Consider the following 69,472-nt stretch of genomic DNA (forward strand, 5'->3'; position numbering starts at 1 on the left):
TCCACCAGCGTTATTTCAGAATTAACATTTCCTCACGGATTCTTGTGCCGCCGACTTTAACCAGCAAGATCAAGGGATTTAGTGGAACATCCCAACCTGAAGTGCACATGCTTTTAAGAGATTTCCGCGTCTGGATACTGAAAGGGCATAGATCCACGTCAGCAACACGATGCATGCTTTTGTATGCTTCATCTTCACTGCATCCAGCCAATAGTATTTCTCTCTCACATAAAACCAGGACCAGCCACTAGCACCAGCCAGCCAAAAATACTTTTCTCTCACAAAAAATCAGCACCAGCCAGCCGAACACAGCGTATCGCACCAGCTTCAGGTTCAGCAACACGATGCACAAAACATGCACAGATGAATGTGCCGGAGCTTCTTCCATGGAAAGACAGGCAACTCAAAACTGCTGCTTTCTCACTTTGCCTCATCCTTGCACCCCTTCTTTGCGGTTTTTAAGATCAGAGATGGGGGCGACAAAGCAAAGCAAATTACTAGGAGTCCGGGGAGGAAAAGGGGGGACAGGACAAGGATCACAAGGCCCAACACCAGGAAATTTCCCATGAATCTAGGCGGCATCTTTTCGATTTGCTTGGTTTCTTTTCGTTGGGGGCTTCAATTGTATTGTTTCGAGCTGTCCATGTTAGGGAGCCCACAAAAGGAAAATGCCAAGGTTTTCGCTGGGCCCAGCATGTGTCTGTGTGAATATTCGGTTCCTAGTGTTTGCCATTCTGTGACTGTGAGTGCATCGTCAGATTTTTCCTTCTGGGTCCTGGTAACAGCATGATCATACATCCTCTGGCTAGTTAACTTTCAGGACCCCATTTTGTGCCCACAGCCCACAGGTAAATCCTGAATTCCTGGTAGAATGACAGTCTGCTGTCTGCACTCTGCACAGACAACACAAACTGTAAATTCAGAAGTCTGATATAGAACTGCTTTTTACAAATCATTATCTATTTCCAAAAATAGTTCTTTGAAGTACTCCTTTGGCCTTGTTTTGGATACAACTACTCCCTCCCAGCGCACATGGATGGTACTGAAAATTGAACTAATTTTCCAGTCAGTAAAACTACTTATCAGGGAAGTAATAGTTAAGATGCCAGTCATGCGTAATGTTGATGATCGTTCTCAAAATGTGTATCTCAACTGTTTTGGATTGATGATTATATACTATACGAACTCAGAGAACTGTGAATGGATCATTAACTTCATTGATCCCTGCAAAAAGAAGGGTTAACTGTTCAATCATTTCCCTTCTTTTTTTCCTCAGTGAACTTTACTTAAGTAGCTTTGTTACAAGAAAATTATACATGAAAACTGCGCAATCTTTTGAAACCTAGTAAAATCAAAGAAGGGAGGCAAGCTACATGTTCAAGATGGCAGGAAAGTAGAAATCAACAGTCCGGACAATTATTAGCGCATGTCAAGCTCCAGCTAACAGATGATAACTGGTAAAGGGAAAAAGGGAGAAACGAATGTTGTGCTTTGGTTAAGCACAAGAGGAGAGCCATGTTTTAGAAGTACTTTAATCCTTCCAAAATAATACATTACCAATATATAGCTTATATGGATAATATGCATAACTGACATAAGAAAATCAGAAAAAATAAGTTTTAGTTAAAGAGTACAAAAGATTTAAGCTGAATTGGCCAATATGATATGTTGCATTAGTAGCTGTTGAAGGATTTCTGGGGCTCTCAGTTGAATTAAACTTCAAGTTGAGAAAAAAAGGACATAATTTTCCTAGATGTCAACATTTCACAATTCTAGCTCTCTCAAATTGAATCAAACTTGAAGTTCAGAAAAAAACAAATCCTAGGTGTCAACACTTGACAATCTCCAGGATTCTCGAATTGAATCAAACATTCAAACTTGAAGTTCAGAAAAAAGGCAATAATTTTGCCATCAGTATTGAAACATATTGATTCGTCTAAAAAGCTGGATTTTAAATCATTCTATGTCAAATTGTCAACTATCGTATGTATTGAGGTTTTTGGTGCCTCTGTTTCCATCAATATAACCATCACGGCATATACATTATTGGGTATGTAAATTTGTTGTGACATAATATTCTAAAAGGAATCACATATTCAGCACACTACTTGTATAACAAATGGAGGAAACATGGCCAAAGATAGCTGGAGTGTTTACCTGCTGCAAATACTAATGTGCAACTCTGCATCTCTTGATAGCATTGTTTGATGCATGGATCTTCACCTTCCGAATAGAGACTCAGCAGTTTGTCTTCCAAACTGAAGTTTTATTTCCTGGGGGTTGGCTATTGGCATGCATTTGTCAATTGAAAACTGGATTCTTCGATTAAGCTCTGCCCAGGAGCCTTATTCACACTCATTGTCCTCATCACTCTCCTCACTTCCCCTGCGTCCTCCCAACGTCCTGTTTCTGCATAAAGATTGGCTAACAGCACATAGTTCCCCGAGTTCCATGGCTCAAGATTGATAAGCTCTTTCAGAGCCACCTCAGCAATGCCGAGACCAGCATGGGCACGACATGCACTTAACAGTGCTCCCCATATTGCAGCATTAGGCTTCATCGGAATCTCCTGAATCAGTGCATATGCCTCCTTAAGAAGGCCAGACCTTCCAAGTAAATCCACCATACACCCATAATGCTCAATTGCTGGCTCAATACCATGCTCCAACTGCATTTTCTGGAAGATCTCCCGTCCAACTTCCACTGCTCCAGCATGCGCACAGCACCCAAGCACCCCCAAGAATGTCACAGCATTAGGCTCCATTCCTTGCCGCTGCATCTCTCGGAACAGTTCGATTCCCTCAACTCCATGGCCATTCAGTGAGAATCCGGTAATCATAGTGTTCCAGCTCACCACGCTCCGCTGCCGCATCCCCTCGAACACCTCCCTTGCGCTGGCAACATCACCGCACTTGCAGTACATATCCACCACCGCGTTAGCAACATGAACTGTACTTTCTAACAGCCCAGTCTTCCTCGCGTACTCATGCGCCCACCTCCCGGCCCCAACATTTCCAGTCCTCCCACAGGCTGGGAGCACCGCCGCCAAGGTCCCATCATCCGGCGCCACCTCCCCCTCTCCGACCATCCCCTCGAAAAACCACACCGCCATGTCATCTCGTCCGCACCGTGCACACCCTGCGATCATAAGGTTCCAAGAGACCACGCTCCGCCTGGATCGCCTGTACCGCTGCATTTCCTCAAACAGTTGACGCGCGGCGCGGATGTCCCTGGCCTTGAGGAGAGCAGTGATGAGCGTGTTGTACGCGACCGCGCACCTGTTCTTCTGGGGGATTTCGTCGAACAAGACGCGGGCGTGCGGCAAAGGGTAGGGCTTGAGGAGCGCGAGGGAGATGGCGTGGTGGGAGAGGAAGCCGAGGCGGAGGAGGAGCGAGTGGAACGCGGAGAGGAGCGGCAAGGAGGAAGCGCAGCAGCCGAGGAGGGGCAGGAAGCTGAGGCGGTCGGGCGCGTGGAGGCGGCGGAGGGCGGAGAGGAGGCGGAAGGCGTCGTCGGCCGGCGGGGAGGACGCGGCGGAGAGGGCCTTGACGGCGGCGTTGAGGAGAGGGAGCGGGGGCGGCGGCTCGGGAGGGAGGAGGCGGAGGAGGGGCAGCGCGGGCGGCGGCGGGGAAGAGAGGAGGAGCAGCGCCGCGAGGGAGTGGTGGTGCGGCGACGGCGGGGAGGCCGGGAGCGCGCGGCGGACGGCGAAGGCGAGGAGCTCGAGCGGGCGGGCGCGCGCTCCCGGGCAGTGGTGGAGGAGGTGCAGCAGGCGCCGCTCCGCCGTGCGGGGGTGCCACCCGTCGGGCGTGGTGATGGCAGAGGCGAAGGCCGACGAGGGCGTGGGGTCGCCGGCGGCGGGCGGCATCGCCGGCGGCGAGACGGCTGGAAGTTGGCCGTTTCAGTTTCGCGGGCGCCGTGGGATCGCGCGGTTGTTTTGGTGGTCTGAAATGGGCCGGGGGCGTGAAAGGCCGACTGGATTTGGCCCATAGTACCCAGCCCATAGTGGGTGGGACCCAGATGTCGGTCACCCGTGCCGTTCCTGGTGTCTCTCAACTCTGCACATCCACAGCTCTTGCAAACCATTTTGGCTACAGCTCTTGAAAAAAAGATCTTTTTAAGCTTTCTCTGAGACGTCACATTGTGCATTGTCTACATAGGTGGTGGCATCAGGCTTGGACAATTCAATCAGCAAGGAAATTTTCAACTTCAGGCTTCTTTGTATCTGAAATTTGGTCCAGTCAACCAATCTAAAATCCATGGGCTTGAAGATGTTCAGACTTGGACAGCAGAGACGAGCTGTCAAGCTCAAGATTTCTACAGTAAATTCAGTGGGCAGCTGGGCCAACAAGAGTACAAGACAAAGAAAGGAGCAGCACATGGTTTTGGCAGACAAGAGAAACCAATGTTCAGGTATCAAGGAAGCACAACTCATTCATGGACATTTTTCAGACAATAGGAAGTCTGAAAGTTGCAAAAGCTCTTGTCATTTCTTCAAAACTTAAGGCCAGATTAGGAACATGAGCTGAAATGACCATTTCTGAATCTGCCTTGTAAAATCTCAGGAAATTGTCGATACATTTTTGCCGACCTTTACTCCATGGAAGGGCACAAGTCTTGAGAATAAGAAAACATTAACGCTTTCTCAGTGAGGAGCCAGATTTCTCTCAAACGTTCAGAGAGGAAAGTAGGAAACAATCAGCAAGGAAAAAGTTCAGTACATGTGCCATGAAATTTGATTTTAAGCTTCTCTGCTTCTGTATTTTGCTCCAGTCACCCAAGCCAAAATCCGTGGTCTCAAAGAGATGTTCAGACTTGGAGAGCAAGCGCAAGCTTTCGACAACAAATTCAGTGTGCAGTTGGACCAACAAAGGACCACCAGACAAGAGAAACCAGTGTTAGGAATGCATATGAAACAACTCATCCCTGGACATTTTTCAGGGAGTAGGAAGTCTGAAACTTGCAGAAACTCTTGTCATTTCTTCAGACTCAAGCTCAGAATGGAACATGAGCTGAGAGACCATTTTTAGCTGCATTACTTGTCTTCTTGACTGACCTATCTGCCATGTAAAATCCAGGAATTTTGCCAGAGATATTTCCTATAGACAAATTTGAAAATGAAATGAACAGCCTGCATTCTGTACATTATTAAAGTTCATCACACCACCGAAAGGACCAAGGTTCTCACAGACAGAACTCTTTTTTTTTTTTATCCATAGCAACCTAGGCTAAGTTCACAGTTCGTGGTCACCAACTAGCAGCAGCAGCTTCAGAGGCTCAGAGCGTGGCAAAGCCCTCAGTCAAGCAGTCACAGGTCAAGCTTTTTTTTTTCTCGAATACGCGCGCAGCGTATCATTGTATTAAGATGAAGAAGAAATTGGTACAGTGTTCGGTTACAACCCAAATAGAACGGACTCCAGATGGACACAAGCTGGCAAACTAGCTGAACACAACCCAAAAGATAAACTCCCACATGAACTGCTCACATCCCGCACAACCTAAACGACTGGCTTTGAGCGTAGTCCTCAGTCATCGCTCCATCCCACGAAGGGAGAGCTCTTACTCTTGTTCTTCAACATCGGAAACATGTCCTGCAGTGCGTCCACGTGGTGCGGCGGAGGGTCGCGAAAGAAATTCTCCACCACTTGCTCCGCCGAAGCCGCCAAGGGTAGAGGCGTGCCAACCTCACCAAGTCGGCGCATCGCCCCTCGCTTTGCCGGCTTGACGGGCGAGAGAGGGTCCAAGGCTTGGCGATGGCTTCGCCTGAGGCCATTTGCCTCAGACGAAGGCAGCTGAGGAGGCGTCGACAAGGACAGGGTCAACTCGACGGCGACGAGGCGGCTTGTCCACAAGAGGCGGCGGAATATTCTTTGTAACTTTGCTGATGAAGTCCTCCAAGGCCGCAGAACTGCTGTCCTCCAACGCCCCGACCGTGCCGGTCGCCTCCTCAGAAGCCGGCACCACCTCGACCGATGGTGGCACCTCCACAGGCGGCACCACCACAGCCGGCCCCTCGGGCGATGGTGGCACCGCCACAAGCGGCACCACCTCGGCCGATGGTGGCATCTCCACGAGCGGCACCACCACAGCCGGCACCACCTCGGCCAATGATGACATCTCCACAGGCGGCACCACCACAGCCGGCCCCTCGGGCGATGGTAGCACCGCCACAGGCGGCACCTCCACAGGCGTCACAACTCCAGAGTGCCCCAGCAAACCACCGGAGAGCGATGGCCTCTCCTGGGAGACACTCCGCTGAAGCCCGATCTCGGAGTTCGTGAGACCGGAAGGTGGCCACGAACAGCTCGGGGTAGGCAGGCCCGAGGGTGAAGTCGTCCTCCTCGATGCGAAGCACAGCCATGATAGCTGACTTGGCCGCAGCCAAAGCAACCACAGCCAAGGCGTCAGTGGCGGAGAGCATGAGGTCGAGGCCACCGTCAGCAGCAGCAGTCGTCGGCAACAGCCGATCGTCCGAGACCGGAGGGCTATCACGACCATGCCCAAACCCAGCAGGAGCGACCCGACCGTCCAGCCGAGGCTGGCCCGAGCGAAGTGGCGGGCGACGAGGCCGCAAGCAATCCTTGGCACGGTGCCGAAGGCCGTGGCAGAGCAGGCACCGCGAAGGCTGACGACATGAAGCAACCCGATGCTTGAAGGAAAGGCAGTTCAAGCATCGTCCATCGAGCACCTTGGGGAAGCATTGCCGCGGCGGCGCTTCCTGCTGAGGAGGTCGCTCCCGATGGTCCCGAGGATGTGTGCGCCGCCTCTCAACTCGTTGCCAGCCATCAGGGTCGACACGAGGAGGGTGATGTGCAGCCTGACCCCGGACACGGCATGGGGCATCCCGACCAGCCGCGTGGGGGTGGTCGCGCCACTGGAGACCAACGACCAGCTCGGTCATTCCGCGCCGGCGGTTACTGCGTCGGGAACGCTTGTCCGTCCAGGGTGGTGTTGAGGGTAGCCGGCGGCCCCGCCGACGAGGACGCTTGCGGTGCCCACCCTCTCCACGTGGAGGCAGCATCACGATGGAGCGGAGAGTGGGCATCGGAGCCAGCGCGTCGACCTGCGCCACCGCTGGTGTTGAAGCAGGGGAGGGCGCCCTCGGTTGCCGCAGCAGGATGTCACGGTACGACGGGGAGCCGTCGTCGTCGGAGAGGGGACGGGGAGCCACAGCAGGTTTCGCTGGGCGACGAGCAGCCTCCAGGAAGGTTGTGGGACGTTCATTCACAGGTCAAGCTTGCTGGAGAGGTACCAGGAGTGCATGGCCAGGCTGCCGAAGGACAAGATGTTGGCCAGCGACGACAGCCCGTGGATCATCCCGAACTTGCGGTTCATCGCTGCCAGAGCAGGGCTCCTCTTCGCTGTCTCTGCATTCTTGGAGTACCCGACCTCTGTGCCGATGCCGAGGTCCTTCTCCATCTTGTGCCTCTTCATCATCATCTGCGCGACAAAAGCAATTCAATTGGCACATGGTGGAAATGACAGTAGGAAAAAATAATGTGGAACCAACCAGAGAACAAGGAACATTCTTTTGTTTATTAAGTTTACTAGCCAAAGAATAAGGTACATTCTTTTGTTATTTATGTTTACAAGGTCACCTCTATACTACTTAAACAACAGGATTGTGTTGTCGATTTCATCAATCAAGATATTTCACTTCCCAAGTTTGCTCTCTAAAACAACAGTGAAGTGATGAGAACTACAAAGCAAATGCGAAACAATCAGAACTCAAGAGACAATCAGATGCTTGAATAGAATTGTAACAGCCTATTGTAACTAGCTTATAATGCTACCAGGTGCTTGAACTGAATTGTAATCGGTGTGTTGAACGTTAACATAAAGTCCTGGCCTTTGTAATGCAAATATGGACTGGGCTACGTCCCCAGAATTCTAAAAAAAAATGTCCAAAAGGTTGATATGCACAGCCAGACATATATCCATGTTTTGTCAAATTACCAAATTGCTCAACTTTCTATCAAATTTTATCCACAATTATGCTTCTAAGAAAGCTAGATTTTTACCTCCAGGGCTTCAGGTTCTAGGCTGCTAATTATTCATGGACTAAATTCTGCTTTATGCAATCTGTATTGATTCTTGAAAATAAAAAAGAACAAATCAATGTATTCCTGTGAGCACTACAAGGACTAGTATTCATAAATTGTAAATATGACTTATGTAACCATATAAATCTGCATCAAAATAACTACCATCAACATAGAAAATGAAACTGTACATAAAAAGTGTAAGACATGCATTCATTAGTCCTGATATTATCACATACCCAAACTATAATTCTGTGTAGCTAGCATTTGGCAAATGCAAAATGAGAGGTCAATAAAAAGCTGAAGGTCATAAACAAAGTATTTCACCTCAACAGTCATAGGTGTGTAAGACCAGAAGGTTTGACAAGTTACAGCCAAGGGCCGAAAGAAGGAATCCAAGCTGGTAGAGCTCGATGGTTGATGATGTCTTCCAGGGGTGCACGTATGCAAATGCTGCCACAGATATCGCTGAACACACTGATATCAACGTGAAGTATGCTGGGAACATTTTCCCCTGCAGACTCCCAAACTGGTGCCTCGGCAAGTACCTTAAGAATAAAAAAGATTCAATAAAAACATTGTCAAAGATTTATACTATGGGTGTGTTTAGTTGGTGAAAAGGTTTGGATTTTGGTACTGTAGCACATTTCGTTGTTACTTGACAAATAATGTCCAATCATGGACTAATTAGACTTAAAAGATTCATCTCATGGTAATCAGTTATACTGTGTAATTAGTTATTTTTTTTCAACTGCATTTAATGCTCCATGCATGTGTCCAAAGATTCGATGTGACGGGTACCGTAGAAAATTTAATGTTCTGAAGGGAATAAATAATGGACCTGCACAGTAGCGCATCCACACATGGTCACTAACTCACTATTGCAAGAACAATATAAGGCAGGCTTTACCTTTCCAGTGGACTTCTCTGTTGTCACTATAACAAGGTAATATGTACACTGTAAATGTAAAATTGAACTTGAACACTTGGGCAGAAGTCATATAATTTTTTTTAAGGGTCAAAGGAAGGGGAGAGGATCCCCAACCTGATAGCATTTCATTTCAGTGGCTCCAACTAGCCAGGGTTAAAAGTTTCGGGTACAACATTTTTCAGAAGGTTCCAAAATTGCGTTTGTAATGATAGAGCAAAAGACATTGATTTCTAGACATACTCTCTAAGACTGCACCAAGCATATCACTCCAAATATGTAGGCAACAGAGGAACAAACCCCACTTACTTTCAAAATTGCAGCAGTGCTTACCAGAACTTTCAGAATGTTTCTTGAGATAATGTTGACAGGAACCATCACAATATCCACGAGCCTACATCCGTATTTCATGACAAATCTAGCACTTAAGAGCTCTCTCGCTACAACATAAAAAATAGGAAAAAGTCCATTTTTAACCCCTCAACTTTTAGGTTTGTCGAACTTTAACCCCCAACTTTAACCCTCGTTTTCGGTGGTTTTGCGCTGACGTGGCGGCGGTTTTCGACTTGTGGCGCTGACATGGCGAACTTGGACTTGGATCTGGGGAGAGAGAGGGAGAGACTCAGAGAGAGAGAGAGAGGGAGCAGAGCCGTTGCCGCCGCCGCCACGTCCGACGCCCGCACGCTCAACGACGGATGGCGGACGGCGGCGCTGGGCAGAGGCCGGGCAGCACGTGGCACCGCCGCTGCCCGTATGCGCCGCCGCGTGCCGAGCCACTGCTCGTCGCGCGACGCTCCGCCCTCCCACGGCCACGAGGAGGAGGCCATGAAGGGGAGCTCGAAGAGGAGGCGCCGGCAAGCTCGGAGGCCACGAGGCCTCCCTCCCACAAGGCCACGCACACCGGCGAGGGAGCTCCCTGTGCTGCGCCTCCGTGCTCCTCTGCCGCCGGCCGCCGGCAGTGAGGCCTGCTTCTCCGCCGCATGCCCGCGCGGAACCGGTAGCACAGGGAAGCAACGAGGCAAGCAGGGAAGGGGGAGGAGGTCGCGGGCAGGGCCGCGCGCGCACCTTGCACTCGTTACGGTTGACCTCGTCGCTGCCAGCCATGGCCGTCGGCAGGCGCCGCTCGGCCTCGGCCACCTGAGCACCGGCTTCAGGCTGCTGCTGCGGCAAGATCCCTCCCTCGGGGGGGGGGGGAGCAACCCCGCCGCGCCCGGGCTCCCCAATCCGAAACCCTCTCCGCCGCCGCCACCAGCCTCCGGGCTCGCGCGGGCCGAGCGGGGAGGGGGATTGGCGCTGCGGCCAGGCGCGGGGGTTCCATGGCGGCTACCTCGCCTCCGCGTTCGGCTACGCAGCCGCCGGTGATGGACTCGTAGCAGCTGCTGGCGCTGCGCGCGCTCGGCTTGGGCGCGCACCCGCGCGTGGGCCCCTGCGGTGGCGGCTGCGGCGGCGGGTTGGCGTGCGGTGGCGCAGGGGAGATGGGAGAGAGCAGGGGATGGGGCGGCACGGGGAGGAGCTCCACGGCGAGCTGCGCGCGGCCAGCCTAGGGGCGCGCGTGGGAGGCGTGCAGGGCAGGGGCAGCTGCGAGCGGCGGCTGAGGCCGGCGGAGGAAGCTGCGGCACCGCGCCGTCATCGCCCGAGCGGGCAGTGCAGCGGCGAGCGGGCGTCGCGGGCGCGGCGGCAGGAGGAAGGAGGAGGGAATGAGTGGGTGACGCGCGGGCGCCAGCATGCTACGTGGCAGTCAACGCCAGCGTGACATGGTCAAAACCACTGGAACGTAGGTCAAAACAGCCTCACGCCCACCCAGATGCTAAAAGTGAACGGTTTTGACAGTTGGGGTACCGGTACTTAGACGGTTTTACAGTTCAAGATTAAAATTAGACTAACACAATAATTGAGGGGCTAAAAGAGGAGACTTTTTTCTAAAAAATAATCCAGCTACCCCAATTCATGATTTAGTATTTCATGAAAAATCTAGCACTTAAGAGCTCTCTCGCAACAGCATAAAAAATAATCCAGCTACCCCAATTCATGATTTAGTATTTCATGACAAATCTAGCACTTAAGAGCTCTCTCGCTACAGCATAAAAAATAATCCAGCTACCCCAATTCATGATTTTTGGGCTCCTTCCCAACAGATCTTCAAGGTGCAATATTTATTTCATGACAAAGTGATGCTGCGAAAAAAAAAGCTAATATTTTACATTTAACCCCTTAGTTTGAATCGTGACTATTAATCGCGATCCGAATAATTATAAAAAACCCTACTTCGGCGGCGGCGGCGGCGGCGGCAGCGGCAGCGGCAGCGGCAGCGAGATAGTTCGATCGGAGCTAGGAACGAAGCGACGCCGACGCCACCCGAATTCTCAGGGAACCAACGGGACGAATGAAGCGGCCTGCTTACTTGAACATGACGATGCCGCCGACGAAGGTGACCCAGAGCCCGGCGCCCCATGCCGTGGCGAACGCGAGGAGGTGGACCAGCCTCGCCGCCGCCGCCGCGTTGCCGCCTCCGCCGAGGCGCAGCGCGTCGGGCGCGAAGAGGAGCCCCGCGGCGAGGAACGCCGCCGCCGTCAGGAACCGCGCCGCCCACCCCATCGCGCAGCCCTTGGAGCCCGAGACGGCCGCGGCGGCAGGTCGTGGAGAGCGAGCGTGCAAGAGGATTGGAGAGAGAGAGAATGGGGGAGGAGCTCTGAGCTTGGAATGGAAGCGACGACTGGGCCGAGAGGCTCCGTTGACCTTCTAGATATGCTTGCTCAGTTGCTCTCGTAGTTGTTGAAACAGAGGCATGTTTCTTTCTCTGCATTATCAAAAAATTTCGTCTGGAGTTCTTTTTGGATGATCCGAGTGCCAATGGATAAAAGTAGTACACTTTCGCACCAGCTCCTTCAAATGAAAGTGCTAATAGAGTTGCCTAAACTTTAGACAAGTCTTAATAATTTTAGCATGTGCATATCGTTAATATTTTCTAAAATTTATCACTCAACTTTAGCTCTTCCAAACAGACCCTAATCTTGCTTGGACAAATTTAGAGACCAGATTTCTCTCATAATTTCGGAGAGGAAGCAATTAGCAACGATAGATATTCAGTACAGACTTCTCTCTGAAATTTGCTCAAGTCACCTACAAAACAGTAGGAGGTCTGAAATTACAGTACAGAAGCTCATGTCATCTTTGCAGACTCGAGCTCCCATCAGATGATAATTTTTATCTGAATCTCTTGGCAAATTTACCTGCCTTGTTCGATCAAGGGCCTGAATTTCGATACTGAGACAAATTTTCTTGACGGTACGAGAAATGAAGAGTGTGCATAAATCTTGACATCAGAAAAGATTGACTGTGTGGAATGAAGAAACCACATTCTTCTGTGTTCCTTCCAGTTTTATCGTTTGCAATCATAGTGCCCGATTCGAAACGCGGCGGCAGGCTCACCTGCATGCGCATAGGACCTGATCAGCGACCGCGGTGGCCTCCTGCGTGGCTGCCGTGGCACGGACAGAGGAGTCCAGGGTGGCCCGGGTGGCTGCGACGGTGAGGGCGGCGGGAGGAGAGGAGGTGACGCCGGTGAGGAAGTTCGAATTTCCCTTTTGAACTGCGAAACCGAATCCTACCCCCTTGACAAAAGCCACCCCGGTTTTCATCACATCAATATGTTTTTCTCTTTTTTCTCCCTCAAGCTTTAATAGCAAGAAAAAATAATTAAATGGGCTTTAAAATTTTGAAACTTTTTACCGAGGTGAAACTTTTTACAGAGGTAAATAGGTGATATAGAACCTATTTTGAACTTTTTAAGTTTAAACTCAAATTTGAAATATAAATATTTTAATATAGGGAAATTTAAATTTCATTGAATTTCTAGGACATCAAAACGTGCTTCAGAATTTATTAAATTTGAAACCTAAGGTTCATTCTCAATTTGAAACTTAAGGTTTTAATGAAAGAAAGAATTCAAATTTCATTGAATTTTTAAGGCATCAAGATGAGCTTCATCTTCAACAATATTTGAACTGTATGGCACATATTAGAGATGCATCATTAGAGAAATTTTATGAGTATAAGTTCTATAGCAAAACTTGAAGTTTATTACGTAGGGTCAAATTGAGCCAAATTTTATATTTTTTGTTTATGTTTACATAATTTAAAATCTACTAAAGAATTTGCATATGTATACATCAAATATGCAAATGCTTGAGTAGATTTTAGATTCTATGAAATCAAATAAAAAGGATCAAAGTTGGCTTATTTGACCCTTCCTACGAAACTTAAAATTCTACTGTAGAACCTATACTCACAAAAATTCCCTAATAATGCACCTCTAATATGTATCACACAGTTCAAATTTTGTTAAAGATGGAGCTCATCTTGGTGCTTTAAAATTCAACGAAGTTTGAATTCTTTTTTCTTCAAAATTTTAACTTTTTTATTTTCAACTTTAAAAAGTTGGAAAATTGGGTTCTCTATACTCTTCTCTATTACTATGCCAATTTTCATGAATTTTTATCCTCGCTGCCTCAATTGAGTGAAAAAGGAGAGAAGGAAGAAAAATCTATGAAAAAAATGTAAAAACCTCTTGTAAAACCACCGAGGGAGGCAAAACAAATAATTTTGATAGTTGGGGAGGCTGGATACCTAGTTTTGTAATTGAGGGATGAAAATCAGACATTTTCGATAGCTGAGGGAGGGAAAGTAGACTTTTTCCGAGTGGGGATTAGGAAGGGAGAGGTAGTGGGCTGGGTTTGACCGGCTGCTAGGGTGTTAGGCATAATGTTTGGTGGCCCAATCCCTTGTATTCCCCTCCTTCCCAGCCCAGTCTAATTCTACTCTAAGCACACCTGCATGCCTGGCCCAATAACGCAAAAAGGCCGTCTTCTACCTCTCATCCCCCCTGGCAGAAGCACAGCAACTGGCAGGACCACGATGGTGACCAAGGCCTGTGGTAGCAGCATCGATCATCCAGTGACTACCACACACAGGAAGCAACTTAATTTTAGAAACAAAAGGCAAATTTCACATACAAAAAGGCGATTGTCTAATTGAAACAAAAGAAATGGTAAAGAACACAGGTTCTGGTCTCACCACAGATAAATATTGGCTACAATATGCTCATGCGTACATCAGAAAGATACCATTCTAACGAGGGAAGCTTGCAGACAACAAAAATTCTTGCTCCATACTGTATCTTCTGCTCGACACCTTGCTTCGTTTCCCTTCTTTTGTCTGTGATGAACAATTCACTGCAGCAATGCCATTCTCCTCAATTCTTCTGGCAGCAATTCCTTTGAGTGCATGCTCCACTTGTTGCATCCTAGGTCGGTCCTCACCTGTTAACTTTATACATGATGCTGCAAGAATGGCCACTTCATGGACTTCCTCATCTCCTTCCTCTACGACTTGTGGATCTAGTATTTGGACAAGATTGTCCTGGTCAAGCAAGTTGACGAAGTGAGAAACAAGGCTCTCATCGTCCAAGGACAAATATGAAAATGGTTTCTTCCGGGTGAGCAATTCCACAAGCATGACACCAAAGCTATACACATCACTTTTCTCGGTAAGACGGCCTGTGTAAAAGTACATAGGATCCAAATATCCTATAGTCCCTTGGACCCTCGTAGTTAGGCCTGCTTTTTCAATAGGAATGTATCTTGAGGCTCCGAAGTCTGAAACTTTTGCTGTCAAAGTGTCATCAAGAAGTATATTACTAGACTTAATATCTCTGTGGATTATTGGCATTGAAACCGATGAGTGAAGATAGGCAAGAGCACTAGAAGTTTCGACTGCAATCCTCAGCCTCAATCCCCATGGCAATTGTCTTGGTCCTTCAACATGAAGATGCTGGTAAAGGGTTCCATTAGAAATAAACTCATAAACGAGCAAAGGGACCTCTGTCTCCAAGCAACACCCAAAAAGTTTTACTATATTCCTATGGTTGATCTGTGAGAGGATGGCTACCTCATTTAAGAACTCATTTATTTCTCTTTGGACTGTTATATTTGATTTCTTGATGGCTACGACATGTTGGTCTGATAAAATCCCTTTGTAAACAGTACCATGCCCTCCACCACCAAGCTCACGTGCTTTGTCGAAGTTGTTAGTTGCCTTTGCAAGCTCATCCACCGGTATGATCATCCTTTCCGCAATGACTGTATTTTGGGATACCAAATGTTCCAACAACTGTCCATGGTTTTGCTTGAAATACTTTTGCTTCAACTTCTTTGCCCTCAAATGTTTAAACCTTTGTGTCACAAACATTGCAAGGAGAACATAAAGTATGGAGCCCACCCCGCTGCCAATTGCTATACCAATGACTAAACCTGAAAGCATGTAGATAATATTGTTATTACTCTCTCAGTAACGAGAAGTTTATTTAAGTGGAAACAATTGGGTTAAGCAAATTAAAAGGCAATGAAGTTTAATTTCGGTCTACGTACGTGAACCCTTTATATTTGTAGCAGCAAAAAAAGGAAACTGGAGCAATGTGCTTTGGTGCTATCAATGTTGCAAACTCGAGTTAAAATCCGGTGTGTGTTTAACCTTTAAAACACACAAACATGCAGTGCTCTACACACAAACATTTTGCATCTACTGAGACTTGAAGGAGATATATAAGGTTGTATATACCTTTGGAGTTGGGCTTTTCGAGGACTGAATCATCAGCTGGTAATGGGACGCAGCAATTAGCATATGCAAAGGTGGATTAATCAATGGTTAAACAAGCTGCTGAGTATAGTAGTGTGTACCTCGGCAGCCGCCGGCGCCAGGGAGGTAAGGGTTGCCGCCGTAACCCTTTAAGCACCTGCAGAAGTAGCCATAGGACAAGGATACGCACTCTGTGTGGTCGCTCCTGCATAGCACGCGGGATGTGTTGCCGGGGCACGATTGTCTATGTTTTTTTGGTCCCGAGGAGTATGGCTTTGGCAAGCCGGCCTTCCCTGGCTGCGCCCCCCACCGGAGAAGAAAAGGAACCCGGAGACCTGCAGCCCGTTCTGATCGTAGCCCGTTCTGAGTGTCCGCCTTGGTCAGCTTGCTATGTTTGTCGAACCACTCCTTCTCGGCGACGAACACATGCCATGGCGACTTGTGGAAGTCGATGTGGTTGTTGGGCCCCTGCCACCTCAGCTTCACAGCATTGGGGACACCACGGAGGAAGTCGCTGTAGTTCCTGGGTGCGACGGCGATATCCGCCTGGCAGCAGCCGACGCCGAAGCAGAGCTTGTCTTCAACGATCCCTTTGTATTTGCACAGGTCCGGTGAGCAGATGGAGGTGCAGCCGGCGCTGATCTTGGGATTGCGTTCCCCGACGCCCTCCACCAGCATCACCGTGAGGTTGCACCCAAAGAGGAATAGCTCGTTTCTGAGGGTGAACAGCGTGTAGATGGAGCCTGCGAAGCTGGCGCCGAAGGAGGAGGAGGACAAGCCTTCGGAGGTGGAGTTTGCAGGGGTGCTGTCGTCAACGATGGGCCCAGTGCCTATGACGCGCACCGTGGGGATCATGGTGGTGACACAGATACTGATGACCTCGAGGGTGCCGTCGCCGAGGAGCAGCCGCGGTGGCCCGCGGCCGCTCCGGTGGCAGGTGAGGTTGAACCCCGGCCAGTAACAGCGTGCCGGCCCCAAGCCGAAGGGGTACGGCACACCCACTTTTCCGCAGCTAGTCTTGCATCCTTCCAGCCCGATCATAGGCGCCGGCGGCGATGACGTGGCTGGCTGCTGCCACGCCGCCAACACTAGCAGCACAATGGCCGAGTTTAGCGCCACCATTAGTCTCCTAGTGGTACTCCCTAATCAGCTACTAATTGTACTCTCCCACCAATGTGTCCGTTGATCGATCGATGTTCTCTATATATGGACCCACGGACCCTGACTAGGCCCACGCGTTCACACCTCACCTTACATCTACTATTTAACAATATATATATTTTTAAAAGGCGGACCGTTTCTGCGGTACATTAATTTTTGGTCCGTCATTATCCCATGTAGTCTCGCTCGCCTAGCTACCGCCATCTTGGATCCGGACTCAGCCACGCACAGCTCCTTTGCCCATGTCGACTTCAACCGGGACTTGCGAGTCCGATTCTCTGTGCACACCTCTACTGTCGCCGCTCCTCGCCTTTACCAGGCGCCCCAATCGCGATATGAGCATGCTAAGGGAGTAGCGCTGCCACTGTTTTCCGCTCTCGGATTCTCCGCACGTGCCGCCAACCGACCAAATACGTTATCACCGCGAGCATCCACGCACCTAGCTAGCCTCCATCTCGATTCAGAAGCACCGCCGCAACGTGAAGCCAAATTGTTGGGGGCACCATCTTCGGCCATCGACCGGAGGCCCGCGCGCAATTTGACTGCAACGACAAGGTCTCCTCCAGGCTTCGGGCGAAGACCGAGGCGCCTGCGGCAAGGACCGGTTCGCCACAGGCGAAGACGAAGAGAAGCGAAGAGTGGCGAAGGCTGGGGCGCCTGCGGCGAGGACCGGTTCACCACAAGGCGAAGACGAAGAGAAGCAGAGAGAGGCGAAGACCGAGGCGCCTACGGCGAAGACCAGTTCGTCACAAGGCAAAGACGAAGAGAAGCGGAGAGAGGCGAAGACCGAGGCGCCTACTGCGAAGACCAGGGCGCCGACTGCGAACTCGAAGACCGGAAGGGAAGGTGTCAGAGAGTGAGCGCTTCGAAAGCCGCGTGGAGAATCTTGTAATGGGCCCAATTGGCTGTAATGGGCCCAATGGGCAGAAGAGGCTCGGATGTAATTTACCAGATGATGTAAAAATACGGTTGTACCCCGGGAATATTCCGGGAATATAGTTGTTAGGGGGCATTACGGTGTAATAACGGAGGGTGGTAGGTGAACCGTCACCTATAAATACCCGACTCCTGTACATTGATGGGACACATTGAATATAGAGAGAGAATCCAATTTACTGTGCGAAGCCTCGTTTCTGACTTGGAGTTGTTCACTTCGTCTGGTGCGCTCCTTCACTGTTGTAGTGTTCGTCCGTCCCGGAAGCACTCGCCACCAACAGTTTGGTGCCCACCCGTTGGCTCGACACACCACGCCACACCACATGGCGGCGAAGAAGAAGGGAGACGCTACTACCACTTCGACAGACACGACAACAACGACAACTCCGCAAGACGAATCCGCCGCAGACAAGAGCCCGCAACCGGCGACGAAGACATCACCGTCGAAGACATCGCAGAAGGCCAACACGAAGTCGATCTGCTGGACCTTGGCATCTCTGCCGAAGACATCGCTGCAATGCGAAGGGTTGATGCTCGCCTCGAAGAGGCGCGAAGAGCCAAGATACAAGCTCTTCAGGAAGAATTTGCGGAGCCTCAGATCATCACGAGGGCGAAGGGGAAGGAAATAATGTTGACTGAAGCAGAAAGGCAAGAGCAGTATAACAAGCTGCAAGAAGAAGAACTTCGCTGCAAGGCGTTACAAGGGAAGATAAGAGCACAACGACTGATGCTCGAAAAAATGCAGGCACCGCAGCCGCCGCAGCCACTGTCGAAGGGCACGGTCGCAACGAACCCACCAAGAAACGCAAGGGTCCGAACAAGGACTATACCAGTCGAAGAGATCTCTGACTAGTCTGAGCCAGAGGAGGAAGGGTATTATCGAAGGGTCCACCCGCGAAGAACGCCATTGTCCGAAGAGTTGGAAGAGACACAATGGCCTCATCGCCTCAACCCAGCAGTACTGCCTCAGTTTGATGGTGAGTCTGACCCCGAAGAGTTTCTCCTGAAATACGAAGCCACCATAGAGGCAGCTGGAGGAGGCACAGCGTGCAAGGCGAAGGCACTAGTCCTTGCGCTGCGAGGATTGGCTCAGCGATGGTATGCATACATACCCCCAGGAAGCATTTTATCAAGGAACCAGCTTCGTTCCCAGTTATGCTCAAGTTTTCGAGCCGTCAGACCCGACGAAGTCACATCCTGCGACTTCCATAACTTGAAGCAAGGAAGCATGACTTTATAGGAGTACCTTCAGAGCTCGATAAAGCTTCACGCAAGAGGGCTAGACGTCACTGACCAGAGCATTATCGACTCAGTAGGCAATGGGATCAGCCTCGGCCCATGCGGGGAGTACTTAACCCGGCGAAGGCTGAAGGCAGTTACCAAATTGTTCGAGATTATGCAAGAATATTGCATATCAGACCGTGCGAAGAGGCAGAAGCTTGAAGAAATGAATGAGAAGAGGAAATCAAGAAACAGCGAGAGGTCGCACCAGAAGCCATGGCATTCCGACCAGTCGAAGCAAAGAACTGTCAATAGCGTCTCCGAGGAAGAGTCACGTGAAACCAGGCACCACAAGAACAAGGGCGGCAGAGACCAACGCGAAGACAGATCTAGCCGCGAAGACAGATCTAGCCACGAAGATAGATCTGGCCGCGAAGACAAGACCAGCCATGATAACAGGTCCAACCGTGAAGACAGATACAATCGCGAAGACCACTACCAGAAAGGCCGAAGAGAAAAGGGGGGCCGAAGGGAAAAAACACCATTTTGCTATTTCCATGGGAAGGACCAAGGTCATTGGACCAATGAATGCACAATCACAATTGAAACGAAGGCAGAGCTCGAACGCAAAAATGCACAATCAGCAAAACCAGTAAATTACACTTCGCAACCACCGCATCCAGTTCCTCTTCCACAAACCACCTGGACCCCAACACCAAATTGGCCAGTATCATACCCAGTTTACAACTACAACCCATCATACACACCTCCAATGTCATTGCCTTCGCAACAATCCATGCCACCACCTTCGCACCAGTCGATGCCGATGCTACCCGCTCCGCAGTACGCCAACACATGGTCAAGGAGCTCCACGCCTCTACCCCCACCACCGAAGATTGAGCCAGGACAGATACCGGAAAGAGCAGGCGACGGACCATACGGCAGCATGGTTAACATCATCAACGCCATCTCCGGAGGATCCAATGAACCGGTTCATGAGATGAAGAGGCAACGTAAAGAATACTTCAGAACTGTCTCTCATGTGAGCGAAGGCAAATGTTTTCGAACTCCGTGGTCGCATGTCCCCATAACTTTCACACAGGCTGATCTTCGGCTGCAACACTACCCTCACAATGATCCCCTTGTCATCAGAGCCAACATCGGCAAGAATTCAGTACACTTCGCAGGGAATGATGTCGGAAGGATCTTGGTCGACAATGGTAACTCCGCAGACATTCTGGTATGGCAATACTTCGTCAAGATGGGGTTCATAGAGCAAGCTTTGAAGAAACCACAGTACCCTCTCATTGGCTTCGGAGGCAAGAGAATCGAGGCCCTCGGCAAGATAGAGCTCAACGTCATGTTCGGCGAAGGGGTCACGCAAAGAACAGAAGAAATAACCTTCGATGTGGTGGACATCAATTATCCTTACAATGCCATCTTCGGCCGCAACACGCTGGTGAAGTTTGCAGCTGTAATCCATCAGCCATATCTATGCATGAAGATACCTTCGGCAGGGGGAGTCGTGATCGTCTACGACAATCAAGAAGAAGCGTGCAGGTGCGAAGATAACGCGTACAACACCAACAAGACTGTGCATGCCATTGAGGCGTCCGAAGAGGACACAAAAACATTTGTTGCCGAAGACATGCGAAGAGCTAATAAAAACGAAGGGGTCTCACCAACAGAACATACAAAGAAGGTACCATTATGCGAAGATGTGCCTGATCGTATGGTGATCATCGGCAAAGAGCTCGAGGAGCACGAAGAGGCAAGACTCATACAGTTCCTGAGGAACAATCAAGACGTCTTCGCATGGTCTTCGTTCGACCTGCGAGGAGTTAGTCGAGAAGTCATTGAGCATACGCTTACATTCAACCTGAAGGCAAAACCGATAAAGCAGGGGCAGAGGTCAATGTCCGAAGAGAGGAAGAAAGCAGTGCAGGGTGAGGTGCAGAAGTTGCTAGACGCAGGTGTCATTCGCGAGGTGCAATACCCAGAGTGGCTGGCAAATGTGGTCATGGTACCGAAGAAGAATGGGAAATGGAGAATGTGCATCGACTTCACCAACCTCAATAAGGCTTGTCCGAAGGATGAATACCCTTTGCCTCGCATCGACACATTGGTCGATGCGGCGGCCGGCTCAGAAATGCTGAGCATGTTGGATTGTTTCTCTGGCTATCACCAGATTTTCATGAATAAGGGGGACGAAGAAAAAACAAGTTTTACCACTCCCTTCGAGACATACTGTTACATTAGGATGCCAGAAGGCCTCCGCAACGCAGGCTGTACATTTAACAGAATGATCAATAAGGTGCTCGGGGACCAGCTAGACAGAAACATCTCCGCATATGTGGATGACGTGGTCGTTCGGAGCAAGAAAAAAGAAGATCACACATAAGATCTTCGTCAAACATTTGCAAACCTTCGCCGGCACGGGCTAAAGCTAAACCCTGAAAAATGTGTCTTCGGTGTTCGAAGAGGCAAGGTATTCATCTCCAGGTCGGCAGAAAAGTCTCTCCCATTCTTCAAAGCACTTAAGGGAGCTGGCAACATGCAATGGGGCGAAGAGAGGCGTTTGAAGCCTTGAAAACATTTATAGAAAACCTGGCAGTCATGACCAGCCCTTCTGAGAAGGCAGAGCTCTTGCTATACATCGCCTCTTCGGGTGCCGCGGTCAGTGCAGCTCTCGTCGAAGAGAGATTAATCGAAGGCGAACTTAAGCAAGTCCCCATCTATTTCATCTCCGAAGCCCTGAGTGGCTCGAAACTACTTTACTCCGAAATGGAAAAAATGGCTTACACAGTAGTCATGGCTTCGCGAAAACTTTGCTACTACTTCCAGAGTCACAAGATAAAAGTGCCAACTTCGTTCCCTCTTCGGGATATGTTTGAAAACAAGGAGGCCTCCGGTAGAATAGGCAAATGGGCTACAAAACTAGCAGAACATACAATTGACTTCGTCCCCAGAACAGCAATCAAGTCCCAGGTCTTGGCAGAGTTCATTGCAGACTGGACTCCAGCTTTGCCTTCGCAAGAGACACCGAAGTTAGAATCAATATGGCAGCTTGAATGTGACGGGGCATACCAGAGAGATGGGGCAGGGGCTTCGGCAATCCTCACTGCCCCATCGGGCACACAATTGAAATATGCAGCGAGGCTAGACTTCAAAGGGTGCACAAACAATGTTGTAGAATACGAAGGCCTGCTCCTAGGTCTTCGCAAGGCAAGAGCACTGGGAGCGCGAAGGCTATCTATCTGATCCGACTCGGAGCTAATCACCGGACACATCAATAAAACCAATAGAGCACTAAAGCCGGAGCTGTCAAAGTATCTGGCAGCCGTCCGAGGCATGGAGATGTTTTTCCTCGGATTCAGCATACGGAGCTTCCCAAGATCGCAAAACAAGCAAGCCGATATACTGGCGAAGGCCGTAGCTCAACATGATCCTCTGCCACCAGATGTGTTCTTTGAAACATTGAAGCAGAGCTCTGTCAACTGCGCCGAAGAGCCTGTAAAATTCATCAACGCCATAACCAGCAAAGATTGGAGGGCAACCATAATGGCCTATCTGCGAGGGCATTTCGTCCCTGAAGATGACAAGGAAGAAAAGAGAATGGCTCTCCGTGCTCACAACTACAAAATCATCAATGGAAACCTATATCGAGGAGGTGTCTGCGCGCCCCTCCTGAAGTGCATCTCTTGTGAAGAAGGCCGACAGTTGCTCGAAGACATTCACGCAGGCATGTGCTCTTCGCACATTGCAACAAGGGCATTGGTAGGCAAAGCTTTTCGCGAAGGTTTCTATTGGCCTTCGGCGGTTGCAGACGCGGACGAAGTGGTCCGAAAATGCTCAAATTGCCAAAGGCATGCACCGTACAACAAATTTCCACCAGACAAAGTGCAGTTATTGCCTCCGGTGTGGCCCCTCGCTCGATGGGGCATTGACATAGTAGGGGCATTTGCCCACAGCGCCAGGAAACTACAAGTATGCTGCAGTCGCAGTAGAATATTTCTCGAAGTGGGTCGAAGCCAAGGCTCTCAGAGATATCACAGCCGGAGCCTTGCAGAAGTTCTTCTGGCAAAACATTGTGTGTCGCTTCGGCGTACCAAAAGAAGTCACCGTAGACAACGGAAAGCAATTTGATTGCACCACATTCAGAGACTTCACCACGCAGCTTGGGACGAAGCTATGTTTCGCTTCGGTCTATCACCCACAATCGAACGGCGCAGTGGAAAGGGCCAACGGCATTATCTTCGCAGGCATAAAGAAGAATATCACCGAGTTGCCAAAGGGGAAGTGGATAGATGAGTTAACAAGGGTAATTTGGTCACACAATACGACAGAGTCAAGGACAACGAAGTTTACTCTGTTCAAGCTCTTGTACGGCGAAGAAGCTGTCACGCCAGAAGAAATCAAGCTCAAATCTTGGAGGACGTCCGAAGGAACGAACAATATAGAGGAAGACATAAAGCCTTCAATCGACACAATCGAGGCAGCAAAGATGCAAGCAGCAATCAACCTTGGCAAATACCAAGAAGAGACTCGAAGATGGAAGAACAAGAAGGTGAAGCCCAGGGAGATTCAAGAAGGGGATCTTGTTCTTTGCAGAATCCCGAAGGCCAAACAGAAAGGAAAGATGCATAGCAAGTGGGATGGACCATTCATTGTCGCCTCCATGGTGAGACCAGAAGCCTGCAGACTTCGCACACTGGAAGGTGTCAAAGACCCATACTCATGGAATAAAGATATGCTACAAAAGTACTATGTGTATGAACAATGTAAGAGCCCACGGAGAAAATAACCGAAGGGGCTCAACAGTTTAGTATTTATTTCCGCAATTTCTTTTTAATTTTATTTTTTGTTTGCGAGAAATTCGCACAATGTATCGAAGGGACCGTACTCTTTTCCTCACGGGGGAAGCCTTCGAACGCTCACTCTGAACGTCGGAGGTGTGAGGTTTTTAATGAGGCGGAACCCTGTGTAACCCCTTGTGAAATATAAGCAAGGTCCCCGAAAAGAAAAAACTCAGGAACAGGAATATGGTGAAAGCACCGAAGCGTCTATCCCTCTTCGCCAAGCGAAGAGGGGAGTCATCGGCGTATAAAACAAGCGATGAAGCTTGAAAGAAGTAAGCACGGGACGCGATCCCAGATAGGGTCTTCGCATCCCTTAGCTTTACTTCCAACTAAATAGCAAAGTCCTTATGAGCGAAAAGCCTAAGGCAAAAAAGTCCTTGCGAGCCAAGAGCCCAAGGCAGAAATTCAAAGACACAAAAGTCCTTATGAGCGAAAAGCCTAAGGCAGAAAAGTCCTTGCGAGCCAAGAGCCCAAGGCAGAAATTCGAAGACACAAAAGTCCTTATGAGTGAAAAGCCTAAGGCAGAAAAGTCCTTGCGAGCCAAGAGCCCAAGGCAGAAATTTGAAGACACAAAAGTCCTTATGAGCGAAGAGCCTAAGGCAGAAAAGTCTTTGCGAGCCAAGAGCCCAAGGCAGAAACTCGAAGACATAAAAGTCCTTATGAGCGAAGAGCCTAAGGCAAAAAAGTCCTTGCGAGCGAAGAGCTCAAGGCAAAAATTTGAAGTCATTGCGAGCGAAGAGCCCAAGGCAGAAAGTTGAAGACAAAAAATCTTCATGAGCGAAGATCACAGGGCAGGAAAGTCGATGAGCAAAGAACCAAAGTCGAAATCTCGCATAAAAATTCATCTACCCCCCGCAAGTCGAGCAAAGGGGGGGTGGCGCTTCGCAAAACGTACACACGCTCGACTGCGGCATCGATGACTTTCATCCTCCCGCCCGTGCAAAAGGGGGGGTGGCGCTTCGCAAAATACAAGTTTACACAGTCGAAGGATAAAACCTGGGAGCACAAATATACTCATTTGTATATATATATAAAAAAGAACAGTTCGTGTTACAGGAAAAATTACACTTCGCAATAATAAGCGAAGAAAACGCACGTGTACACTTCGCACAAAAGCGAAGAAAGATACAAATTTCTTCCCTAAGCGCTAAGACTCCACGAAAACTAAATCATGAAGGTACATCTGAAATTTCTTCGTCGAAGATAAGGCGGTCCAGGTCAGATATGACTTCGCGGACCGCAACATCTATTATTTCTTCGACTGTCCGGCGAAGAAAGGCTTCAAATTCAACCCCTACAAGCGAGGGCACCCCATCGTTAAGAAGAGCCTTCGTCAAAAATCCCTTGGCGACAATACATGAATTCATGCGGAGCAAACATGTCTTCAACAGGCTCCGGCTTCGGCTCTAGAAGGCCTATGGGCGCTTTATAAGGCCTATCGGTGTCCAAAAGATGTTTTATTTCACGGCGAAGACGGCGCTCAGATAGAACTTTTGCGTGTTCTTCGGAATTGCGCTGGAATTCCGCGAAGAAACGTTTTGTATCGGCATTCCGATAGTCATATACGCATTCTCGGTCAGACCAAAACTCATCAAATGAAAGCCAAGGGCGACGGGCACGAAACTTCTCCCAAGTTAAACCAGAAACATAAAAATTCCCGCGGTTCAAGCGCCTAGGAATTATACCTTCGATGATCCGCGCAGGGGCCAACACAGGGTCCTGCGCAGACATCGAAGGCGTTAGATACAGTGATACTTCTGTTTTCAATACTGCACTAATACAAAAATCACTAGGCCTTTAGTCATCACACCTCGCCAATCTTCGGCGCATCATCTGCTTGCCCCCCGCCATCTTCGCCCTCGCCATGGCCGGGGGCTCCGTCTTCGCCGCCACCGGGAGTGCTGCGGCACAAGTTGCCAGCTTCAACCACGCCAAGGAACCCTCGGGCGAAGATTTCTGCCTTCTCTTGAATCTAAGAGAAATCAAGCATGTCGATAAGCGAAGACGGTAACAAAAAGTGAACCTTTGAGAAACGCGAAGTGGTACCTGATCTTTCATGCGCTCCAGCTCAACATCAACAAGTAGCCGCCCTTTTTCATGGAAGTACTTCGCGAAGTTTTTGGCGATATTCTTCGGAAGGGCAGGAAGGGCTTTGGGGCGCAAGGAGTCCAGCGAAGGCCATTCAAAACACGAGTCCTGAAGAAGTCACAGCTGAGCCTTCACGATGCCCGTCGAAGAGGCACTGCTCTCCGCTGGAAGCAAATGGCAGACGGCAGCACTAAGAGCACGTGCAGCAACCGTAGCGGACAGCTCGCATTTGAAGTCCGCGCCAGATCTGGCCATCGCCAAGGAGGCACGGATCCAGCGGAAGAGCTCCGCCACTTCGACGTTCTCCTCTTGCGATATCTCCGGAGGGTCAATAGCGAACTTCGCGAGCAATCCGTGAATGTCAATTTGCACTAAATCTGCGAAGGAGCTGATAGCGGTGCGCCATCGCTGAATAACATCTTTCCCACGGGCACGTTGAGCTTCGGCAACCCTCCGGGCCTCTTCGGCTTTAGCTTTAGTTTTTTCAGCATTTTCCATGACCTTCTCCGTAGCAAGTGCGTCCCAACGAGCAGCCTCAGCTGCCTCGGCATGGTTCTTCGCCTCAGCACGTGCAGCAAAGAGTGCCTCCTCGAGAGCAGTTTTTTCCTTTTCCAAGGCTATCACACGCTCCTCCATTCTCGCCAACTGCGAAGCTGAGTTGACGGGAGGCGCAGCGCGAAGCGACGAAGGCCTTTAGGGAGAGGTCTTCGATGTCTTGAAGAATTTGGCTCACTCCGGTGGACATCAGGCGCTTCTCCATTAGGGGAAAGCCGAAGGAGGAGCCGGCTTCGGCGAGGAATCCCCTCTCCCGGTCGCTGCTCGAAAACCGAAGACTGCCGACGATGTTGCCCCCGATCAGCTTTGCCTCCGGCATCCCGAGAGCGGCAGCCACCTCAACAGGGTCCGAGGTGCTAACGTGGTAGCCGCTGCTCTCTGTCAAGGTGAACGTCGTGGGCCTTAGGCTGGAAGACCCGGCGGCAGGAAACTCGGCCGCCCTCGCCGACAGCGACGGTCAGGGCCGTCTCGGGAGCAGTGGCATGTCCCTGGGGACCAGGACCGGACCCCTCCATGTTCTCGCCGCTTGACGACGACGACGAATCCAAAGACGTCGATGATGAACTCGGAGACGAAGGGGCTGCGGTAGAGTTTTTAGCATGGGGCTCTGTGGTCTTCAGGACAGGTTGGATCTCCTGGACGAGTTCGCCATCACTGTCTGGCTCCTTGGCACTGTGCTCTAAAGAAAGTGAGGGCTTCGGCGGTGGAGCCGCGGCCGCGATAGGACGAGCGGCAATGGGAGGCGAAGAAGCGGTGACGGGATTTCTGTCTCCCCCGTTGTCTTCGGACTCCCCAGCGCTGCGAAGGGGCGAGGAAGTCAGGAAATCTAAAAGCTTCGAGCATTTCCCTCCGCCAGGGCCAGAGCCCCCCTTTTTCTGTTTTTTCTTCTCAAGTGTGGCTGTGATGCCACCGGTGCCTCCAGCTTTCCCCCCTACTTTCTGAACAGCGAGAAGAGCTTCGGCAGCACACTGAGGGGCTTCGATGCCGAAGAAGGAAAACACCTGATTGCCTCGCGCGCCGGCAAGTTTGGACAGAAGCAAGTCATATTCATTGCCGGACACTGGTCCAAGCATCTCGTCAGCGCGGGTCTCCACCTCTGCTACATCTATTTCTGAAAACGAAGACAAAGGTTCTTATTATCCTCGCAAAAAAAAAACTTACTTTCTTTTCGAAGTCCAAAGGCTTCGCTAAAGTTGGGCATCGGAAGCCCATAAACTTCCCTCTTCGAAGGAGCCCAGGAGGAAATGGTCCAGCCCTCTCTGAGGAGGAAGCACCCGCATGCGACGAACTCTTCTGTTATGTCACGCATGCTGAGCACTTTCGACACCTCACGAAGGACGGTCATGAAGGCTTCGTTCGCATGGATGCGAGCCACGTCAACCTTCGGGGTGTCGCCCAAATTTCCAAGCTTCTGAACAACCAAAGGGTGGCACTTCGTCTCCGGGTCGAGGGGCACCTTGTGGTAAAACCAGAATGAAGACCAGTCTCCCGGCCACTTATTCTTCGACGCCCCAACGGGGCTGGGAGCAGTATGTTGAAAGGCGAAGGTGTAGCACCCATACTGGGGCTCCATCTCCGATGAGACACCGTCAGAGCCACGAACGGAGATGCTCTTTGGCTGGTAGTGCACCCGCATCTCCCGAGCGAAGTTCTCCGGGGTCGGGGAGAGGCGGCAGGTCTTCGACAACCACATGAAAAGGTTGACGCGGGCGAAAGAGTTCGGGGTCATGTGGTGTAGGAAGACGCCGTACCGGGAGAAGATGTCGATGACAGCGGGGTCGAGGGGGAAGCGAAGCCCAGCAGGGAAGAAATCCTTGAAGACAACCACTTCATCTTCTCTTGGCTTTGCATAGGTGTCCATCTCCGGTGGAACACGTCCAAGGCCAGGAGTCAGTATCCCTTGGTTCTCCATTTCTCCAAGCATCGCCAGAGTCATCTTCGTCGGACAGAAGAAGGTGGTAGGCGGGAACTTGCTCTTCTTCGGAGCCATCGCAGGACCAAGCAAGTTCGCCGTGGCGCAAACGATGGGAGAGGAGCTAAAACTGAGACGAAGAGGCACAAAAGCAGAGTGAAGCAAGAGAGAGTTCGGCGCCGGAAAGCAAAGAAAGTGTACCGTCCCCCGCCCTTTCACCCCCACTTATATAGGAGGGGGGACGTGAAAAACTTGTTTTACCCCTCCAGAATTCTCGCGGAGGGATCGCGCGGGGAAGGGCAATGTCGGATTTTCGCACCGGAACCTCGTGCGACGCGTCAAAGAAAAAAAGTCAAGTTAATTCTGATTAACTCTTTAATGCATTTAATACGCCTCGATGTCTGGTCCGTTGCTTAGCAGGTAAACTGAAAAGACTCAGGCCTCGACGGACCGCGAAGCTATCGGTCGAGGCCCGAAGGGTGGCGCTTCGGGAAAAGAAGTCGAAGTCATCGCCCCTCCAAGGATGGGCAACGACTCCGAGGGGCTACTATTGGGGGCACCACCTTCGGCCATCGAACGGAAGCCCACGCGCAATTTGACTGCAACGACAAGGTCTCCTCCAGGCTTCGGGCGAAGACCGAGGCGCCTGCAGCGAGGACCGGTTTGCCACAGGCGAAGACGAAGAGAAGCGAAGAGTGGCGAAGACTGGGGCGCCTGCGGCGAGGACCGGTTCGCCACAAGGAGAAGACGAAGAGAAGCGGGGAGAGGCGAAGACCGAGGCGCCTACGGCGAAGACGAAGAGAAGCGGAGAGAGGCGAAGACCGAGGCGCCTACTGCGAAGACCAGGGCGCCGACTGCGAACTCGAAGACCGGAAGGGAAGGCGTCAGAGAGTGAGCGCTTCGAAAGCCGCGCGGAGAATCTTGTAATGGGCCCAATTGGCTGTAATGGGCCCAATGGGCAGAAGAGGCTCGGATGTAATTTACCAGATGATGTAAAAATACGGTTGTAGCCCAGGAATATTTCGGGAATATAGTTGTTAGGGGGCATTACGGTGTAATAACGGAGGGTGGTAGGTGAACCGTCACCTATAAATACCCGACCCTGTACATTGATAGGACACATTGAATACAGAGAGACAATCCAATTTACTGTGCGAAGCCTCGTTTCTGACTTGGAGTTGTTCACTTCGTCTGGTGCGCTCCTTCACTGTTGTAGTGTTCGTCCGTCCCAGAAGCACTCGCCACCAACACAGATTCCCCAACCACCGTCTTCTTCTTCAAGCTCAAGCAGACACGCTCCCCGCAGTTTGCTAATGGTGCGCGCCCTCATCACGCTCTCCCGGCCCCTTCCTCTCCTTGCCTTCTAAGCTGTCCGTCGAAGCTCCCTGCCTGCCGGAATGCTGGTGATGCCAGCGAATCGAGCATGGCGAGCGCGAATCAAGGGCGTCCCTCCTCCTCGCGCAATACTACCCACCAGCACAGCCGCTGCTCCTACGATATTGTCGGCTGGCAGATTGTCAGATTGATCGCTGCCATGTGACTGTTCAAGGAACCAGATACATAGCTGCCATTAGCCCACGAACCAGATAGATCATATAGATCGCTGCCACGAGCCAGATCAGAGGCACCCTACTCTGATCTGAAGCAGAATATTTACATGTTTTTATTTAATATAAGGTCCCAACTATTAGGATTTCTATTGCGCTTATTTTCTTTCTGATGGATATGGCCAAATATATATGCTGTAGTACCGAATGGCCTGACCAGAAAAGGTAACTATAGTCTATACTAGCAAAAAGGTGATATGGGTGGAAACTCAGTAAGAAGCAGCAGGAGATTAAGAAGTATATTGTCGTTAATGCAAGGCACTCAAGTGAACAGAAGGTCAGACATGGAGCTGTGTTTCCTCCAGATTGTGTTCAGTTTCAAAAGAAAAGGCCGCGTTTCATGCGAGCAGAAGGCAATTACTTGATTTAACTCCTTCTGTGGATATAACAATGCTTTTAGGTAACGATTGCCACATTTTAATTTATTAAAAATAAAATTGGTGATCTATTTTGACGGGATAATCTGAGTTTTAGACTTTTTTTGTAAGCACAGGGCAGTGGCATCAATGCTATTTTAGCATGGACCAACTATAGCTCTTTGTTGCAATACCATAAATAACTAATAATATATTTATGCAATATTAGTCCGTTGCAACGCACGGGCATTTTTGCTAGTTAACAATAAAAGGAGATCGATGACCCTTCCACCACGGTCGCTAGAAAAAAAAGGAGAGAAATAGTTTAGAGATTCTCAAAAAAAAAATGCAAAACATCGGACCATCGGTGCGTGGTTGACTCTAATCATAATAGAGTCATTACCAACTAACAATGATAGATGTTAGATCTAACATGCTTCAGAACTACCCACATCTGCTATTACGCAACAATTAACCACAAAGTACCCATTATCTTTGCTTCTAATTTAATTACCCACATATACTATTACGCACAAAATAACCAAAGTACCTATACTGGATGATAAATACCCACTTATGTCATTATAAAAGAACCATACATAGATATTTGATTCTAAAATTACTCGTGTATGCTAATATGTCAGTGCTAACATAGTAAGAGAAATGTAACATAGTAATCATGCATAAGTCTTTTGTTTTTATGAGCGCAATCATTCATGACATAATAATTATCCAGCTAAATCATATCAGTCTCAAGATCTAAAAATAAATCCCATGGGATAAAATAATATTTTTGAACAATATAGAATCGCTAACATTGCTAGCCCGCAGAATCTTGCATGCAAAATTAGCTTGTTATTCTTAAATTACAGTTTAAGGATGTGAAGATAGTGATGTAAGAGCATCTCCAAGAGACTCTTTATATGTTTAGGAATAGAGATATCGGTTAGAAATTGCCCTCCAATAGCCTCTTCAATTGGATATCTAAATATAGACATCCTCTATTCCGGATTTCTTGCTAGCCAAAGATAGAGAACGAGAATTGCTCTCTAAACTACGCTTAAGATATAGAAAAGCTGTTGGAGAGCATAAAGATATAGAAAATGATTTTTACTCAAACAACTCTCTATATGATGATTTAGAGAGTATATTTTAGAAAGACTCTTGAGATGCTCTAAAGTCACGTTCTCAAGATAGCAGTATAAATGATAAGCATTATAAGTGTTTTAGACCAAGTTGAGAGATGATAATTTTTTCGCCTAGCAGTACCTATTCATAGAAAACGAGTCTAAAATTAAATGTTACAAATTTATATGGGTGATGAAATCGAACACAGTATAAAAGCGACGAGGAAGTGGATTTCCAGGGGAAAAAAGATTTATGGCGGGCCGATGGAGAAGTTGGAATGAAACTAGAAGCGACCTAGATAAAGGGGTTTATACAGTTCTCATTAAAACATAGTAGAATTCATTCCTTATGTTCTTTTATAACAAAATAATCATGGCTTGCATGTCTCTCTTTTCAAAAGAAAATAAAAAGAATAATGAGTACTCCCTCCGTCCGTCCCATGATAAGAAAATTTCTAGGATTAACTCAGACAGATTAGTGGGATGAGAAAAGACCTCCATATCCCTAATAAATACACATAAAAATGGTCCACAACAGTAGTTACTGTTGTAAAAAAACGAAACGCCTCCGCCGCGGGCCTGCGCTTCTGCCGGCGTGGCCACTGCCGCCGGCGCGGCCTCCGCCCGCAGCCCGTGCAACATGCGCCGTGGCTGTCGTGCAACAAGGAGACAAAGTGGAAGTGGGGAGAAGATGACAGACACACGAGTGGGACCCAACTATAGTCAATGGCCTCGTCATGGTACAAAATTTTGGGGCCAGAAATTTTCTTTTTACGGGATGGAGGGAGTACATCCATCTATGCCGACCATGATTAATTAATGATGCCATCATCAATTTGACTGCTAACCCACATGCCTTCTGAGCTGAGTGCTGGCTGCCGTCATCGAGTTTGCCGGCCGGCCGGCCCTGCAACCCTGAGCCTGGGCAGATCGAAACTTGACCCAAGTGTCTGAAGTACGTATACAGTCAAAATTTCACCTGTTTCCATCGATCAGCATACTTTGACTCTAGCCAGTTCACATGAATTATTAACAGAAAATACAATAAGGAGCTTATGGCCCATCTATATCAGCATTTATCTCTACATGGGTTTCTAGCAAAAAATAGTTAATATGGGGGGATGATTATGTTATCCTTAATTAACTATAGCGGTTGTGATTGAAGACTGTGTTATTTATTTGGTTCTCTATATCCTCAATATATGCAATTGCATTGGAACAAAAAAGTAACATCTACTTAAATTTTTGATTGGCTTCCTTCTCAATGTAAATTTTTCTTGGTATTTGATATTGCTTTAATTAGATGAACTTTACTACAATCTAAATGAACAATCTTTGTGGAATAAAATTTAAAGGCTAAACGAACAGTCTTTGTGGGTCACATTATTGTATCCATTGTCTTTAAACTCAATTTGAGATGAGCATGAGTTTAAAGATATCTTTATCGTCCTTGATCCAATGGCTTTGCGTATGCAACCGTCCCAAGGCCGCAGGGCGGCCGGCAGGAACGGAGTTTATTTGTGTCCATCTGGCGCTGTTTCGTTCAACTCCGGTTGCTGCACGCTGCATCGTTCAACACTTCAGCTCCGGTAGTAATACTAGTAGTATTTAGGCTGGCGTTAGTAGATCCTGGAACAAAAATGAATACTTTGACCACGTACTTGTCTGCCTAATCACAGCGAGCTGAGGTAACATGAATTGGTTGGGTTAATCAGGATCGTGGTGGGCCTTCAATTCTCGGCGGTGGCCGGCCGTGGTGGAAGGCCTGCAAATTTGGGCCCCCAAATTCCATCTGCAGGCCGGCTTGCATAAAATAGGGGTCCCAAAAACAGAGTGAGATCTGTTGCAAGCGCAAGCTTTCTGCACCAAATCAGTGGGCAAAGACAGGAAGGGCCAGCACATGGCTTCGGTTGGATTGGACCTGACAAAAAGAAACCAGTTCAGGAAAGCATGCCAAACAGTAGGAGGTCTGAAAGTACAGAAGCTCCTGTCATCTTTGCAGGCTCAAGCTCAGATCAGATGACAGTTTTTATCTGATCTCTTGGCCAATTTACCTGCATTGTTCCATCAAAAAGGCATTTTGATACAGAGACAAAATCTCTTGTTGGTACGAAAAATGAAGGATGTGCCTGATCCCCATGAGATGCATAAATCTTGAGAACAGAAAACATTGATTGTGTGGGATGAAGAAACCACATTCTGTGTTCCTTCCAGTTTAATCGTTTGCAATCATTTCAACAATTTTTCAGTAATCCTGTGCCTTTTCTAACCTGACAGATCTCCATCTCCACCTTTGCAGAGACGGAAGCACCGGCAATCGCAATGGCAATCCAATACCCCTCCCCTCCCAAAACGACACACATTATTCAGACAACCCTCTGAACCCACCACCTACGCTTCAGTGCTTCTCGTTCTTATCTATACCCCGAGCTGCTCGACGCCGATCGTGACCGAGTGCGTCAGCTCGCCAATCATCAGGCTGTGCTCGCCGACGGGGATCCGCCGCACGCCGTCGCGGTCCGCCACGCTGAGCCCCTCGCACACGCCGACGGCCATCTCCAAGCGCGCCACGCCGCCCGCCGGCACGTGCACCTTCTCGAACGCCACCAGCTGCCGCGCCGGCGCGCCGGCCACGGCGCCCCGCGGGGCCGCGTGGTACACGAGCACCGCGTGCGCGCCGTCGCGGCCGCCGACGTTCCGCACGTCCACGTGCACCGGCACGGCCAGGCCCTCGCAGCGCGCGTGCGCCACGCGCACGGCGCGGGCGCCGCCGCCGGATCGCGTCGCGTTGGGGAGCGACGCCGCGGCGGAGGCGGCGTGGCCGCCGGCGAGCTGCACGGTGAGCTGCGCCGGCGCGTGCGCCAGCGAGTGCGTGAACTGGGTGTAGCTGAGCCCGTGGCCGAACGGGAGGATCGTCGGGCCCGTGTAGAAGCGGTAGGTCCGGCCGGGGTACCCCGTCTTGGGGTTGGCGCGCATCGCCATGTTCGTCATCGGCGCCTTCTGCAGGTACTCCTGCGGGTACCATGTCATCGGCAGCTTCCCGCCTGCAGCAACAAAAGATCACAACCAAAATTTCAACTTACAAACCTTTTCACGTTGCAAAATTGGAACACAAGTTTTAAAATTAGTGGTTCCAAATTAGTGTTCTTGAGATCTGAAAGGTTCAAACTAGAACCTGGGTTATGGTGGCCGAAGATGACGTCGGCGATGGCCTGCCCGCCGGCCTGGCCGGGGTAGCCCGCCCACAGGATGGCGGCGATCCTGGGGTCGTTGAGCGCGAAGGCGATGTCGATGGGGCCGCCGGACATGAGCACGAGGACGACGGGCCCCTTGGCCGCCTTGGCCACGGCGGAGATGAGCTCCGCTTGCCGTCCAGGGAGGAGAAGACTCGACCGGTCCAGCCCCTCGGCCTCGACGTTCTGGTCGAGCCCCGCGACGACGATGGTGGCGTCGGCGCGGCGCGCGGCGTCGACGGCGGCGGCGATGGGCTGCTGGCCTCCGGCGCACGCCACGTCGGCGCATCCGGCCTGGTGCACCGCCTGCTTGACGTACCCCGCGACGCCCCGCAGCGGCGTGGTGTACCGGCACGGCTTGCCGGCGTAGTTCCCGATCATGGCGACCGTGGCCTCGGCGTGCGGCCCCACGACGGCGACGACCCGGTGCGCCGCCGGGCGGAGCGGGAGCACGCCGGCCCGGTGCTTCCCCTTGTCGTTCTTGAGGAGCACGACGCTCTGGCGCGCCGCCTCGAGCGCGAGCTCCTGGTGCGGCGGCGCGCACACGTCGCGGGGGCCGAGGTGCCCGAACGGCCCCGCGGCGGGGTCGCCGTCAAACATGCCGAGCCGCACCTGCACGGCGACGGTGTTGAGCAGCGCGGCGTCGACGTCGGCGTCGGAGAGCTTGCCGGCGGCGAGGGCGGGCTCCGTGTACTGCGCGAGGAAGGGCCCGCAGTCGAGGTCGAGGCCGGCGCGGAGCGCGGCGGCGGCGGCGTCCTCGGCGGTCCGGGTGTAGCGCTGGTCCCGGAAGAGGACGCCGACGGAGTCGCAGTCGGAGACGATGTAGCCGTCGAGGCCCCACTGGCGGCGGATGGTGCCCTTGAGGAAGGCCTGGTCGGCGCAGGTGGGGACGCCGTTGACCTGGTTGTAGGAGCACATGACGGCGGCGGCGCCGCCGTCGCGGACGCAGGCGCGGAAGGGGGCGTTGAAGGTGTCCTCGAGGTCCTGCGGGGCCACGATGGCGTTGAAGTGGAAGCGGTCGGTGCCGCCCCAGCGGTCGAGGTCGTAGGCGGTGAAGTGCTTGCAGCAGGCGGCGAGCTTGAGGCCGCCGCCGGAGCGGCGGTCCTGCTGCTGGAGGCCGCGGACGTAGGCGGCGGCGTAGCGGGAGGAGACGGCGGGGTCCTCGCCGGGGGTCTCCTGGCCGCGGCCCCACCGCGGGTCGCGGAAGATGTTGACGTTCGGGGACCAGAAGGTCAGCCCCGCCGCGCCGCCGTTGTACATGGCGCGCGCCTCGTCCGACACCGCCTGCCATGCCGGCGTACGCCGGTGAGCAACGTGCACGGTACTACAAATACTATACGAGTACAATACACCAAGGAAATACAGTACAAATAAATAAAGTATTCTTGTGATTTTTCTATCGTGGACGTGGTGGTCGTCGTCGGGTCAGGTGCGCGGGCACCGAGGAGGCAGGATGACGGAGGTGTCGGGCCGATCACGTGCGGCGGCGGGTGCAAGTTACGGTGCACGCCGGCGATCGCCGGCCGGCAGCGGCGCACGTGAAGGATGATGGATGGAATTGGTGCTCGTGATCGAATGAACTCGTGATCGTTTTGGGGACAGGGGACGCAGACGATGAGGGTTCTCAGGAGCACGGGTGCCACTTGCAACTTGCTCAAAGGTCTTGAAGCCAACTACTGGAATTGCCATTGTTTCTAGGAAATGGTAGCCAGTCTATGGATTCATTTTCCAAAAAAAAAATCCTTGTACAAAACTTACTAGGAAACGGTGTACTATGCAGAGAACAATCTCTGGAATTGCCAATGCTGCTGGCGACGGACGGTGGTTGGAAGTGTGCATATTTTTGGAGCATTGGAAGATGGCAAATTGCTCGTGCCGAAACTAGAAGCTAGCGAGCCAAGAACATGAGCTTGTCGTCCCCATGGTCCATGGAGCCGCCGCCGCCATCCTGCAGGAAAACAGACGGTTGCTGCAGCACTTCACTCCGCCACGGCCGTTGCTTCCTTCCATGGCTGCCTAGTGCCTCTCCCTACCTCTCACCATCCGGTCACCCTTTGCATTGTCTTTTTCTCAGATGCGACACCTTTTTTCTTATTCTATTGTTATTAAGTTTTTGTTTATCCAAGGTTTTTTTTTGTCGGGATAAGATGATGAGGATATGGGCTTTGAGAAAAGGGGTCGATTTGGCTAGGCTGGCCTGCACATGGCTGCAGCTCTCGCTCGGCATTGGCCACCAGGGAATTGGAATTCTCTCCCATCCGCCTTTATACTACTGCTGTGCTCTGTTGTTAGTTTGTTTGTTACACTAGGAACTGCACTACCACTGTCCTTCAAAATAATAATAACTAGACTTATAGCCCGCGCATTTACGCGGCTAGTATTGAAAATTCAAAAATTTGCATATCGTTATATCCTTACTTAAAGGTTATAATATTTTTTTTACCATACATCATCCTATTCATTATTGTAAATTATGTCTTAATGTTGATTAAAACAATTCAACTGATCTAACTATAATAACAATTTGATTTGTTGAGCTTTAATAATATTATGCAGATAATTATTCTTATTTTCATTTTATTTTGATTGATTATTGTTAGCTTTAGTTTTTATTAATAGTATATATGTGTAACTGATACATAGCTAAATGATATTTTATATTTAATTTTTCATAATGGCATTGGTGGGTGATTTTTAATTAGGAACAGGGGTATTTTAGGCTAATTTTTTTCGTAATGACAGTCGTGGGTAATTTTTATTTTTTTATTTTTCTACTATTAACGTGGAAATTTCTAGGCATTGAGAGCGAACGTGGAAGCTCCGTTTGTTGGCCAAATAATAAGATAATAGATTCATAATGGCATTGGTGGGTGATTTTTAATTAGGCACAGGGGTATTTTAGGTTAATTTTTTTCGTAATGGCAGTGGTGGTTAATTTTTATTTTTCTATTTTTTTCGATTAACGTGAGAATTTCTAGGTCTTTAGAGCGAACGTGGAAGCTCCGTTTGTTGGCCAAATAATAAGATAATAGATAATAAACAGAGGAATTCCAGCATCTTTGTGTTACCGCTTGGTGAGGAATTGAGGAGAGGGAACGTGAAATTCTCCTACCAAACCGTCATCCGAGTGCTTGCTGTGAAAAAGGGGAGGTGGAAACAAAAGCGCACACAGGCAGGGAGGTGCTCCTCCATCAGTCTGCTGCTCCCTACTCATCGCAACAATGGTGTACGGAGATGATCTGCCCACCGGCAGCAGATGAGGTGAGGATGCTGGCCCACTCCTGCGCTGCACGCCCGTACGGCTCGCACCCCTGACCGAGCGGCCCCACTCCACTCACGCAGTCCAACACTCTGTCTTGAACTGCCCCGAAACTCGATGGCGCCAAACGCGCAGCGCGCGCCGCCCGGCGAGCCAGCGACACACACATGCCGCCGGCCGGGCAGCCTCCGCCTCGCTAGTCAGGTGCGCGCGCAGCTACAGCAACGACCAAAAAAAAAGGAAGCCAGAGCAAAGGCGGCTCGCCGGCGGCGGCACCGCCAATGCACGCACGTACCCGGCCGACGAGCTCCCAGAGCGAGGCGTTGAGCGCGGCGGCGGCGCCGATGACCTGCGGGAACGCGGTGGCGCCGGGGAACGCGCCGCCGAACCGCACCCCGGGCCCCGTGTCCGACACGCCGTGCAGCGCCTCCGACCACCACTCGTACCCGGCCACGCCCAGCCGGGGCACCCCCGCCGCGTTGTTCACCAGCAGCCGCACCTTCTCCGCGCGGGTCAGCCGCGACACCAGGTCCCGCGCGCGGGCCCGCGCCGGCAGCGACCGCCGGCAGAACGGCAGCGACGTCGCCGGCCCGCCCGGGGCGCACGCGAACGCCGCGCGCGCCGCCGCCGCTGACAACGCCGACGCCGCGGCGAGCAGGAGCAGGAGGAGGAGGAGGGCGCGGCGCCGCATGGCTGGAGGCGGCGGTGTGGGCGTGGGAACGAGTGGAGCGGCGGGGGAGCGTGGGTTATATAGAGCGGAGCGAGCGGCATCCGCGCCGCAAGTGGCAACCACCGCGGGCGAGGAAGATGGTGGTTGTGCCAAGAAAAGAATATTTTTCCTGTTTTTTTCTTTTTCTTTCTTCTGTCATTGTTTTGGGGAAAATAAAACTTTTTTTTTCTGGACTTACTTAAGGAACAACCATTTCATCATTTTCTTGTAAGCTTAAGCATTTTGGAATTAGAGTAATAATGCGTGGTTTTCTAATAAGAGAGACAAAGGCTGGGGGAGAGGACTGTTAACTGCTGCCTGACAGTTTGCGCAGCCTGCAGTGTAGGGCTGCAGTTTTTCCTATGCTGCATGTGAGTAGTAAAAGGGGGATATTTGCACTAGTGTTCGTGGTACAGTCAATCGCTGAAGGTTGTTGTTGGGTGCTGGATTTTGGTGGCACTGTTATAAAAGATAAATAAATCAGGAATTGAATCGCTGCGAAAGGCAGGTAAACTGGCTGGCTGGTAAATCAATGTGTGCCAAGGACAGATCACGGCATCCATGATTAGTAACCGCCCTGGTACTGGACCCAGGATTTGCAGAAGATGATGCTACTCAGTACTTGTTCATGGATTTAACAAGGAACATGGATTAAAGGCTGGTACATAAATTAGTGTGTGGTTTACCTGCAGATTAAATTACCATGGAGGATAAGGTACCAGTTGCAGCAGAGGAGGGCAGAGCAGAGTATCTTGTGTTGCAAGGGAAAAGAAAAGGTAATAATAATATGGAAACAGAGGAGCCTTTCCCACATGCAATGGACATCACCATCCTGTCACCATTCCCATCTTCTTTCATCCAGAAGCCCTCTTTAACCATTCCTTGATGTCATGTACGACTAGTGTGCGCTCGCCGTTGATCCTTGCGTGTGGTTTGGTGATTCCCGTTCTTAAATGGTCAGATTTAGCGGGCAGCCAACCTGCTACGGCGAAGTACAGAACAGGTTTTCTCCAGCAATGGTAGTAGCGGTTGGTCATCCAATACTGGCGTGCATCAAAATGTCTTTGATGTCACCTAACGCCTTTTACAACAACGGTTCAGCATAGAATAATTGCAGCACACAACTTCTGGTTTCTGAACCTAGTCTTAACCTGATTAGGCTCTTAACAGGGGTCTAGGAAAAAGAAGAGAGAGAGGTTAATCACGTGATTAGAAAAGCTTATCCATTCGCAAAATGGTCGTTTGTCTTTACTACCCTGAAGAAGAAGATTTGCTGCAGCCTGCATCAGAGAGGTGAAAAGCACCTGTGAGCAATTAGCAGCTTTCACTGCAAGAATCACTTGCCGATTGGACCAACCCAGAGGATAAGAATAAGATAGCAGCGTTGATGAGATTGACAGCTTCGTCGAGACGGCCGGCCGGTCTTCCTGCCACGGAGCTCCGCTCGCTTTCTTGACGCTGATGCGATCCAAACCATGGGAGGAAAGCAGAGACGAGCAGGACGGTCAGAAAGCGAGAGGAGCTAGAGAGCGTCACCATCGGATCGGAGCAGATGGGTCGTCGTCGAACGGCCGCTGCTAAGGCTAAAATGGCAAAAGGAATCAGGCAGGTGAAAACGATTTCAGATGGAAACAAAGACAAAGCAGTGTCAGCCTGTCAGGGTTAAGCAAGTCGTCGTGTGCAAATTAGCGTGCCTTGCAAGGCTCTGCTTGCATGCCTCGTTTGGTTCATGCTAGTGACTAGCACGTGTGTTTTTCGAAAAAAGAATCTCACATCCATGAAGTATTAAATGAAATCTATTTGCAAAACCCTTTTAGGATGTGAGTAACTTTTCGCGACGAATCTAATGATGGTAATTAATTCATAATTGGCTACAGTGATGCTACAATAACCATCCTCTAATCACGCGGCCAAAGACCTCATTAGATTCTTCAGGGTTCCTAGCGCAGGGGTTCTGAAATTTGTTTTGTAAAATGGCTTTATTTAACACCGTAATTAGTGGTCAAAGTTTTCTAGTACTTCCTAGTGCAGGGAACCAAACAGGGCCGACTAACCCCTTATTTGTCTTCCTTGTCAAAGGAAGAAAATCCCTTTGTCTTCTTTTTTACAAGGGTTCTTAAGTTCTTTACCCTTGCGTTGAAGCCTGGTAAATGCAAGGCATCACAAAGCCTACATAGACGACTGCCTTTTCCATGGCAGCTCTAAATTTAAATTGCATGGTGCAAATTAGCTGATGAGGCTATCCTCAAAAAAAAAAAACTATCTCAAGCTTTATAGAAAAGCAGGAATTTCTCATGATGATGTGGTCGCTGACTGTATGACATTCTTGCGAAAATCGTATGGCGTCTCTCTCTTTTCCCCCATCCAAACAGTAATCACGATCCGCTCTTCATTCCTTTCTCAGTTCCATCATGTGCTCGCCACCACTTGAGACTGGATTCCTTGGTGCCTTTCGACGCATGGGCTCTCCTCTTTCAGCTGACAGACACTCCGATACGATCCCTCTAGGAAAAGGAGAGGGGAGGAAATGGTCACGAACCCTTCTTTCTGCTGCTGAAGGGGTCCCTTTGCTCGCTGCACTAGCTACAGTAGCGGTATCAGCTGCTATTCACTTAGGACAGCGGTTAGATCCAAGAGCTGGGGTTGGTCTGTATTTATGGGGGTGACGACGCATTGTCAAAGCAGGCCCAAGATAGGTACAGTGTCGTCAAGAGGGTTAAAAATAGGCTCTCTAGAGCAGGTGCCAACACCAAGGGGCAGGTGGGTACCCTCTCCTACGTTGATGAGAGACCGAGAGGATTCCATTTCCACACCTCCACTTCCCAACCCAACCCAACTGGAGCAGGATTGCTTCAGCTCGTGGAACTCAGGCAGCCGAGGTCGCTGTAGTACAGCCCGTGTGACGCCGACCGGTGGGCCCCGGTGCCGAGCCAATCAGTCAGGCAGACGATGCCATACGTACACGGTACGCCTCCGCCATGGCCCATACCGCACGTACAGTACAGGGCCTCCTGTAGCCAAGCAGTTGGCAATGGCCATGGTCCATGGACGAGCTTGAGTGAAGCAGACTGGATCGAGGGATGGGAGTGATGGATGATGATGACTGGTACCAGGCTAGCTAGCTGTGTGTCTACTCTTATCCGCTATGATCCGTCGGGCAAGTTGGGTGCGTGATGGGGTCGACGCCTGATGCTTGCCAGATCGGTGATCAGGTCAGTTGACCATCCGTCAGTCTCGTGTAGGAGCATGAATTTGTGAATTGTGCTCACGGCTCCAGCTTTCTGCCTGCCTGCCGCCGCCGAGAGGTGATGCTGCATTGCATTGCATTGTCGATGGAGAGTTTTGGGTTGGGGGACAGAAGAACGTCGCTCTCCATGAATCTGTTGGGTTGGATAGAATCATATCAGAAGCAGATGGTTAGCACAAGTTTGCCACAAGAAAAGAAAAGAAAAAAAAGAACTTGAATACGTTATTTTTGTTTGGATGTATTTATCCTTCCATTCCAAGAAGCTGCAGCATCGCCGCATACACCGTTCTTGTAAATCTGTGCAAAAAAAGGAAAAAAATGTTTTTTTGAGGAATCAGTGCAAATAATTTTTTTGAGATTATTAGTGCAAATAATTGATAAAGAAAAACCCTGATGCTCGTTTCATTCAGACGGATATCAGGCCCAGCCCAACTAAAGTTGGTTGGCGTTGTTAAAAGCAAGGTAAGGCCCAGTGATGTTAGGCTAGCCCGTCTATTCGGCCCAAGCCAAATCCCGAGCACAGAACTTCGTTTCCGTCAGAGGGAGAGAGCGCTCTAAAAACTCGTGCTCATGTACACGCCAATCCCGATAAAAAAAGAAGAAGCATGAGCGCCAATAGTACACGCCAGTGATGTTAGGATTATTTTTTTCTGCTAAACTTTAGCTCTCAAAATAACTTTTGACTATTTCTCCAAACAAGATCAAAATCATGCCCTTTACTACTTGAAGTTGCATACATGCTCGTTCTATATATAGGTGTTGGTAGACAAGATGCCTTATGCAGCTGGCTAGTGTTATCGGGGAAAAGTTTGTGGATCAAGGTTCAAATCCTTAGATCACATTATTTTTATATATAGGTGCTGGTGCTTGGACGTACAATCATTAAATTTATTATTTGTTTTTAGTTAAATAAATTATTTTTATCATTGTTTACTTCAGCAATGCATATTCCTATCTCATCATGAATTTACATGTGGCCTATATGGATGTAGAAACGCATAATTTCAGAAAGAATTTCGCAAGTTCCCAACAGAACAAGCTTCAAGCTTTCGCCAAAAAAAAAAAAACTTCAGGCGAGACGGAGCTGCTTCTAGCAGCTAATGGATCAGTAGACGACCAGACAGCTCGAGTGCTCGACCGATCCTGGAAAGCGAAAGACCAAAACGCCCCCCACAAAATCACCTGATGCTACGACAAGCTGCCTCTCCAGCCACTTCTCATTTCTTTCACCAGGTTCCTCCAGACTACACGACCTGGCATCAGCCACCACCACCAGAGCAACATCAGATGAGGTTCTGCAAATATTTTCTCTGTATCATTCGATTGCCTCTTACAAACTTTTGTTCCTTCTCTCCCATCTCTGATCTCCTTTTTAGAAACAAATAGCATCTGAATTTACTTGTTAGCCGTCTCGGATCACTGATACAGTCAGAGCAGGAGAGGGCGGATAAGCCTGCAGCAGGAGCAACCATGAGCACCATGAAGTTCTGCCGGGAATGGTGAGCTGATTGATGGCCGATTGATTCATATGTTCAGCCAGTTAACCCCTTTCCTGATTGTTTTTTTCCCCAAGAGGTGATTTGTTCATGAACAAAGCTCTCTGTTTTTTTAATGGGTGCATGGATGCAGAAACAACATACTGTACCCCAAGGAGGACAGGGAGAACAAGGTGCTTCTCTATGCCTGCAGGAACTGTGATAATCAGGTTACCTGATTCTCCATCCATATTTACCTTTCCCTAATCCATTATCTGCTCAAAGATTTGATATTATCTTTCAAATTCCGCAAAACTACTAACTTTTAGGTCCAGAGCATCTGAATTTAAGAGCAGTCACTTTGAAGTCTGAACTTGTTCTCAATGTCGTGGCCCTGCAAGTACCCTGTCTGAAACTCTGCTCTCTGCAGGAGGTGTCCCTCAGCAACTGAGTGTACCGGAACGTGGTTGACCACGCCGCCCGCGAGTTCACGCAGGTGCTCTTCGAGGACGTCGCCTCCGACCCCACCCTACCGCGCACCAAGTCCGTCCGCTGCGCCGCCTGCGGCCACGGCGAGGCCGTCTTCTTCCAGGTCAGCACCATGTGTGATGCCTGTCTTCTTCAGTTTGTTCAGAGTTTCATAGTCCCGGCCTGACCTGACAGCCACCACCACCATGCTTTGATTCGTTGGCGCAGGCGACGGCGAGGGGCGAGGAAGGCATGACGGTCTTCTTCGTCTGCTGCAACCCCAGCTGCGGCCACCGTTGGAGGGACTGAAATGGTGACCAGATGCTTCAGCTGGTTGCTGCAGGAGAACAAAAACTTCATCGAATGGATTGTAACTTGCAGCAAGAGATTCATGGTTTGCTTCTTGTGTCGTGGTTCAGGAAATGGTAATCAGTTGACGGAATTCAGAACTCATGCTAAGATTCCGGGATCGATGACATGACTAGTTGAGTAGGAAATTTGTTCAGTCGCAGAGCTTTGTGCCCGCTCCATGTCTGGCCAGGCATCACCCGGCCGGTCCCTTCGCCTCTGGAGTCCGGAAATGGGCAGCTGCAGGGCCGTGGCCATGGCTAGATGCAAGCAGGTGCGGCGATGAGTCCTCCAGGAATAAGGGGATGGAAATGAGGTGCGGCCGGATTGCGGTGCTGCTCCAGCGAGCGGCGCGCGGCATCAGGCAGATGCGGTGTTTCTTGTCAGAACAGACACAGCCACGTTGGCCGCCTCTTTGGGCTCCGAGCACCGCCAGTCCACGCTATCTGATGAGCACCATCAGTTCTGCCACGCGTAGCGCTTCCTACCGTTGAGCTCCACCTCGACACGTAGACACAATAGCTCAAGCAAGCAAGCTCTGCGCCATCTTCCTTCACAAATCCATTGGCCACATGCTTGGTCGAGCGCGCAATAGTGATTGTGACGCGCCACGATTCAAATTTTTTTGTGCGGTGTTAATACTAATTAAAAATATTAAATATAGACTAATTAGAAGTATTAAATATAAATTAATTATAAAATTAATTGCATAAATGTAGGCTAATTGATGAGATGGACATATTAAGCCTAATTAATCCATTATTAGTAAATACTTATACTGTCGCACAACATGGTCAAATCATAGGCTAACTAGACTTAATATATTTGTCTCGCGAATTAGTCTCCATTTATGCAATTGATTTTTAGTCTATATTTAATATTTCTAATTTGTATCCAAATATCCGATGTGATAGGAAGTAAAGTTTAGTTGGGGGTATGAAACACCCCCAAAGATTGCATCCGAAAACGACAAGTTCGAATTGCGAGCTCTAATTGCCGCTTAAACTATGACTTACTCCCTCCATCTTGAAAAGAATGCAATTTTAGCTGCCTGGACAAGTATTTGTCCAGATGCATAGTCAAAATTGTATTTAAATTATTACTTACTTCCTTCGCCCCAATAATAATGCAATTTTGGATGATCTAGGTAAGTGTTTGTCTAGATGCTTAGTTAGAATTGTATTTATTTTAGGACGGATAAATGTTTGTCTAGATGCTTAGTTAAAATTATATTTATTTTAGGGCAGAAGGAGTATTTTTTATAAAAAAATTAATAATGATCTCATGTTTTACCAAAATAAGGGTACCATTTTTTTCTGAGAAAAAAGTACTCATCAGCCGTAAATGAAAAATGAGTACCACCACCAACTTCCTGTACTGTTTTGAAAAGAAAAAAAAAATCTCAACTGTAATAGCGAGCGACAGACATGAAAAGGAGACTGGCTCCTCAGCTAGGTGGGGTTTTCTCTGCCAGAAGGGGCAGGGCCGATCGCATTGAGATTCAGTGACTTCTGAAGGCAAGTCAAGTCACTGAGTACTGTAGCGGTGACTTATCATTCTTTGAGAGCCGTCCATTTCGTGATCGACGGTGAGATCTGTGTAAACAGTATCCGTGCTACAGTATTAAACCGTATCCGCGGTAGGATTGAGATTCAGTGACTTGCCGGGCCGATCAAGCCGCGCAGAGGAGAGATCGACCCCCGGCCCCCACCTCGGGGCGGCGATGGCCGCCGGCGACACCGCGACGGTCTTCCTGGAGACGACCCTCGGCACCCGCATCGTCGTCTCCTTCCCCGCCGGCGCTACCACCGTCGCCGACCTCAAGGGTGCGTGCCTCTCCATCTCCTCCCCATTCTCTAGAAAAAAAAATCCGCATTTTTCTTTATTTGCTTCTCGCTTGCTGCGATTCTACGCAAATCGATCTCCTTCCCCCCACGAATTTGTAAGAAATCTTCAAATTTTGTGCGGCGTGGTTGGAAAACTCACGAGCTGAAAACCCCATTCCCCCAAATTGTACGCGCAGGCCGAGTGAGCGCGGAGCACGCCGCCTGTTTCCCCCGCACCGGGCCAATCGCCGTCACGTCCTTGCAGGTATGGTGCCTGCCGCAATGACAATGCGGATGTGCAAAGGCTCAATCTTTGGCTGCCAATTTCGTTTCGGTTGCCTTGTTCGTGAAATTTGGGTGAATCCCGTTGCGGGGAATTTCGTTTCCTTTGGTTTCATCCATTGGCCGCTGCTTCGTTTTGCAGGTTAAGCTCGATGGCTCCTGGTTTCAGCTCACCGATTCTATGCCTGTGCGAGCTGCTTTCGAGTGGGTTAAGGGGCCCTGGCGCCTCCTGGCTGAGGCTCATGAGCTTCGCTCTCATCCGCTTGCTCGCAAGGATGCCAAGTGTGGAACTAGTGATGCTGAACCAAGTGCTGGCCGTCCTCTCATCTCCGAGAACCCCACGCAGACGCAGTACTTGTTGCCTCCTGCAGGGTCTCAGGGAGGTGTCAGTCTTGCCTCTGGTGGTGGCGTCAGTGACACCCCACAGATAAATCAGCAGGATAAACCTCAGGAAGGTGATGAGCATGCCTTGGGTCAGGGCAAAGATGGAACTACCATGCCACAGAAAAGTTCAGATCTTGATTTAGCCGCAGGCGACAGTGACACCCTACTGCCGAACCAGGAGGACAAACCTCAGGAATGTCTTGATCTTGCCTCTGGTCAGATCGAGGATGGAATTACCATGCCTCAAGAAAGTTCAGATATTGATTTAGCTACAGGCAACAGTGGCACCCCACTGGCAAACCAGGAGGACAAACCTCAGGGATGTGTTGAGCATGCCTCCGGTCAGCTCGAAGATGGAATTACCATGCCTCAAGAAAGTTCAGATATTGATTTAGCCACAGGCGACAATGGTACCCCACTGGCAAACCAGGAGGACAAACCTCAGGAATGTGTTGAGCATGCCTCCGGTCAGCTCGAAGATGGAATTACCATGCCTCAAGAAAGTTCAGATATTGATTTAGCCACAGGCGACAATGGCACCCCACTGGCAAACCAGGACAAACCTCAGGAATGTGTTGGGCATGCCTCCAGTCAGCTCGAAGATGGAATTTCCATGGCTCAAGAAAGTTCAGATATTAATTTAGCCACAGGAGACAGTGGCACCCCACTGGCAAACCAGGAGGACAAACCTCAGGAATGTGCTGAGCATGCTTCCGGCCAGCTCGAAGATGAAATCATCACGCCTCAAAAAAGTTCAGATTTTGACTTAGCAGCAGGCGACAGTGACGCCCCACCAATGAACCAGCAGGACAAATCTCATGATGCTGTTGACCATGCCTCTGTTCAGAGTGAAGATAAGCCTACCATGCATCAAGAAAGTTCAGACCTTGGTGCAGCAGTAGGCAAAGGGAATGGTCCTGTTGGGGGTCAACAAAAGGACATCATCACAGAACTAAGAGGGAAGAAACGTGTTAGGGAGGAAGATAAAGCCAATGAAAGCATCGTTGTAAACTGTGGTGACAATCTTTCCTCTCTTGCTAACTCCACTTGTAATGCTGAATTATCTAAGAAAAAGAGTTGTGTGACTGAGCAAGCAAAATTGAACAGTGTCCCCTTGCAATATGATTTGGAAGACCATTCACATGGTTTGGGGGAAAATCCCTCTGGTGGCCAGAAGGAGACCTCGACAGCTAGTGTGCATAATGTTGAAAGCAGAAACAATGAATCAGATATCCCACCTGGGATTGAGTCCATGGAAAGAGGAAAGTCTTCAGACAGAGAAGTGAAGACAAATAGAGGTGACGAGGAACCACGGATAGCTGGATGTGGTGGTGAAAGCAGCTGCAAAAGAACAGATGATCCACACTGTGTTGAATCGATGAAAGAAGATGTCAAGGGGCCAGTTTCCAATAGCCATTGTCATGACAAAGGGAAAAATGAAGGAGCCACATCAGATGATAACATAGAACGGATTTGTTTCAGAAGAAGGCACAAGCGGATTGTTGTGCGCAAAGTGCCTATAAGCAAGGCAATAAAGATATATCCTATCAGGTAAATCTGCTCTTTCCTTGAGATATAATGTGCTTATGGCTGTACACCAATAGTTTACTACATCAAGTAGTTAGAATATCTTATGTTTCTGCCCCATAAATGATCTTAAAAGCGAGCAATATAATTTTCAAACTATTATGAAAAGTTCTTGTACTTTAATGTTGAGCATGCAACCAGAGTCAATTCTATTCATGTACATACAAAATTATGGTTTAGGCGTCTTTCTCCCACCTGGAAGTTCTCGAATGCTTCAAATTTCATCATGTGTTTGGCTTCATGTTGATATAGGTGAACTGATCATGTTTTGATAGCCCTATTTGGACGCAGTGGTTTGAAGCTTAGTTCCAAGTGGAATTACTAGTTTAATAAACTAGGCATATTATAAGGGATATATAACTGTTTGAACTTTGAAGTAAAACTGTGAATAAATTCTGTGTTAAACTAAGTGTACAAAATGCACGAACGAGGTAGCAGGGATGGTATGGGTAGGAATTCATTGAATTCTTTGCTAATGTGTTATGCAAAGTGATAAGTTAGTTTAGCAAGTTATCTAGTCTGTTTGAATAATCCTAGTTGGTTGTCTATTTCCTAGTTTCTTAATTAGCTAGATGACACCTCTTAGATAAAGGTAGCCTAGTTTTTCTCAGGGGGTGAAGCAAATTGATCAAAGTTATCTGAAGGACCAGCATGGTCAGAGCCTCTTGGCGTAGTCACAAGCCCTGTTGATGAGGGCGACTGACACCATTATGTTCCACCAATACACCACCACCACCACCACCACCATTACTGATCTGCTGCCCTAATAAATGTGTATGAAATGTTGTAATGAAACATTAATGATATTTTTGCTGGCAAGTTGGGTAGGCTAGTTTGGGCACAGACTGAATTACCAAATGAGCCCTTTGAGAACACTTGCAAATTGAAAGACAAGCAAGGGAACTGCATTGTAAAGAGCTTCTGTATTGGGAAGGAAGGTTTACATGTGTAGTAGCATTGTCCTTTTGTAACTAGAAGTACCCTTTTGTCCCTAAATGTTATAGTAGTAATACTGAAGATATTCTGTTTATGGGGCTAGTAGTTCTACAGATGCTTATAAGGAATGGTCCACCAAATGCAACAAAAAATCTGGTATCGAACAACCAATGCATGTCAGACTGTATTCGAGGAAAAAATAGGTGGCAGTCAGGTCTATGCTATGGTCGGCGTCACGTATGAGAGAAGGAGGCCGCGACGTGGTTAAGGGCGCGGCTAGGGGCGCGCACCAAGCGGCCGTGACTTCCGCACCAGCTCTGGATTCCAGCGATCGGTTGAGTAATTGTAGGAGATGATTTGTTTCCTTGTTAGATAATTTGTTGCCTAGTTTGTTACCATGTGCCTATAAGGCCTAAACTTGTGGTCAATGGATAAACCAGCTGGAGATTGAGATCAATCTCTCCCGCTCTCTCTGCCTTCCACGCATCGCACCCACACGCCCACGCTGGACGCCGGGCAACCGATCGGCGTCTAGCAGCGCCGCCGCCAGGCCAGACGGCCTCGTCCTCCTCCCACCCACGATTACTTCCTTCGCAGTCGCTACGCCTCTGACAATCTGGTATCAGGGATGTCCAGCTCGATGCCTGCTAGCTCCGTTGATGCCACCACCACCTCCGCACCACCCTCCTCCACGCCCATCACCGCGCCGCCGCCCACTGCTGGTTTTGATACCCTGGCCGCGGCCATCTATGGCTTGCAGCGCCATGTGGGTCAACTAGCGACCCGTCTCTCCGTTCGGGACGGACCCCGGGAGTCGCCGCCGCCGTCGTACATGCCGTACGGCCTTCCGGGGTACGGCGGCATTCCTGCGCTCGGCCTCCACGGCGCCGGGCACGTTGCCTCCGCGCCGCCCGCGTCGTTCGTCGTGGTGCACGCCGAGGGGTCGACTTCGCTCCCTCACCCGTCCACAGCGGTGCCTATAACGCAAATCGCGTTCCCGCACTCGCCGTCCCCGATTCCCAACCTCGACGACCCCTCCCCGTACATGCCGTCATACGACGGCCACGCGGACACGCTGGGGGTGCCGTGCTACCACAAGCTCTCCTTCCCGACCTATGACGACAAGGAAGATCCCTTGGGATGGCTGAGCAAGTGCGACCACTTCTTCCGCGCCCAGCGCACGCCTGACGGCGACAAGGTGTGGCTCGCCTCGTTCCACATGAGCGGCGTGGCCTAGCACTGGTACTTCATGCTGGAACGCAACGGCGGCGACGTGAGCAACATCACATGGCCCTCATTCAAAGCGCTGTGCCAACAGCGTTTTGGGCCCGCTCTCGGTACCAACCACCTCTCCGACTTGGCGCGCCTTCCGTTCCCAGGCACGGTGGTGGGCTGCGTCGAGGCATTCCTGAGCCGGATGGCCCACGCCGGTCCGCTGTCCCCGTTGCAGCAGGTTCAGCTCTTCACCGGTGGCCTTCTGGATCCGATCCGCATCGACGTCGAGCTCCAGGCGCCGACCGATCTGCAGCGCGCCATGGGGTTGGCCCGGGCCAACGAGCGCCGCGCCGCGGCTCTCACTGGCGCGGGAACCGTCCGCGCGCAACGCCGGACTCCGCGCCCCCAGCCCCTACCGTTGCCATCGCCGCCGATCGCGTCTCCGACCCCGGCACCAGCCACGACGACGATCTAGGCCCCGCCGCGCCCACTCCGCCGTCTCTCACCGGCGGAGATGGCCGAACGCCGCTGCCAGGGTTTGTGCTTCAACTGCGACGAGCAGTACGTGCGCGGTCACAAGTGCCAGCGACTCTTCTACCTCGAGGTCACGGACGACGACGACGACACTGACCTGCCGGAGGAGACCGCGCACCAGGAGGAGCCGCCGCCGCTGATCTCGCTGCATGCGATCACCGGCATCCGCTCGGCCGACACCATGCATATCCGTGTCGCCATCGGCCCCCATGTGCTCACGGCCCTCCTCGACTCCGGTTCGATGACTCCAGCGGCGCTCGGGTGACTGTCGCCAACGGGGACCGCGTCACCTGCCGTGGCGTCGCGCGCAACGTCGCCATACGCGTCGACGACGACCACTTCCAGGTGGACTACTACGTGATCCCCCTCGACTGCTACGACTTGGTCCTTGGGGTGCAGTTCCTGCGTACCCTGGGGCCCATCCCGTGGCGTACCTCTGCCTGGCGTTCTGGCACCGGGACCGGCGTGTCATGTGGCACGGCCTCGGCTCGCCCCGCCAGGCCGACCAGGCGCAGCACCGCCTCCACGCCGTGCGCGCCACCGACGCAGACCTCCTCGACCGCCTGCTCGACTCCTTCGAGGACGTGTTCGCCACGCCGACGGGTCTACCGCCTCGCCGGGACTGCGACCACCGCATACACCTTCCGCCGGGCGCCACACCGGTCGCGGTCCGGCCCTACCGCTACCCTCAGCTCCAGAAGGATGAGCTGGAGGCTCAGTGCAACGCCATGCTGGAGCAAGTTATCATCCGGCCCAGCACGTCGCCGTTCTCCGCCCCGGTACTCCTCGTGCGCAAGGCCGACGGCACGTGGAGTTTCTGCGTCGACTACCGTGCCTTGAACGAGTGCACGGTGAAGGACAAGTTCCCGATCCCAGTGGTCGAGGAACTCCTCGACGAGCTGCATGACGCGCGCTTCTTCACCAAGCTGGATCTGCGCGCCGGCTACCACCAGGTGCGCGTCCACCCGGATGACATCGAGAAGACGGCGTTCCGCACCCACCACGGCCACTTCGAGTTCCTAGTGATGCCATTCGGCCTCACTAACGTGCCGGCCACATTCCAGAGCTTGATGAACGCTGTGCTTCGCCCCTTCCTCCGTAAGTGCGTCTTGGTGTTCTTCGATGACATCCTCATCTACAGCTTATCCTGGACGGAGCACCTCCAGCACCTACGCGCCGTCCTCACCGTCCTGCGCGACAACAAGCTCTGCGTCAAGCGTTCCAAGTGCGCCTTCGCCACCACCTCGGTCGTGTACTTGGGGCATGTGATCTCCTCGTCAGGCGTGGCCATGGATGGGGACAAGGTCGCTGCGGCTGCAACATGGCCGCAGCCGACGTCCGCGCGCTACGGGGCTTCCTCGGCCTCGCCGGCTACTATAGGCGCTTCATCAAGGACTTCGGTACTATCGCGGCGCCCCTGACGCAGCTGCTGCGCAAGGAGGGTTTTTCGTGGACCGCCGACGCCACGACGGCGTTCCGAGCGCTCCAGGCAGCGCTGTCCATGGCGCCGGTCCTACAGGTTCCCGACTACACCAAGCCCTTCATGGTGGACTGCGACGCCTCGGGGACGGGGTTTGGCGCCGTCCTGCACCAGGGTGCCGGACCCCTGGCCTTCTTCAGCAAGCCGTTCGCCGCTCGCCATCTGAAGGTGGCCGCCTATGAGTGCGAGTTGATCGGGCTCGTGCAGGCTGTCCGACATTGGCGGCCGTACCTATGGGGGCGTCGCTTTGTGGTCCGCACAGACCACTACGCCCTCAAATATATGCTGGATCAGCGCCTCTCGACAGTTCCTCAACATCAGTGGATTAGTAAGTTATTCGGCTTTGATTTTGCAGTGGAGTACAGGCCGGGGCGCCTGAACACGGTCGCGGACGCTCTGTCCCGCCGTGCACCAGAGGAGCCGCACTCGGCCATGCTCTCGGGGCCGACGTTCGCGCTGTACGACGACCTACGGCACGAGCTGCAGGAGGACGACCGGCTCCGCCACCTCCGCAACTCCATCGTCGCAGCCCATGGCGCTCCCTGGAGGCTCGACACCGGCCTCATCCTCTGCGGCACCCGCGTCTACGTGCCGCCCACCTCGCGCGCCTTGGCGGAGGTCCTCCAGCTCGCTCACACGGCGGGGCACGAAGGTGTGCAGCGCACGCTGCAGAGGCTGTGCCGCGACTTCGCCGTCGACCACGACCGCGCCGTGGTGCGCGACTTCGTCCGCGCGTGCTCCACCTATCAACGGAACAAGACGGAGGCGCTCCACCCCGCCGGTCTCCTCCAGCCGCTCGACGTGCCGTCGCAGATTTGGGCTGACATCGCCATGGACTTTGTGGAGGGTCTTCCCAAGGTCAACGGCAAGAGCGTCATTCTCACAGTGGTTGATCGGTTTTCGAAGTACGCTCACTTCATTCCGCTCGGCCACCCCTACACGGCGTCATCCGTTGCTCGCGCCTTCTTCACCGACATCGTCCGGCTACATGGGATGCCCGAGTCCATCGTCAGCGATCGTGATCCCGTGTTCACTGGACACGTCTGGCGTGATCTATTCAAGATGGCGGGCGTCAAGCCCCGCATGAGCACCGCGTTTCACCCCCAGACGGATGGCCAGTCCGAGGCGGCGAACAAGGCGATCGCCATGTACCTCCGCTGCATCACGGGAGATCGTCCTCGCGCTTGGCTCGAGTGGCTTCCATGGGCCGAGTACTGCTACAACACGGCCTTCCACTCCGCCTTGCGCGCGACACCGTTCCAGGTGGTCTACGGCCGGCCGCCGCCAGCCCTCCTTCCATATGAGCCGTCTTCGTCGCGCACGGCCACGGTGGACACTCTCTTGCAGGATCGAGATGCCTTCCTCGCCAACGTCCGTGACTGTCTGCTGCAGGCGCAGTCCTACGCCAAGCGCTACTACGACGCACATCATCGACCCCTGGAGTTCGACGTCAGCCCGTGGGTCTAGCTGCGGCTCCTCCACCGCCCCGCTCAGACCTTGGCTCCCGGCGCGCGTGGGAAGCTGGGCCCGCGCTATGCCGGGCCTTTCCAGGTGCTGGAACGCGTCGGCGACGTCGCCTACCGCCTGCAACTTCCGGACGGCGCCCGCATTCACAACGTCTTCCATGTCGGCGTCCTCAAGCTGTTCCATGGTACACCGCCGACATCTACACCGGCTCTGCCTCCTCTTCAGCAGGGACGTCTACTCCACGCGCCAGAACGGGTCCTGCGCTCTCAACTACGCCGTGGTGCTTGGCACGTTCTTGTTCTTTGGGCGGGCCTGCCCGAGAGCGAGGCGACGTGGGAGCCCGTGGACGCCATGCGCGAGGCCTTTCCCGACTTCCAGCTCGAGGACGAGCTGTTTCCGGAGGGAGGGAGAGATGTTATGGTCGGCGTCACGTATGAGAGAAGGAGGCCGCGACGTGGCTAAGAGCGCGGCCAGGGGCGCGCACCAGCTCTGGATTCCAGCGATCGGTTGAGTAATTGTAGGAGATGATTTGTTTCCTTGTTAGATGGTTTGTTGCCTAGTTTGTTACCATGTGCCTATGAGGCCTAAACTTGTGGTCAATGGATAAACCAGCTGGAGATTGAGATCAATCTCTCCCGCTCTCTCTGTCTTCCACGCATCGCACCCACACGCCCACGCTGGACGCCGGGCAACCGATCGGCGTCCAGCAGCGCCGCCGATTACTTCCTTCGCAGCCGCTACGCCTCTGACAGTCTACCTCATGCATCTCTAACTAAGGCTTCTGTAATCCTAAATTATATTGAACGGAACCATAAAGTATTGGACAAAAAGCAGTCATATGTTGAACAGAACCCTAAAGCACCACTTAAAATCTGTTTTGCTTCTGTGAATCCTTCACTGTTTATAACTGCTTGTGGTAGTTGTTTGGAAAATAACACGTCATTTATAATGTGAACCTCCCCCAAGAGGGAGGTGCTGTTGAGTAAAAATCTGTTATAAAAGCTTATGAATTAACTCAACCTGTCATATAAGAAGCAACTTTCAAAGCTCAGCAAGACAAAGGAAAAATTGAACAGGGGGCAGGGTTATGAATTCCGACCAAGAAGGAAAAACTGAACAGGGTTTGGGGTTATGAATTCCGACCAAGATCCGATGGTCATTGATAATTAACAGAGGGGTTGCAATTTCAGGAAAAGAGTAAAAAAAAAAATGAGTAAGCTCTAAAGGTTATATGAAGACTAGGAGGTTATTTGCAGATTTAGAGATATTGTGGACTAGGGGTTTATTATGTCTATGCGCAAGTGACCGCATGGGGGTAACCCTTATTGGTATCCATCCACTCCTTTGCCTATTTCATGACTGGTGGTGATAGCTAACATCCGTAAGACGCTTACTGAAAGTTGGAACAGAAAAAAGGGAATCGTATGGTGAGGAATTCACTGAAGTCTTAACTAATGTGTGCGGAATAGTGTAATCAAACTTTTGAGTTTTTGTTGCCAAATTTCCCTTTGGCTAGTTTATGCACAAAACAGAGTACCTTGACAACACTAGGAAACTGCCAGACAAGCAAATGGAACTGCATTGCAAATAAAAGTAGATATTTGTGTGTCAGGAAGGTTTACATGTATAGTAGCATTATCATTCAGCAGCTACAAAAAAAAAAAAAAAAATCAAAAGGTCTTTGCTGAAGCTTACTTTCTTTGGCTTAAATGCTTGAGGTGTTTTTCAATTTTGTGTAGTCATGGCCATACATCACTTGAAATGAGATGTCGTGTATAAAAATTGGAAATGGAGAATTGATGTGATTGTGAGAATGCACTTTTGCTGATTTGCAATGCATTCATTTTTCAGCCATTCTTTTGGAGTTCATGAAGTGGACGAATGGGATCAGCTTGCTGACACGTGCTGTATCTTTTGATTCGAATCCAAGTTAAGGAAATATTTAATTACTCTTCTTGTTTCTTCAGGTGTTAATATTATCTCACCTGGATGATTTTGCACAAGAACAGGTTGCTGAGAAAGCTGAGGACAATTGAGAGAAAATGGCAAATGGTTTTGAGTATAACCATGCATCTGAACCAGTGCATTAGTGAGTGTTTCATCAAGTAACAGTTGGAACCTGAGTTGTACCCAAGTTGTATTCAAATGGTTGTACGTGTAGCATGGTCACCAAGAAGCTCAATAGCATCTGCCCCTCTAAACTCATGATCCAATGGTGTAGTTCATTAGGTTATTTAAGGTATAATTCCAATTTCTGATGAACTTCTTACTACGGTCATTCAAGACCATGGTATAAGATGCTCAATTGCTCATCATGGCTGACTTATGGAGCTTGATGCAACTTAAACAATCTATATTTAGCTGGAATGTCCTCATCGGTTTATTGCTGTATCAATTTTATGTCAACCTGATTTTGTTCATGAACTTCCTTCTAGGATTTTTTTGGCAACTGTTTTGTACTGATAGATATCTGGTAAATCTCTGTATTACATACATCACTGTGAGTTCTTGCAAAGAAACTTACAACACGCTGATGCAAGTGCTTATGCTGTAGAAACCGAAGAAGCCCACTCAGGTCTGCTGGCATAGGATATTCTTCAGTCATCACCATAGATCATTCATTTATTCTCGTGCTCTGTCCTGCGTGTTGCCCACTTTTTACAGCTCTCTAAATTAATTGCATCATATATTACAGAATTATCTAGAAGAACTAGAACATTGCGCGGCGTTGCCGCGCAGAAATATGCCCTCCAGTTCAGTTTTATTTTAAGAAATTGAACTGCAAAAAGTCCAGGGGGATTTTCGTAAAATTGGTAGACTGCGCGGGTTATTTGGTAAATTAGGCGTCGACGGAGTACCGGTCGATTACTGTAAAGTTCAAGGGGTTTTTCATAAAATTGATGAACTTCAGAATCATTTTAACAAAGTCTAGGGTTTTTTTTACAAAATTCACGGAGTACGGCACGGTTACTAAAAGTTCAGAGATTTTTTTCGTAAAGTAAGGCTCCACGAAGTCCAAGGGGTTTTCCATTAAATTGATGGACTCCGTGTTTATTTTAACAAAGCTCGAGGTTTTTTTTTGCAAAATTTATGTCTCTATCTATTCCTGACCGTCAGATCGCAATCCGACGGCCGATGTTTTCCGGCCTACGTGGTCCATCTCCCTGGCGAGGACCGCGACGCAGTTTCAGTAAAGAAAGATGTGTGCTGGAATTAATACTGCAACAGAAACATAATAAGCATAAAACCGTTACAAGGAAAAAAAATCTGGCACATCTCTCTAAATTAATTGCATCATATATTACAGAATTATCTAAACGAATGTGTACTGGAATTAATACTGCAATGGGAACATAATAAGCATAAAACCACAGGTAATTTCATCTATGGGACACAATGTTGTCAGAATCTTGATTTTGGATCGGAGCAGAAATGGTCCCCACTGGATGGGCCATAGAATGAATTAGCCATGTATTCCAAGAGAAATATGAGTGTTGTTTGATTATCTGGGACTTGTGAGGATGAAAACATTATATGGTCTGATGTAGTAGATGCACTGAATGGAAACGCTCCACTTCACAGATCAATGTATCACGTCGAAACTCTGCCATTTGAATTGGCCAATGTGTACTCTTTTCCTTTTTTTTTGTTCTTTCTTTTAGTTTGCTCTCTGCTGGTACGGACTTCCAGCTTGGTGTACAGTTCTTGGTCCCTGTTTAGTTCCCAAAAATTTTCTACAGTACCCATCACATCGAATGTTCGGACACATGCATGGAGCATTAAATACAGTTGAAAAAAATAACTAATTACACAGTTTAACTGATTAGCACGAGATGAATCTTTTAAGTCTAATTAGTCCATGATTGGACATTATTTGTCAAGTAACAACGAAATGTGCTACAGTGTTGTTGAAAAGTTGTTGGTCTTGGTACTGTAGCATAGCACCGGCCATTTTATAAAAAACAAAACTTATTGCTACTACATGCACTTCTTGAACAAGCAGGCTACAAATCTAAACCCAGAGTGCATACTAGCTTCCATTTCTAAAAACAAATATTCTCAATAAAAGAGAGGTGATGCAATAGTCCACTCTAGAAAGTTTCTCATATTTTTATATAAAAGAATCCACTCTAGAAGCTTGAATTAAGCCTTACTACTAAAAGAGAAGTGTTTATTTTCTCTTTTTAGTAGATTATCCTATCCAAATCCTAGCAAACAGCGGGAATTTTGTACACGACATGAAAAAAAAAGGTTCGTTCTCTAGAATATTGTACCCATTGCCATTGATTTTGCATGGTGGACACCGTGAATATGTGATTTTGCCTGCAGGCACTGTGTGGTGTCCTATAGACAGTTTGCGAAAACGCGTGAGTTTTTATTTTGTCTCTGGGACATCGAACAAAGCCGTGATATACAATGAACATGCATCTTGCACACCTACATTGTTTATTTACTTTACATCCAGTTTTGTTCTAATGTGTTCATCAATATTAGAGATGTGATATACTACAGATATGATGAAATCTTTTGTTTATTCATAGAAAATATTACGATTCGACAAGGTCATGATGGATATTTAGTTTATGCTAGAGATAGGATATGCTAGTGGTACGGCATTGCGCAGTCCTAGTCTCTTATACTTATTTATTGAGTATTTTATTTTCTCTTGAGTATTCCATTTTCTCCTTTTGTAGTATTCAATAGCAGGCTAGGGATAGGAGATGGATATGTTTTCTCATTGTAAATATTATAAATCTTCAGACGTGATAGATATAGTAGTAGCTAGCAAATCTTTATGTTCATGTTTTATTTATTCCACTACAACAAAACAGGAAAAATATCTTCACTATATAAAGGAACCATGTGCTTGAGAATGTTTCACATATGTTGTATTGTCTCTCCTTTGATAAGGAGGATGGCTGGACTAGGTATAAGCTTCCACATTCTCGTACTGTATGTCAGTCTACTTATTCATCAAATTCAAGGAAGCAGACTTCTTCCTATCAATCCTGATGTTGAGCATCTCCAAGAGTTCCCTAAACCAGGTTGGCATCTTGATTTTTTTAGCAAATGAAAAAAAAAAACAGTCTCCAACAATTTGACATTTTTGGTAACTTGGCAAAATCTTCCACTTCCACGAGCATATATGCGCGCGGAGCAACTTGGCATCCCAGCTTTTTGGCGTCGCCGCGATTCACGGCGCGCTCTCCCGCGCGTGCGAGGAAACACCCTGCTGCTCCACTTTGATTGGCCGGCAGATGGGATAGGGAACACCCTGCTGCTCGTTCCCTGCTGCTCGCCGAGCTGATCAGATAGCAACAGCACTTTCAGCTCATCATTGCCTGCCGCATGTACTTTCAGCAATGATTACTTCAATTCAATCAAAAAAATTAACAGATGCACTTGATTATATATAACAATGCACGGAGTTGCTAATATAAATCTGGCGACGCCGCGGAGATCTAGCGGAGGTGTCACACGTGAAGAGAAACGGCGGCGGCCGGAAAAAAATGCACGGGACAAACAGCCAACTGATTTTTGTGTTTGCCAAGTCAAAATTGCCAAGCTATTGGAGATGGGCATTTTTTTCCACTTGGCAGAACTTTTAGGGAGTTGGCAAAATGCTATTTTTTACCAAGTGAATTATACCAAACACTTGGAGATGCTCGTACTATGCCATATACAATTCTGTAGCAGTTTATTTCCATAGATCTTATTACTTTTCTACACATGCATAATACAAAAAGAAACATAAAAAAATCATTTTTCATACACACCAACATTGGAGTCATCTCCATTCAGATGTGGAAGGGGCAACATTTGCCATCAGAAGCGGGCAAGGACAAATCATATGTGAGTTCCTTTGATTTCTACCTCCGAATTCGTTTAACTAGCGAGTTAGTTCGGCCTCGCAGTCGTGACTGGCAAGTTCAATACTCTTTGCATGTTTTGTAGTTTGCCGTGCATAAGACAAATACCGGCAGCTACTTCGGAATGGTGGCTACAATGGATGTGTACGGATACAGTCCTAGTGACGGCCAAGCGAGTGTGGCAGCAATTTGGATTGGCAATGACGATGGTGATAACTCAGACCTTGATTCAATTGCTGTGGGATGGGAAGTAAGCTGTTGTCCTTTACAACATGCTCTAGCTTCCCTTCAGTTTTATTATTATATGACCATACCCTTGAGAAAATTTTGGCATTTAATAACTAGACATCTTGTGTGTTTTTATATATGTAGGTTTTCCCAGGTCAATACGGAGATTCACTTACCCACTTCTACACGGAATGGACGGTATGTTAATTTCTCCCTTTGGGCTGAAAAGATATGTAGCCGCACCCATCTGTATAGTAATGGAGCTTGCATTGATCACATATAAAGACACATGTGACCATAGAACTTGTGTTTATACAGAGAGATGCGTATCGAAGTACAGGGTGCCATAACATGAAGTGTCCAGGTTTCCAGCGTGTGAGTGGATCCGAAATAGCTCCTGGTGCCGTCATACAACCAGTCTCGGATGTTAACGGTTCCCAGCAAAAAATCACAATTAAAGTGCTGAAGGTAAAAATGTTCTCAAGTAATCATTATGCATGTTTATTTACTCCCTCCTTCCAAATTATAGGTCGCTTTGATTTTTCTAGGTGCATTGCTTTTATTACACATCTAGACATACACTTTATTTAGTACATAGTAAAATCTACAGAGTTTGAAATGGAGGAAGTAAGTTATAAAGTCTAATATGCATATCATAACATATGATTAGTACTTCACTTTATTCAGTTATTCTCCTTGTTCAAAATGGCAGGACCCGTCAACAGGGGATTGGTGGATTCACTATGGCTTCAACGGTCCACCCAAGCCTGTGGGGTTTTACCCTGCAAATCTCTTTGACACCTTGAACAAAAAGGCAACTGTCATTGCGTTTGGGGGCGCTGTTAACGTAGTGACAAGCCACACTACCCATGGGCAGTGGATCCTTTCCTTCAGGCGGAGCTGCAACACTGAGTAGCATTTCATTAATCCAAGGAGATGGCAGGATCACACCAATTAATGTGGGCACAACTACAATAGTGACCAGGAGTAGCTGTTACTCCGCTACGCCTATTAGTGGTGGAATGTTCTCCTATGGAGGGCCTGGAGGCTGCTCTGCTGCACAAGAAGTTTGATAGATTTTAATTTGATGCAAATAATGAACCATCGATGTGGTACAGTACTGATTATATATCATGCGAAACTGGTGATAATATAAAAATAATGATATGTCGATCTTATTAATCAACACTACTACAAAATTTTATTTAGTGTGACCTTTTTAAAAGCCCTCGGAGGTGGATAGATAAAAAACCGCTTCGGTTAATGGCCAGCATTATCCGAGGCGGTCACTTTTTATTAACCGAGTCGGTTATAGAAATCCGCCTCGCAAAGTTGATTAACCGAGGCTGTTGTTCTACCGCAAACACCTCGGTTAAACGATTAACAGAGGCGGGCACCCTATAGAATCCGCTTCGGAAAATATCTGAGGCCCAAAGTGGCTCAAAAAGCTCATTACCAGGTTTCGTATATATAGCTGAGTTAGGGTTTGGAACTCTCGTCTCTTTTCTTTTCTCCTCTCCATCCCTCACAAATGCCAAGCGTCGCCGCTCTCTCACACTCCTCTCCCTCCCTCACTCCTGTCCTGGTGGTGGCGGCAGAGTGGCCCGGAGCCGCGTCGGCGCGGCACCCCGGAGCCGCGGCAGGCGCGCTGACCCAGAGCCGCGGCGGGCACGACGGCAGAGCGTGGCAGACCGGATGCGGCGGGGTGGCGGAACGGCAGCCCAGGACGCAGAGTGGCGACAAAACAGCGGCCCGGGACTCGGCGAGGCGCGGAGCAGCGCGGCGGCGGCCTGGAGCCGTGGCGGCAGAGCACGGTGGCAAAATGCACCTCCAGCCACCGACGCCACGCCACCTCTGGCCCACGACGGCGGCCGCGCCCCCTCCCTCCATCGCGCTCCTGCTCCAAGCGGTCGGCGGGCGAGACGGATCCGGTGGCGCTAGGGGCGGATCCGGCGGCGGGCGGGGCCGATCTGGTGGCGCGGGGAGCAGATGCGGCGGCGGGCAAGGCAGATTTGGTGGCGCGGTGGAGGCTGCTCTGCTGCACAAGAAGTTTGATAGATTTTAATTTGTTGCAAATAATGAACCATCGATGTGGAACAGTACTGATTATCATGCGAAACTGATGATAATATAATAATAATGATATGAATCAACACTACTACAAAATTTTATTAACGCTCTGGCTGGCAGGACCCCAATTTGAAACACCGTCCACTCCTGGGCTCCGCTCATCCGTCCGATCGGGGTTCGGCGGCCAAGATTAGGCGCGTCTTCCTCGTCTTGGGCTCCGCCGCCGACCATGCCGCGAGCGCGCCAGGACCACAGTGTTTGTGTTACCCTGGTTCCGCGCGCACTGGATGCGATAGGTGCAGAGCAGAAGCTGCTCCATCGATCGCGAGTGGAATCGGCGCGACGATGACGGTGCTCCTGCCAGCCAGAGCGTGCCGGGGGATGAGCAAGCGCGGCAGCACATTCTATCCCCGCCGTACTGGCCGAACCAATGGACAGGTCCTTCACTAGCTCATGGTTGGCTCAGAGCTCGGACCACAGAGGCCATGGCGGTCCGCCCACCTCACAGGGAAAGGAGGTGTGCTGTGGCGAAGCCCGCCTGCTCTGCTCATGGCAAGTTGAGCACCCGAGTTCGGCATGCAGCTTATCAGAAACCTGCTGCAGCGTGGAGAGTCCGCATGTCTTCAGCGCTGCAGCTTGCTCCGGTGTCATGTTAAAGAGTCCCTTCTCTGGAACCAATGAAGCATCTTGGACTCCTGACAACAGCATTAGCACATTGTTTGTTCAAGAATTGTAGCGCTGTTATACGATGCGTGCTAAAGCTGCAGCCCGTCCAAGAACAGAGAGATGGGAAGCACTTCCTGAATCGTGGCAAGAAGTTAGCTAGAAGATCCTAACAACACATATGCAGCATCACTGCACCTCACTCTGCTTCCGTGATGGTCGCTGGCGCGCATGAACCGTGTCGGCGGTAAACCACCTATAAAATAGTCTAGATTACTAGATGTGGATTTGCGATGCAGTATTTGATTTGCTTGATCCATAATTAGCGTCTGTTTAGAAAGAAAGATAACGGTAAGCAGTCAGGGAAAATAAATAACGATAAACAACTTATGCAAATAATTGGGTGAAGTTAAAAGAAAACTTCGAACATAGAGCATCAGAACAGGACTGTGCATTCTACATAGTTCATAGAGCAGATATGCCCTTGCTTCATTGTGTTGGAAGTGAGATTGCTGGAGTTCGTGATTGAGATCGACTCAGTGCGGTGTTGTCTACACAATAAGAGATGATCATCATATAGCTTTTGGCGGTTAGACATGTCAATTTTAACATTAAAGTTTCTAAGAAGACAGCTGTTGTGAATAGTTTTGTTGATGCATAAGAATCAAGACAAGGTCGAAGCAAAGGATTCAGAAGAAGTTTGAAGCGCAGTCTTTTTTAGCTTTCTTTCTTAGTCTTTGTCTTTCTTATTTTCTGTTTCTCAAATTGAGGCTTGGAGTCTAAGTACTCGTGTATCTTCTGGCTAGGTGGTCAGATTTCTTTGTGGTCGTAGACATTCGCTTATAAATGTTCAAGACTGGATATTTTTCCTTATTGATCTAAAAAGATATGCTCTTGCTAGAAAAAGAATGATTTCACGTGGTTACGATTACGGATACTATAGATAAGGATAACATTGTCTTAATTAATTTCGTCCAATCTGCCCCATCCCTTGCATATCGTCGTCCTTTCCTGGCCACTATTTCCCATCCAATGCCCGCACCGCACTGCTCGGGAGTTCTTCGCTAGCAAGTAGCATCATAATGCCGAATACAGGCATACAACGTGCGCTCAGTATCCAAAATTATTAGGAAACCAGTTCACATTCTAGATCCATTTTCACAGAAATAGACACATAGCAACTGCCTGTTCTAGTACTTAGTAGGCCCTGCCCTACCTGTAGATCAAGTGGATGGCTTGTTGCAAGATTCCTCAGGCCTATAATAATCAACCCAACAGTTTCTTGCAATTAAATCAATTAAGATTTATTCAAGTAACCCCAACAGTTATCCAGCAACTACACAGCAGATATGCCCATGCTAGAAAAAACATGTCTCCAATGTGGAACGCTAATAATTTATTAATTTGGTTATAGCTATCATAGTGACTCTGTAGCTTTCCCTGATGTTGACCTAATGACCTTAGGTTTAAAGACCCAACTGTGTGCCTTCTTTGCAGCTAGAATAATCTCGATGAGGGAACATGCAGATCTCCTATGTATGACATTTGAGCCATTTTAACAATCTAGGACTGCAAGTAGAATTTCATAGTGCAGCCTAAGTTAGCCCAAATTATTTCTAGGACAGGGAACTTTTAGTACTCCCTCCGTTCTCGCATATATGACCTCAACTAGCTAGTTAATTGTCCTAAGGGCCATTTATTTGCGAACGGAGGTAGTTGACGGATTTTAGAAAACAGATCTAGTGTTGCTGTGGAGACATGAAAATGGCTTCTAGACTTTGCAACAAAAGTATCTTGGTTCTAGGATGACTCAACTGCGTGATTTCTTTTTTTTTTGCAGGTAGAGTCCGAACAGCTCCTAACTAACCATTAGCCATTAGCCAGCTAACTGTTAGCTGTAACGAATCCAAACCAACCCTTATAGCAAAAGCACTACAATGCCACTTTAATTTTAAAACCACTAACAGACTTGGGGCCAAAATCAAACGGTATTAAAGTTGAGGATCAGTACTACTAGACAAAACAAAAAAAGTTGAGGTGAAAAGTAGTACTTATTCCACTAACAAAATGGTACCTTAAACTGATGCTGTTACAAGACAACGCCTTAACCACTCCTTTTCTGTGTATTTTAAAACACTTTCAGGCATTTAAGACGTGCTCCATTACGAGCTAGCTTACTCGGTTAACCAGCAGCAGGCCCTATAAATGGAGATCAATACAGGGGCACACAGAGTAGTTGGTTAAGCATTGCACCAAGTCAGTGCACACAGCTCATATGGCTGCAATCAAGGATACTGTTGCTAACAAGGAGGCCATCAGTGCCTTCGAACCTAGTTTGTGGGGCGACTTCTTTGCGACCTATACTTCTGCTCCCTTACAGGCATGCATTTATAATTTTATTAGCTGCCAGCATGCTATTTTTTTATCTTTTTAAATAATTTATTATATAAGTATATATGTGAGTCCACAAGCAGAGGTCGGAGGAGTGGATGCGAGAGAGGAGGGATCAACTTAAGGGGGAAGTATGCCGGATGTTTGAGGATGAAAAGGCCATGAGCATGGCTGACACGGTGAAGTTGGTGGACACGCTTCAACGCCTTGGCATAGATAACCATTTCATCAAGGACATCGACGAGGCCTTATATTGTGTCCATGATAACGAGTTGGAGTTTGCCAACTCCAATGACTTGCATGTGGTTGCCCTCCAGTTTCGTCTCCTAAGGCAACATGGATTTTGGGTATCTGCAGGTAAATACACGTTTCTCCTTCTTTTCCTATTGCCACCCTATATACATTCTCTAGAAAGTGTTTATCATCATATAGTCTTCTTATAACATTTGAATGTGTCTATACTATTATACAATAGAAGTTATAGAAAAGGTCACTGGTATAGGAGCTTTAATTGAAGAATATATGCATCATGTAGATGTATTTGACAAATTCAGAGATGACACCGGTAGTTTCGACATAAATTTAAGCAATGACACAAGGGGCCTGCTTAGCTTGTACAATGCTGCTCACATGGCGGTCCCTGGTGAGATGGTCCTAGATGATGCTATCACCTTCACCAGGCGCCACCTTGAGGCTGCAAAAGGCAAAAACTTAGTGTTGGAATGATCTCTTTCCTAATAGACCCAACGGTCTATTAGGCCCCTAATCCGCGCCCTGATCGGGGGCGCCCAACCCTTAATGGTTGGTGGGCCCCCGCTGCACAGCGCTAGAATAAAAGGGGTGAAGGGGCCGGGGCACGCACAACGAAGTTCGTCGCGCCGCCAGTACCCTTTCCCACATCCTAAACCCTAGCCGATCTAGGGAGAGTGCTGGAGCAGCGGGAAGCCCCACCTACGCCGCATTCACCGCCGCCAGCTCTGTCACGTCGTCGCCGCCATCGTCCGCGACGCCATCGCTCCGGCATCAACTACACTGCTCCAATCGTCGCCGCCTTTGAGCGGATCTGCATCAACGAACCCGTGATGGCCGGATCTAACTCTACTGCAGGCTCTGAAGGTCCTCTACCCCGCTCCTCTATCTCTTTTCTCTATGCTATTGTTGTAGTTCTAGGTTTATCTTGGACTCAGATCAAGAAAAGTAAAGGAAGTCTCTCTTGATCGTGCACTGTGTGATCCTAGATCCCTTAACATTGGTATCAGACGCCTACACTAAGTGTAGATCGAGATGGGAAGTGTAGATTCGGTCACGAATCAAAGAATCAAGACACAGAAAAAAGCAAATCGATCCAAATCGAAAAAGAAAAGAAAAGTCGAAACCCTAACCCTAACCCTAACCCTAACCCTAAGAGGAAAAAGGGGGCGGGGCTTTACCTGGGTTTAATCACAAGCTCCACCGCCGGCCACCGGCCGCGTGGGAGCCCAACAGAGGGCTGGCTCGCCGGCACACAGATCGGAGCCGCCGCTCGTGGACTCGGGACACCTTCTCCACGCGCGGGCTCGGACAGGGCACCACCACCGAGCCGCTCGACGGCGGCGTGCTCCCACACGGGGGAGCACGCGCGCCGGCGAGAGGGCCGGCAGCGGCGTCGCAGCAACCTTCCCCGGCGTTCACCTCGTGGCTGCCGTGTTTTTTCGTGGAGAGAGAAGACGGGGAGGGAGCGAATGAAACTAGGGTTCAGGGGCAGCCGGCGCTCGCCGGTTTTTGATCCGCCGTGAAGGGCGGAGGGCCGTCGGATTCGATCCGACGGCTCACAGCGCTCGCGAGCGAGCAGGCCGGTTTAGGCCCAGGAGGGTGCCTCGCGCAGGCCGATTAGGCGGCCCAGGCCCACGCTGCGGCCTGGGCGCGGGGCGCCGCGCCCGTGCAGGCAGGCCGGGCGCCTGCTGGGCCGCGCACAGTGTGGACATCGGGCCAATTTCTGGTCTGGGCCGTTTAAACAGTGACAGATTCAATTGTTTTTTGATTTTTCAGAAGCCTTTTCATAGTATTTTGATTATAGTTTGATCTCTATTCAATTTCGCACCAACGTGTTTTATTGTTTAGAGATAAAAGTTTATTGTTTTGCTTCTGGAAATAGAAATTCTTACATGTTTCCGCTGCTAAGATTATATAGCTGCTTTTATACTTTAATTCGAACCAACGAGACAATTAAAGTTTAAGAGCATAGTTAAAAGTGAAATTTTAAGGATTATGGTATTGATAATTTTCTGACCAACGTTGTTAATTACAATACTGTAATTTCATAGTTTTTGTGCATTTATTTCTATTTCTGCCCAACGGTGATATAGATTTAATTGCATAAACAGTTGTATGTTCTATTTTGACCAACGTTGGAATTTTACATGCAATTATTGTTATTATGTTCTCACTATTTTTTGAAATTTTCAGCGGGGATGAACTTGATGGGATTCATCAGTCACATCCCGACTCTAAAAGGAGACAACTATGGCGAATGGATCAAGAAGGTTGATCTTGCTTTCGTCTGTGGAGAAGTGGATGAGATAATCACCACTCCAAAGCCCACTGAGCCACCGGCTCCAGTGAGAGGGGAATCTGACACTGATGCTGAGTGGCAGAAAAAGCAAAGGGACTATGCTCCCTTAAAGATGGCTTATGATCTCGAAAAGACAAAGTGGAATAACGCCAACAAGAAATGTTTGGCTGTTATAAAGAACACAATTGATCCTAACATTTTGGGTTCAATTGGAGAGTGTGATTCAGCTGCAGAATACCTTGCAAAGATAAAGAATCAGTTTACTGGTTCTTCAAAGACTTATGCCACACAGATCATAGAGCAGTTGATCACAAAAAGGTACTATGGCAATGCCGGTACGATAAGAGATCATATCATGGGGATGTGTGCTTTGAACTCCAAGCTCAAACCAATGGACTTGGATCTCAAAGAAGAGTTTATGGTGCACCTGGTGTTCGCCTCTCTGCCAAAAGAGTTTGCAACGTTCGTTGTAAACTATAACTCACAGCCAGAGAAGTGGAACATGGAAAAGGCAATTGCAATGTGTGCACAAGAGGAAGATAGACTCAAGAAACAGAATGGTGGGTCTGTCAATTTTGTGCATAATAACAAGAAAAGGCCTTTCCAAGCTGCTTCTTCCTCTAAAGCTAAAGACAAAGCCCCTATACCACAGAAGTATCAGCAACAGCGTCAGCAACAGCGCACTCCAGCTCAAGATGAGTGCTTCCACTGTTTTGACAAGGGGCATCGCAAAGCAGATTGTCCCGCTTATTTAAAGATGATAATGGCAAAGAATGGTGAGAATGTAATTTCATTTGTTAATGAATCCCTGTATTTAAAGTTTTCTAAATCTACTTGGTGGATTGATTCTGGTGCAACTGTGCATGTTGCAAATTCTTTACAGGGATTCCGTTCGACAAGGACTACGCAAAGAAGCGAAAGACACATTAAAGTCGCGAACGGAGTACAAGCAGATGTTGAAGCTGTTGGCGATGTCTCCATCGAGCTAGTTAATGGTTTCATGCTTGTATTAAAAGATGTTTTATTTGTTCCTTCGCTTCAAAGAAACTTGATCAGTGTATCACGCTTAGACACAGATGGTTTTGGTTGTCATTTTGCGAATGGCAAATGTGAACTATGGTTTGATAATAATTGTATTGGGGATGCTGTCCTTTACAATGATCTTTATTTATTATCTATGCGTGATAAAGTGCATTCTGTATGTAATGTGAATGTGAATGAATCCTTGTCAGAGAAAGAAACAAAGAAAAGAAAGAGAACTCAAGATTCTTCATCGAAATTATGGCACTGTCGTTTAGGCCATATTTCGAGGGGGAGAATTGAAAGATTAGTTAAAAGTGAAATTCTTCCACAGCTAGAGTTCTCTGATCTTGAACAATGCGTTGAATGCATTAAAGGAAAATTTGTAAAGCAAATTAAAAAGGGTGCCAAACGAAGTGCAGGAACGTTAGAAATAATTCACACTGATATATGTGGACCGTTTCCTGTGAAAAGTGTGGATGGCTATGATTCGTTCATAACATTCACAGACGATTACTCCCGCTATGGTTACATTTATCCAATTAAAGAAAGATCTGAAGCATTGGATAAATTTAAAATATTCAAAGCTGAGGTTGAAAATCAGCTTGACAAAACAATTAAAATAGTAAGATCAGACCGTGGAGGGGAGTACTATGGTCGACATACCCCTTATGGACAAGTTCCTGGACCTTTTGCGAGGTTTTTACAGGAAAATGGTATAGTTGCCCAATACTCTACACCGGGGGAACCTCAGCAAAATGGAGTAGCTGAAAGGCGCAACCGTACACTAATGGATATGGTGCGCAGTAT

The 69,472-nt window shown here is 49.3% G+C and overlaps 5 protein-coding genes and 3 pseudogenes across 9 annotated transcripts; 4 read left to right on the forward strand and 4 right to left on the reverse strand.

The window, feature by feature from the left end:
- Positions 1–660: 660 nt before the first annotated feature.
- LOC120645232 (pentatricopeptide repeat-containing protein At1g09190-like) lies at positions 661–5,204 on the reverse strand. 3 transcript variants are annotated; one of them, XM_039922032.1, is made up of 2 exons: positions 2,158–5,204; positions 661–893 (listed from the first exon to the last, which is right to left on the reverse strand). In XM_039922032.1, the coding sequence occupies exon 1, from the start codon at positions 3,860–3,862 to the stop codon at positions 2,285–2,287; it is 1,578 nt and encodes a 525-aa protein (XP_039777966.1). In that variant the 5' UTR covers positions 3,863–5,204; the 3' UTR covers positions 661–893; positions 2,158–2,284. The 3 variants fall into 3 exon arrangements, with proteins under 3 accessions (XP_039777966.1, XP_039777968.1, XP_039777967.1); XM_039922034.1 differs by lacking the exon at positions 661–893 and adding an exon at positions 900–1,042; XM_039922033.1 differs by lacking the exon at positions 661–893 and adding an exon at positions 1,049–1,224.
- Positions 5,205–5,315: 111 nt separating this feature from the next.
- Positions 5,316–11,696, reverse strand: LOC120645234 (annotated as a pseudogene).
- Positions 11,697–14,091: 2,395 nt separating this feature from the next.
- Positions 14,092–16,719, reverse strand: LOC120645968 (wall-associated receptor kinase 3-like). Its single transcript, XM_039922667.1, has 3 exons — positions 15,699–16,719; positions 15,580–15,615; positions 14,092–15,272 (listed from the first exon to the last, which is right to left on the reverse strand). The coding sequence occupies exons 1-3, from the start codon at positions 16,717–16,719 to the stop codon at positions 14,092–14,094; spliced, it is 2,238 nt and encodes a 745-aa protein (XP_039778601.1).
- A 2,371-nt stretch (positions 16,720–19,090) lies between these two features.
- On the forward strand, positions 19,091–21,316 carry LOC120645969. The gene has a single exon (XM_039922669.1). It carries the CDS (start codon positions 19,091–19,093, stop codon positions 21,314–21,316), a length of 2,226 nt encoding a protein of 741 aa, XP_039778603.1.
- Positions 21,317–33,570: 12,254 nt separating this feature from the next.
- On the reverse strand, positions 33,571–38,695 carry LOC120645235 (probable beta-D-xylosidase 2). Its single transcript, XM_039922035.1, has 3 exons — positions 38,207–38,695; positions 34,595–35,936; positions 33,571–34,463 (listed from the first exon to the last, which is right to left on the reverse strand). Exons 1-3 carry the CDS (start codon positions 38,600–38,602, stop codon positions 33,838–33,840), a joined length of 2,364 nt encoding a protein of 787 aa, XP_039777969.1. The 5' UTR covers positions 38,603–38,695; the 3' UTR covers positions 33,571–33,837.
- A 4,296-nt stretch (positions 38,696–42,991) lies between these two features.
- Positions 42,992–44,207, forward strand: LOC120646406 (annotated as a pseudogene).
- A 1,605-nt stretch (positions 44,208–45,812) lies between these two features.
- Positions 45,813–56,318, forward strand: LOC120645236 (dextranase). Of its 3 annotated transcripts, XM_039922037.1 has the most exons (5): positions 45,813–45,984; positions 46,182–46,249; positions 46,409–48,201; positions 55,721–55,799; positions 55,879–56,318. In XM_039922037.1, the coding sequence occupies exons 1-4, from the start codon at positions 45,882–45,884 to the stop codon at positions 55,785–55,787; spliced, it is 2,031 nt and encodes a 676-aa protein (XP_039777971.1). In that variant the 5' UTR covers positions 45,813–45,881; the 3' UTR covers positions 55,788–55,799; positions 55,879–56,318. The 3 variants fall into 3 exon arrangements, with proteins under 3 accessions (XP_039777971.1, XP_039777972.1, XP_039777973.1); XM_039922038.1 differs by lacking the exon at positions 55,721–55,799 and having other exon boundaries at positions 55,837–56,318; XM_039922039.1 differs by lacking the exons at positions 55,721–55,799; positions 55,879–56,318 and adding an exon at positions 48,849–49,152.
- Positions 56,319–64,956: 8,638 nt separating this feature from the next.
- Positions 64,957–69,472, forward strand: part of LOC120645237 — a 10,182-nt pseudogene continuing 5,666 nt past the window's right edge.

The sequence above is a fragment of the Panicum virgatum genome, chromosome 8K, assembly GCF_016808335.1.
Source record: "Panicum virgatum strain AP13 chromosome 8K, P.virgatum_v5, whole genome shotgun sequence".
Lineage (NCBI taxonomy): Eukaryota > Viridiplantae > Streptophyta > Magnoliopsida > Poales > Poaceae > Panicum > Panicum virgatum.

Excerpts from the sequence above, each read along its gene's own strand:
- LOC120645232 (XM_039922032.1), bottom strand. The coding sequence starts at position 3,862 with ATGCCGCCCGCCGCCGGCGACCCCACGCCCTCGTCGGCCTTCGCCTCT.
- LOC120645968 (XM_039922667.1), bottom strand. The coding sequence starts at position 16,719 with ATGGTGGCGCTAAACTCGGCCATTGTGCTGCTAGTGTTGGCGGCGTGG. Across the intron at positions 15,616-15,698 it reads TGGCGCCGGCGGCTGCCGAG|CTGATGATTCAGTCCTCGAA; the intron begins GTACACACTACT and ends TCCCATTACCAG. Across the intron at positions 15,273-15,579 it reads CGAAAAGCCCAACTCCAAAG|GTTTAGTCATTGGTATAGCA; the intron begins GTATATACAACC and ends ACATGCTTTCAG.
- LOC120645969 (XM_039922669.1), top strand. The coding sequence starts at position 19,091 with ATGCAAGAATATTGCATATCAGACCGTGCGAAGAGGCAGAAGCTTGAA.
- LOC120645235 (XM_039922035.1), bottom strand. The coding sequence starts at position 38,602 with ATGCGGCGCCGCGCCCTCCTCCTCCTCCTGCTCCTGCTCGCCGCGGCG. Across the intron at positions 35,937-38,206 it reads TCTGGGAGCTCGTCGGCCGG|GCGGTGTCGGACGAGGCGCG; the intron begins GTACGTGCGTGC and ends CCGGCATGGCAG. Across the intron at positions 34,464-34,594 it reads CTTCGGCCACCATAACCCAG|GCGGGAAGCTGCCGATGACA; the intron begins GTTCTAGTTTGA and ends TTGTTGCTGCAG.
- LOC120645236 (XM_039922037.1), top strand. The coding sequence starts at position 45,882 with ATGGCCGCCGGCGACACCGCGACGGTCTTCCTGGAGACGACCCTCGGC. Across the intron at positions 46,250-46,408 it reads TCGCCGTCACGTCCTTGCAG|GTTAAGCTCGATGGCTCCTG; the intron begins GTATGGTGCCTG and ends TTCGTTTTGCAG. Across the intron at positions 48,202-55,720 it reads ATAAAGATATATCCTATCAG|CCATTCTTTTGGAGTTCATG; the intron begins GTAAATCTGCTC and ends TTCATTTTTCAG.